General features: G+C 32.4%; 1 protein-coding gene and 2 long non-coding RNA genes across 4 annotated transcripts in view; 1 reads left to right on the top strand and 2 right to left on the bottom strand.

Annotated features, from left to right (window-relative positions):
• Positions 1 to 308, bottom strand: part of LOC116422259 — a 5,242-nt gene extending 4,934 nt beyond the window's left edge. Inside the window, exon 1 of the long non-coding RNA XR_004232824.1 lies at positions 170 to 308. This is a non-coding gene — a long non-coding RNA (uncharacterized LOC116422259). The remainder of the gene's footprint in view (positions 1 to 169) is intronic.
• A 19,402-nt stretch (positions 309 to 19,710) lies between these two features.
• LOC100924304 (coiled-coil domain-containing protein 70-like) lies at positions 19,711 to 24,290 on the bottom strand. 2 transcript variants are annotated; one of them, XM_003765803.4, is made up of 2 exons: positions 24,140 to 24,290; positions 19,711 to 20,977 (listed from the first exon to the last, which is right to left on the bottom strand). In XM_003765803.4, exon 2 carries the CDS (start codon positions 20,742 to 20,744, stop codon positions 19,968 to 19,970), a length of 777 nt encoding a protein of 258 aa, XP_003765851.1. In that variant the 5' UTR covers positions 20,745 to 20,977; positions 24,140 to 24,290; the 3' UTR covers positions 19,711 to 19,967. The 2 variants fall into 2 exon arrangements, with proteins under 2 accessions (XP_003765851.1, XP_003765852.1); XM_003765804.4 differs by lacking the exon at positions 24,140 to 24,290 and adding an exon at positions 21,283 to 21,301.
• An 11,387-nt stretch (positions 24,291 to 35,677) lies between these two features.
• On the top strand, positions 35,678 to 62,929 carry LOC116423010. The gene is made up of 3 exons (XR_004233500.1): positions 35,678 to 35,850; positions 60,983 to 61,107; positions 62,692 to 62,929. It is a non-coding gene; the product is annotated as an uncharacterized LOC116423010 (long non-coding RNA).
• Positions 62,930 to 72,089: the final 9,160 nt, after the last annotated feature.

Below are 72,089 nucleotides of genomic sequence, written 5' to 3'. Positions count from 1 at the left end.
TCAAAATTTTGGAGAAGGAAGGAATTTATGACCAAATAAGAAATAGAGAACATTATGAAATACAAAATGGATAAATTTAATTTCATATATTAAAATTTTTTTACACAAAGAAAATCAATGCAGCCAAGATTAGAAGGTAAGCAGAAAGCTGGGGTGAAAAATTTCTAACCATTGTTTGTGATAAAGGCTGTAAAGTATTAGCTAGTTCCTTCGAGGGCTTCAGGGTCAGCCAGAGTCAAGACAAATTAAAGTCCTTCATCTTTATGGGGAAAAGTGAAGGAGGCAGGTAAACTGCCACACAGCTTTTCAAAGATCTCACCTGATTCTGGAATCCTGAGTCACCAGGCTCTTTCCTCCTCATCCTGCCTCTCTCCCTGCACCCTCTCATCCTTACTTCTGATTATTTTAACACCAAACATTCAGCAAGCACCAACAATGAGAAAAGCCATTTATCCAAACAGATGCTAATAGAGTCATTGTCTCACATCAAATAGGTAATTAGCCTTAAGTGCTCAGTTGTCTGATTCAAGCACACCTTTTTGGAGTTTCAGCCCTCTACAGAAGGCCTTATTTGTAAAATGTATAGAAAACTGAGCCAAATTTATAAAAATACAAGTTTTCCCCAATTAATATATGGTCAAAGGATAGGAACAGATAATTTTCAGATGAAGAAATTAAAGCCATATGTAAAAAAATCCTCTAAATCACTATTGACTGTAGAAATGCAAATGAAAACCACTCTGGGGCATACTACATTACACCTATCAGATTGGCTAAGATTGTGAATAATAACAACAAGATTATGTGATGATAAGCTATGAGAGATTTAGCTATTCTCAGCAATACTACAATTCAAGACCATTCTAATAGACTTGGGATAGAAAGTGCTATATACATCCACAAGAAAAAAAAAAAAAAAAAACTTTGGTCAGTGAATATGGATTGAAATGTACTATTTTCTGTTTCTTGTTTATTTTTTCTTTTTCATGGTTTTTCTCTTTTGATTTGATTTTTCTTTCACAACAGTACAAATATAGAAATATCTATCTCAGATTGCTTGTTGCTTTGGGGAGAGGAATGATAAAGGAAGGGAAAAAAATCATGATTTCATAGTATAATGGGTATCATATTTCTTGAATTCTCAATGGCAAGTGGGGGTAGGAAATAAAGGGAGATAATTTATTTTTTCTTTTTTTTTTAATTATAGCTTTTTATTTACAAGATATATGCATGGGTAATTTCTCAGCATTGACAGTTGCAAATCTTTTGTTCCAACTTTTTCCTTCCTTCCCCCTACTCCTTCCCCCAGATGGCAGGTTGACCAATACATATTAAATATATTAAAGTATAAGTTAGATACAATATATGTATACATGTCCAAACAGTTATTTTGCTGTATAAAAAGAGTTGGACTTTGAAATAGTGTACAATTACCCTGTGAAGGAAATCAAAAATGCAGGCAGACAAAAATAAAGGGATTGGGAATTCTATGTAGTGGTTCATAGTCATCTAAGGGAGATAATTTAGAAATGAAAATATGTTTTTTAAAATAAAAGAAAACTTTGAAAATAAAAGATAACTATAGGAGTTGGAATATATTCTCTTCAAGGTTCTTTCTAGTTCTAGAGTCATGATCCTTTCTTCTCCAAAGCTACTAATCACAAAATCTCTGATTTGTTAGGAAATTCAGACACTGCTCAGTCATACCTACACCTGTGAGAATCTCCTATACAAGAATATCACTATCTAAATACTTACTGAGTGAAATAAGTGTTTCGTTGTTCATTGGAAATCATGTACTTCTACTCTCTGCTTCACTTTGTTTCATTTTCATGAGAGGGCATTAGGTCTGTGGTTTATATAAGAAGCAGAGACTATTGGTGATGTCTATTCTTCTAGTCAGTTTAATTCAGAACAGAAGGGAAAAGTCTTTGTTGGCAGACTGCAAATATGATGTGAGAGACAGATTTGAAACTATTCTTTCTTTGAGAGTGCTGCCATCTTTCCAATATTCCACTTTCACAACTTCAAAGGACATTCTCTGCAATGGGAGCAAATAGATATAGTTCAGAAAATTGAGGTTTCAAAGAGAAGGAATAGGGCCTAAATCTGGAGAGATAGAGCTTATGAATGATAGAAAATTCTTGCAAATTATCTCTTATACTTTCCTATGACTCATTCCATCTTTCAAGTTTTAGCTGAAGAAATTTCAGATAAGGAATATGCTATATCAGTTTGAATTACAACCATTAAAAAAAAACAGTGCTACTATTTACCCCCTCAGAAATCAACAAAGGTACAAATCAGGGCTTAATTTATTCTTTATGATTGTCTAAGTTCTAAGACAGTGAAAGAAAATTTTTAATAATGCAGATTAAATCTGAAATGCATGTGTATACATTTTCTCTCCTCATCTTTTTCCTGTACTGCAAATAGATTGTTAAACATTTACTAGAATACTGCTGAATTTCTTCATCCTTTTCAGGAATGTATTGAAGTTGAACTCGTGTTTACACATTTTCATAAATAAATATTTTGATCAAAATATATTTGTATTTATCTAATAGCAATTATTTGATTGTTATCTATCTATATTGCACTCTTGGAGTTTCATTAGGATCAATTGTTGACCCATTTCTTTTTCAATATTTTGCTTGATAGCTTGGATCACAATATAGAACAGCATGCTTATTAACTTCCTAAGTGACAGAGTTTATTCAACTGCTCTATAATCTGGTTCACATCTCCATCCCTGCCTTTTGCATTATAACAATATCATGAGCTATTTGTAAAATGTCTTTGAGAAATCCAAATTTATTATGTCTGGTGTACTCTCCTGTTGTATCTATCTAGTAGTTTAGGGATTAGACATGATTTCATTGATAGAACATATTTTGGATAAGAAACTCCCTTTATCTTTGCAAATTTATCTTCTTTTCACTTTACAATCTTAATAAGCTCCACTGAGGTATAATTAGATTATACCTCATTATCAATTAGATTATAATCAAATAGATCATAATCAATTAGATTAGACAATTCTTAATTGTCTAAGATCAAAGAGCTTTTATCAGTGTTAGGACTTGGATCTAAGTTTTCTTGCCTCCAAGATCAACTCTTTAACTATTTTGCTACCTATCTTCCTAGTAAACATAATATAAAAAAAGTTAGTTAGGCATACTGTATTATGAATGAATTCATGCTACTTCTTAGTGATTTTTTTTTTCTAAAATTCATGTATAGGGCAGCTAGCTGGCTCAGTGGATAGAACACCAGCCTTGGACTCTGGAGGACTAAAATTCAAAGCTAGCCTCAGATACTTACTAGCTATGTCAATTTAAGCAAGTCATTTAACCTTGATTGTCTGAAATAAAGAAAAAAATCCATGAATTGAAAAAGTCAATTTTTTTTTCAAGATTTGAACTCCTTTACCCGTCTGTAGTATGAAGAATTAAATTTCTTTTCCTTTTGTAAAATTAAAAAAGGATTTGCTCATCTCTGACCTTGCAACATTTACTCTCTACTTCTTTATATTTCAATTTTTTTTTAATTATAGTTTTTTTTTTTTAATTTACAGGTTATATGCATGGGTAATTTTACAGCATTGACAATTGCCAAACCTTTTGTTCCAATTTTTCCCCTCCTTCCCCAGATGGCAGATTGACCAATATATATTAAATATGTTAAAGTATAAATTAATATTTCAAATATTTTTAGACATTTATTAAATACTTTAATTACAACTTATAGATTTTTGTTGTTGTTGTTGAGGCAATTGGGGTTAAGTGACTTGCCCAGACCCCCATAGCCAGGAAGTGTTAAGTATCTGAGGCCAGATTTGAATTCAGGTCCTCCTGATTTCAGGGCTGGTGCTGTATGCACTGCATCAACTAGCTGCCCCTTAGATTTTTCTGATTCCAAATGGTTTAAGTCTACTAGTTTTTGCAGTCTATCCAATCTAAGTAAAACTGAAGTAGGAGAACAAAAAACCCTCATACTCCTTTTAGAAGAAAAAAATGTCTTCTTAAAGTTTTATTTTATTAAACATAGATATAAAATATTTTTATATTTTGCCATATTATATAAAACTAAGTTTTTATTAAATATAATTTTGTATTTATCTAATAGTTTGGATTGATTCAGGATATGTCATGAAATATGAATATTCTTTTTTCTTTCTTTTTAACTTAAAATTTTTTTCTTAATTTTACATATAGTTTTAACATTCATTTTTGTAAGATTTTGAGTTTCATTTTTTCTTTTTCTAATCTTTCCTTTCCTCTTCCCCAAGACAAGCAATCTGATATACTATACACATACTAACTTGTTAAACATATTTCATATTAGTAATGTTGTGAAAGAAAAATTAGAAAAGAGAGAAAGAAAAAAGCAAAAAATAAACCAAAAATAATATGTTTCAATATGCATTTAGTCTCCATAGTTCTTTTTCTGGATGTAGATGGTATTTTCCAATACAAGTCTATGAAATTTTGGATCACTGTATTGCTATGAAGAGCTAAGTTTGTCATAGTTGAATATATTTTTATTTTAACTTCAACAGAATTTTATACCTTCATTCTTTCCAATTATTTTTGACCAATCAGAATGGAAATTCAACTTTGGGACTTACATCTTATTGATAGTTTCAGTTGTTTCTACCCTTCTGATTAGAGGGTGAGAATGTGAAGCAAAAAACAAACAAACAAACAAAACAAAAAAACTCTCTTCCAATAATTTTTCTTAAGAGAGGGCTCAAAATCCTAGCCATCACATGTTCTACATGGTGTCCAATCAAATATCATGATCATTCTGTTGTGTCGGGTACTCTCTCATGTTCTTCCCTTACTATTTTCAACTTTATTACCTCCCTTATTACATTATAAGCTCCTTGAGGGCAGGGGCTGTCTTTCTCATTATTTCTATTCCTTGGATTTAGCACAGTCCATGGCAAGTAGTTGGGACAATAAATGTTCATTATATTTCTACTCTCATCTCCTTAATATTTCTAGTTCTCTTGTGATAGAACCACTGTTTCTCTTATACAACTTGTTTACTCTTACTCACATGATAGAAACCTTTATCCAAAAAAAAGGCAAAGTTTCTTAGTGTACCTTATTATCCCTAGTTTCTCTAATGCTGGTCCCTGATATCATATGGGCATAAAAAAGTCCCATTGTATGGTCTGAATACCATACAAGCTACCAACCACATCCTTAAAGATATCCTGCCCTAATAATCAGAAACATTTCCATGTAGAAGGAGGAAGGGGTGGAAAGGAGCAGAGGGGCATCCTAAGAATCTAAGTGTCATTATATTTCCATTACATCGCCTGATTTTACTAAGGCAATTACATTTTTATTAACTGTTCCATGATTGCTAAGTACCTAAACTAACATTGTATCTGACCTAATAGAATGCTAACAATAAAGCACACTCCAGTTTCTCCCCCTTTTTGTCTTCAAGTAACTATAATACATTGTATTAATGTCCATATGAAATAGTTAATATATGTTCTGAAACCTAAGATTTATTAGCATCACAATTATGTTTATTCTATTCTTTAATAAGAATTTAAAATCCCATTTAAATATTATCAAACACTACTAATCACTATTAGAGACCTTAAGAATGATCATTGGTAATGGTTTAGTATATAGGATTTTTATAAAATAATTATTCCATGTAAGTAAATGTCTTCTTAGTAATATTATTTCAAAAAAAGAAAACCTTATTTATTATTTAAATTAATAGACCTCAAAAATAATTTCCAAATAAATGAAATATGATTTTATTTTCTGAAGAAAGGAATTTTTCTTTAGAATTCTTACCATGACAATTTAAAAATATTGGCTTTTAGTTAAATCTGAAGTTGTAAAGTATAATTTTTAGCTGTAGTATTATTACTGTATTGCTTCAATTTTCATCTTTGCATTAATTTCCTAATCAAATTGCATGATAAAAACACAGTCAAATTAACAAAGATCATGGCCAACTATGTAGTATAAAAGCATAAATCACAGAGTTAGGGCTGGAAAGGACATTAAAACAATTTCCCAGTTTTGGAGGTGAGGAAATAGAGTTTCCTTTATGTTTTAATATGATGATCCCATGTGTTCTTTTGAATTCATTTAATAGCAATCTCATTTCATGAAGTGCTGAAGATGTCCTTAGAGGTATGAAAGAAATAAGTTCTGAATTAGCTCAATACTGTGTCCTGGGAATTTAAAGTTTCAAGATTAAGGTAAGAGTTAAACTCAGGATTATAGCAAGTCTTTCTCATTCAGTGTTACTGAAAAAAAAATTTTACCTCTAGAACAATTATTTCAAGAAGAATCATGGGAAACAAAATTATATAGATGTCTGTTTCGAGTTAAACATGTTTTTGATTCAGCAAAACTACTCTTCTCCTCTACTAGTTATCTCAAATGTCCTTTTGATTTTTCCAGTTCTCTGAATTGTGTTAAATTTTCTGAACTTATCCATAACAAAATCCATAATTTTGGACAGCTCTAATATTTCCTTATCATCCTTAACCATAAAATGATTTCCCTAAGGAAACCTTTAACAGCCATTTTCTCTCTGCTGTCCACTGCAATCCCTGAACATAAGGTTTAATATTTAGGACATAAAATATGAATTGTGTTATCTGTGTTCTATACTTAGCTTATCCTTGAAGTTAGATTTCCTATCAAGTAAACTATCATTTTATGCCTCAGTTTCCTTTACTACCAAAAATACTTCTGACAAATAGATCTTCTGAAAATTCCTAACAATGTTTTATAAGTCCATGGACTTCTTCAAATGAAAGGGATAATATTAAAAATACCGTAAGTTTACGAACAAAACTGTTATTCTAAAATTCCATTACTAGTGTTATTTTTTTCAGTATTATCAAGGACATTGATTATAACTGGAAAAGAAATTTGAGAGAGATAATTGAAACATAATTAAGTATATCCTTCACGTAGTTAAAATGTATTAAATATACGCATATAGGTTTGTATGTGTATATGTATATACGCACATGTATGTGTGTATTTACATATATGTGACTTTGCATGTGTGTGTGTGATGCTGATGGGTTCACAGATGTCTTGCTGAAGTTCTGTTAATATTCTAAAAATTTCATATGAATAATGAATTGATCCCAATCAAAAATCTACTTGCAGGAAAAGTTTAAACAAATGTTTTTTTTTTTTTCCTCTCTTTCAATAAATTGTATTTTATATGACATAGGCAAACATAATCATTCAAATATATAAAGTATAAAAAGGAAAGGAAAGATAAGAAAAACAAAGTTACATGAAAAAATTATAAATTATGATACTCATTCAATATGTAAAATATATAGTATTTTTATTTTTTTAAATGTTAAATTTTTTTTCTGAATGTGTAGCCTTAATTTGTTTGCTCAGTATTTTTCTATTCATTTTCTTTTCCATATACTATTTCAACTTTCAGATTTTAGTGGTGTAAATATTACATGACAAACACATATAGTTGCAAGTCTGTTCATTTGTTTATTAAAATGTTTCAGATTTATTGCTCTCTAAACTTATTTTGGGCTCAACAATTTCTTTAGGCCCTAGAATATGAAGAATTTTTGTCATTTCACAGGTATCTGAACAAAAAATTACTTTCTTTTCCTTTTCTTCTTTTCCTTTTGCTGTCAAATTCATGATTTTTTCTGCATTCAAATCAAATATTCAATATTTTTCTTCTTTTGCTACTTTTTCCTTTGATGGCAGGATTTCTCTGATTCCTCTTCTTAGGAAAAACTCTAACCCTAAGTCACTTTGTCTACAAGTTTAGAAATTTTGGTAGTGACAAGAAGAACACTGAACAGAAAATTATCCTTGACAGTTGTGAAAACAACCTGTATAAGTGGGAAATTCTATAACAGAATCCTACACAGTATTCAGAAATATGTAATACATTAAAATACAAAAAAATATTCTAGCAACACTTGAAATTAAGTAATTAGTGAGAAATTGTTAGAATCTGATATTTCTCTTTCCTCTTCTCTTTAAGTAATACAATTCAAATTTTTGAGGAAGAACCATGTGTATTTTCTGATAATGTTTTCTGTAAGTAGCTAACTTTTATCAATAAAATGTATATTATTAATATTGCAAAGCTAAGTAGAGGCATAGTAATAGACTCCATTTATGAATGAAAAAGGAGTTTATGCATATGCATAATGGATATATTATGTATTTGCATATGTTAACAATACATTTTATTATTATAGCAAAACATTTTACAAGCACATTTTGATGAGACAATTTGGTATACAAATCTTAAAATCAGGGCAGCTTCTGTTCATGCCTAACTTCTGACATATTCTGTGATCTTTTACAAGTAAGTGAATTATCTATTCTTAAGGGGGAAAAACAAAATTTTTAGATCATATGTTGCCAAGAAAGTGCAGACACACACGCTGCATTAGATAGAATTTCCCTTTTTTGTTATTTCTCTATACTTATGAAATCAAAGGTCTAAACCTTATCCATTTCTCTTTCTTTCCATTCTTTGTATAACCTTCCTTCATCCATTCTCCATTGCTGACTGCTACTTTATTTTCCTCTCTGTAAGTTTATGTGTACATGCATATGCATAATTCTAAATGTATGCATAGTTTAAAATTACTTATTGATACTGTATTTTGTCAAATTTCTTATTGCCCACCAACCCACTCTCTCCTTTGTCCACCATTAAAAACATTTGTCAAAGAAAATAGTGAAGGAAAAAAATATTGTTCATACCTGAAATTTTACATTTGCTTCTATATTTGCATTGTAAAATAGTGGATAGAACACATCACTTTGAACCCAGAAGACCTGAATTTGAATCTTGCCTTATACACCTTACTTCATGATTCAGGGAAAGAAACCAACCTCCTCTGTGCTTCAATGTTTTTATTTTCAAAATACATATAATAGTAGCACCTACTTCACAGAGTTGTTGTGAGGAGTAAGTGAATTAAAATATTTGAAGAATTTTATAAACCTCAAAGCATTATATAAGTGCTAACTATCATCATCATCATCATCATCATCATCATCCCATTTAAGCCTCCCAGAAATTCTCTGAGGTAGATACCAAAGCTGCAGTTCTCTTGGTTATATAACCATGGAATCTAATGCTCAGAGAATTGAAATTATTTGTCCATGGCTAAACAATTAACAAGTGCTAGAGGCAGTATTTAAATTAAACCCAGATCTGCCTAAATTAACACTATTTACTATTTAGTGTTACCTTTCCGCTAGGAAAATGTTGATTTTTTAAAATATATTTCACAACAAAAAGTAACTATATACCAGAATCATTATTTATAAGAGACAACTCGATTGCAACACATCTTTTTTCCTAATTACAAAGTCAACCAGTTCTCTATTCATTATTCCAGGATCTGATTGCCTTTACCCTTCAATTTTAATGAATTATTTATATGTTATAAGTTATAGTAATCTTTAATATTTAATCTTTATTAGATAGTTGATAATATTAGTAATAGATAACATGCTATTAAATTCTGAGGAAAATATGTAAAACTCAAATATTTTCTGCCCACCATTACTCCTCAAGGAGTTTGCAACCTAACTGTGGAGACAGGGAAAAGATACAATGATGATGATGAAGTTAAGCTAATTAAAATATAAAGATAAGGAGATCACACAAGGCAAAAAATATCCTAAAACCCAAAGGACAAAATGTAGACTTATTGTAGAATGATAGAGATATTTAAAATTAATTTAATACTACATACAATAAAAAACTTTAGAGAAATATTTGAGTCAAAGACAAATTGTATTCTCTAAGATTTACACATCTTATGAATTTCCCACAGGGCTATTCTTTTTGTTCATCCTGCCAATATGCACATGATATAACCAGATCATTTTGAAAGTATTCTTCTTAGTAGGAACTCTATGTTTTTAACTTTTGGGATAGTCAGAATTTAATATGACCACAAGTAAAGGTTAAGTGCTGGCCACGATGGCTTCTTTTGAATGAAGCTTAGTTTCTATCCTGTTTCCAAGGACCATAACAGTTTCTAAAAGGAAATGATATTGAAGACTTCTGAAGTAGGATTATAGCCATTTATTTGGCCTGGAAAAATAAAGTCTAAAGAAGTAGGTGCCAGATGCAATATTTTTATGTGGATGGGGAGTGGATTTGGAGAGGATGATTTTTAATCCCTATCATAATATATCTTATCTATCATGATATATTTTATCTATGATATATTATCTATACAATTTCTTTATTTCTGTAATAACATTTAGTCAAGTCCTGGCATTGAGGCAGAAAGGAATGAGTAAAAGCCAAGTATTTATTAAATATCTACTATGTGTCAGAAACTATGCTAAGTGCTTGATCAAAATTATCTCAGTTGTTGTTCCTAACAATCATGAGAGGAAGATACTATTATTATCCCCATATTATAATTGAGAAAACTGAGGGATTGAAGGAACAGTGGGTTCTGTTTTCATGTTTTAATGAATAGCTTTGTTCCATTCCATTCCTTCTGCCCATCTTAATTCCTCTCTTTTTTTCAAATCTCTATTTCTATCTTGTATTGTAGTCGTCATTAGACATGTTGCCTGCCACCATGCTAATATAATATACCTAAATATGAATATAGGCAGGTTATTCAGACCTTGCCCAAGAGCCATTATTGACTCGAGAATTTTCAATTACCATGTCTTTTTGGTGGTTCACTGACCTTCCTCATTTGTTTCTTTGAAAAGAAAAACTTCCAGTTTAGATGGGGTTCTAAGTTTTGAAAAAACAGGGGTCACAAACAAAAAAAATTAAAATAATGCAGAACATATAAGTAATCCCTCATTGGTTTATAACTGGCCTATTTCCTTTTTCTACTTATCCTTTCTGAATTATTTTACATTACTACTTACATGAAAGTCTTTGTTGACAGTGCTTACAGGTTAATCATGGCAGCAGGGGAATGAATAGCTATTACAAAGGAAAAAAATTTCTCAACTAGTTTGCAAGTCATCTCACTCTGACAGAAATATTCACAGTTCTGAAAGGGATTTACTAATGCTATCTTTTCTAGATCTATTTCACACTAAATCTTTCTACAACTTTCCTTATAAGAGAATGTCAGCATCCCACCTGAAAAAAAAATCCTTAGAGTTCATCCACAAACACATATTCATGTGAAAATCAAACAAATGATGATGAGAAAGTGGAGTCAGAACATATTAAATTTCTCATTAGATCCACTATCTAAGTCACATAAAGCTCTCTCTCATTTATTCTAGTCACTATCCACATAGACTATTAAACATTTTTATGGACAAAACAGGGAAGATGAAATTATTAAACTGAGTAACTCACCACTTAGAATCACAGCATATACTATTAGAAGAGATCTAAAATATTAATTTCCTTCAACACCCTGATTTTACAGAAAAGGAAACTGAGAGCTAGTATGATAGTGCTTAAAGTCACATAGTCTCAAAGTCAATTGGAATTCAAAAGGTTAACCTAGTACTTCTGAGAAAAAACAATATAGAGTGTGCTCTTTTATCTCCTACATGCTGGTCATCTTAGGTCTTTTTCCCCTTCTCCAGTGATTTTATCTATACAGAACCCAGTTAAAAATTCTTATTTCAAAGGATCTTAGAAAAGTCAAAATGATTAACACCAAATTCAGGCAATATAATTGTATAATTTAAAGGGAAACTTTCGAGTAAGTAATATTTACTAATATTCTCTGTACTAATATACTAAGTAAACTAACTAATATACTAAGTAAAACTTAGTAGTTAATATACACCACTGACACTCATTTTTAGGTTTCCCACTCTCTTGCCCCAAGTTAGAAGCAGATTGGGAAAATAAGGGCAGGGGCTGGTAGTAAATTTGGTATTTGAGCAGCTTGCACACTAACAGCAGTAATAATTACAAGGTCAAAGAGAGGAGATAATGAAACTATAAAACTGGCATACAAACACAAGAGCAATATAAAATCATAAAAGTCTTGTAACATTGGATTTAGAGTTTTTGTCATTCAGTCATTTTAAGTCATGTCTGATTTTCCATGACTCCATCTGAGATTTTCCTGGCAAAGCAGTAGGAGTGATCTTTTTTTTTTTTTTTTTTAAATTTCCCTCTCCAGCTCATTTTACTGATGAGGAAACTGAGGCAATTGGGATTAAGAAACTTGCCCAGGCCACACAATTAGTAAGTATTAAAAGCTGGATTTTAAATTAGATTTTCCTGTCCAAACATCCACTATTCAAATCAAATCACTGTGTCACCTATTAAATAGATCCAGAGAGAAACATACAATTCATCCCTTTATTAAAATGATATAACAAAATTGAGGTTCCTAATGAAGATCTGAGTCATGGAAAGACTCAATCTTATCTAAATTTTGTTTCTCATATGTTTGTTGAATATAACTGAAAGTTTATTTTTTGTTTTATCCAGTTACATTTAAAATTTTTATATTTGTTTATAAAACTTTTGTTACAGATTCTTTCACTTATCTCCACCCCCTAACCCCCATTAAGAAACCTGCATGTGAAAGTTATGCAAAATATTTCCATAAAATAACAAAGTTTAAAATGAAGTAAGGATGTTCAGCATTATGAAAAACATTCATTCATATCCAGTTTGGTTCTCTAGCGCTGGCAGATAAATAAGAAATTTCTATTTTAAAGTAAAAGGAACATAATTCCCTTTACAAAAAAAAAAAAAAAAAAAAAAAGGATCTATTCTCATTGAGTATTGAAATTGAGTACTTGCGTGGCATTTTTAGTTTTGTTGATTCTTCCTCCACATGTATGCTATACAGTTTATACCATCTTCTCCATTTGCACAGTCATCACCCTATTTCAGGCTCTCATCATCTCTTGACTGGATTATTGTAATAATCTCCTCCACATTCTTCATTTATCCATCTCCACTTTCATTTCTCTTTTCTCCAGTCCAATCTCTATGGAGCTGCCAAGTGATACTTCTAAATGAGGTCTTATAAATCATTCCTCCCTCAGTAATCTCTAGTAACTTCCTTTTGCTTCAAGGTAACTAAGACAAGGTTCTTAATTCTTGTTTCTGTGTCATATGCTTTTTTTTTTTTTTAATAATTATAACTTTTTATTGACAGAACCCATGCCTGGGTAATTTTTTACAACATTATCCCTTGCACTCACTTCTGTTCCAACTTTTCCCCTCTCTCCCTCCACCCCCTCCCCTAGATGGCAAGCAGTCTTATACATGTTAAATATGTCATAGTATATCCTAGATACAACATATGTGTGCAGAACCAAACAGTTCTCTTGTTGCACAGGGAGAATTAGATTCAGATGCAAACAGTTTACATTCATTTCCCAGTGTTATTTCTTTGGGTATAGCTGCTTCTGTCCATCCTTGATCAATTGGAACTGAGTTAGATCTTCTCTTTGTCGAAGAAATCTACTTCCATCAGAATACATCCTCATACAGTATCATTGTTGAGGTATATAATGATCTCCTGGTTCTGCTCATTTCACTCAGCATCAATTCATGTAAGTCTCTCCAAGCCTCTCTGTATTCATCCTGCTGGTCATTTCTTATAGAACAATACTATTCCATAACATTCATATACCACAATTTACTCAGCTATTCTCCAATTGATGGGCATCCATTCATTTTACAGTTTCTGGTCACTACAAAGAAGGCTACCACAAACATTTTGGCACATACAGGTCCCTTTCCCTTCTTTAGTATCTTTGGGATATAAGCACAGTAGTAACACTGCTAGATCAGAGGGTATGAACAGTTTGATAACTTTTTGGGCATAATTCCAGATTGCTCTCCAGAATGGTTGGATTCGTTCACAACTCCACTAACAATACATCAGTGTTCAGTTTTCCCGCATCCCCTCCAACATTCATCATTATTTTTTCCTGTCATCTTAGCCAATCTGACAGGTGTGTAGTGGTATCTCAGAGTTGTCTTAATTTGCCTTTCTCTGATTAATAATGACTTGGAGCATCTTTTCATATGGCTAGAAATATTCATATCCTTTGACCATTTATCAGTTGGAGAATGGCTTGATTTCTTATAGAGTCAATTCTCTATATATTTTGGAATGAGGCCTTTATTAGAACCTTTAACTGTGAAAATGTTTTCCCAGTTTGTTGCTTCCCTTCTAATCTTATTTGCATTAGTTTTGTTTGTACAAAGGCTTTTTAATTTGATGTAATCAAAATTTCTATTTTGTGATCAATAATGAGCTCTATTTCATCTTTGGTCACAAATTTCTTCCTTCTCCACAAGTCTGAGAGATAAACTATGCTCTGTTCCTCTAATTTATTTATAATCTCGTTCTTTATCCCTAAATCATGCACCCATTTTGATCTTATCTTGGTATACAGTGTTAAGTGTGGGTCCATGCCTAATTTCTGCCATACTAATTTCCAGTTATCCAGCAGTTTTTGTCAAATAATGAATTCTTATCCCAAAAGTTAGGATCTTTGGGTTGTCAAACACTAGATTGCTATAGTTGACTATTTTGTCTTGTGAACCTAACCTGTTCTACTGATCAACTAATCTATTTCTTAGCCAATACCAAATGGTTTTGGTGACTTCTGCTTTATACTATAGTTTTAGATCAGGTACAGTTAGGCCACCTTCATTTGATTTTTTTTTTTCATTAATTCCCTTGAGATTCTCGACCTTTTGTTCTTCCATATGAATTTTGTTATTTTTTCTAGATCATTAAAATATTTTGTCATGTGCTTTTTATGGCGATTGGGTGGATCCTTTGGACTTTTTTTTTTTCAGAATGTTTTTAAAGGCATAAAAATAAATTTATAGGACTAGATAACTAATTTATGTTAAAATATTTTTTCCCCTTCAAGTTAACAGATCTCTTAAAATCTAGCCACAATATGTATGTGTATGTATGTGTTTATATAGATATATGTATATGTATGGATGCATGGGTGTATATGAATACATACATATATATACATAAGTATATATGTATATATAATCTGTGCTTACTTGTAGCCTACTTGAGTATGATGGGAGAGATGAAAGGGAAAAATAATAAAGTAAAAAAAAAAAGCAGAGAACAAAAGAGTAACTTAAAAGCAAAAGATTGTCATTCATGTATATAATTTCTTTTATTATCTGTGATTTCTTGAAATGGAAATGTATTGTTATATATTTGAGCGGGCACATGACAATGTTGTGCTGTATTTTGTTTTTCCTTTTATTTTTTTCTTCACTATTTTCTTTTTTTTTACTTATTTTGTATTATCCAATAAAATTTTTTAAAAAATTAGGTTTTGGCCACAAAATACTCTGGAATCTGAAACTCTTAGGATATGAATTTTTACTTTAGATCATATAAAATTTTCTTTGACATTTAAAACCTTTAACAACCTACTTCCCAGCCTACCTTTCAAAAATTTGGATACTCTACCTTCCATCACAAAATCAAGTACAATGAAATTGGTTTTCTTGCTGTTCCTCATTCAAAGCACTGCATCTCCTGTTCAGTCTCTTCAATCATATCCATCTCTGTGACCTCGTATTGAGATTTGGCAGAGATACTGTAGTACTTTGTATTTTCATCTCCAAGTCATTTTACAGATGAGGAAACTGAGGTAAATAGGGTGATTGAGATCACACAGCTGGAAAGTGTCCAAGATCAGATTTTAGCTCAGAAAATGAGCTCAGGACCAACAAACTCCTACACAGGTGCTATTGAAAATCTATCCCCAAGCTCAGGATGCATTTTCTCTATAAGTATGTCTCTTTCAATGCTTAGTTTCTTTCAAAGCTCAATTGAAGTATCTACTTCCCTAAATGAGACCTTTCAAAATTCTTCTGGCTACTAAAGTCGGCTCTATCCTTGAAGATTTGACTTATATTTACTTTGTACATGTTTTATGTATATTAGTATGTATACATGATTTTTCTTCTGATAAGAGTATATTCAGGGACAGTTTCATTTTATTTTTCTTTTCACATTAATGGAAGTATGGTATATAGTGGGTGCAGAACAGGTTTCAGAATCAAGAATTCTTCGGTTAAAGAACTGCCTCTGACACATTGATTATATGTGTGCAAGTCATCACTTAACCTCTTAGTATTCTGGGCAATTCTCTAATACTATAGGTTTCAGAGAAGTATTTTCATCAGATGGGAGCATCCTATATCAATGAAATCACAGGTCTGGCCCCTAACTGGTACTTAGGAATTCCTAGCACATAAATGCTTGTTGATCAAGCAATTCTCTATGAAAGCTAAAAAAAGTATTCCTCAAAGTAGAAAAGTCCAGTAACCAAGCACTAAATACAAAGAAGTTATTCTTATAACTCATATTTAATAATGGTACTCTAGACCATAAATTATACTTTATTCTTTCATCCTTGTTACTGTTTCTAGAGAGGAATTTCAGTTGAGTTTTAGCTGATGGATGCCATTTTCTAACTTACCAAAAAATCAAAAAAATAATTTATTCCACTATTTAAAAACTATATAATGTATAGGTGTCTGATGTGTTTATTACATATATAAATTTATATTCCACTATATTACACAACATTTCATTATTTATAAATTATATTTCAGAAAAATTCTACAAAGCTAGTAGACATTCCTCTTGCTCTGTTTCTGTCATCATTGCTAAAGCAAGATATGATTTAGACATGACAGTTTGCTACAGTCTCCCCTACATCCAGTTATTGCCTGGCTTTTGGGTAGCATACTAGGAATAAAGTAGTTTAGAGCTGGAAAAGAACTTTTAGCACTTTTAGTCCAGTCCCTATATTTTGCAAATAAGAAGACATTTCATAAAAATAAAACTGGAATAGTACAGCCTGTGACAAAAATGGAAATTCTTGATTACTGGTATAGTTATTTTTCCACTAGGCTGCTTGCTCTGTTGCAGCTGCTTCTCTGTGACCTGTGTATTATTTGATTTCATGCAAACAGTGGCAATATTCTCTTGAGATTATATGTAGAGTTGTGGTCACAACAGTCCCATTAAGCAGATAAACTAAGAAGCTGTTAATAACCACAGTAAGGAGTGATTCAATTAATTTCAATGTTAAGAAATTAGATTCAGAAAATATGGTTTTAGTATTATATAAAACAGTATAATAGTGTACTAATTATATACTGTTTAAATCCAAATTTACAAGATATGCCTGATCCCATGACTCTCTAGGAATAGTGATGGTTACAATGTATTTTAGGTTCCTTCACATCCTGGAAGCACTCCCAGGACAAGTTAAAGGTCCACTCAAGCTTGTGTTTTGGATTCCTTTGTAATTTATGTGACTCATGTAGAAAATTGTTGAAATCCTTTTAATATTAAATTTCCTATACTTAAGAGGGTCTTTGGTTTATTCTCTACCAAATGACCTAATATATTTTTTGAAATTTCTAATTTTGAGGTTTGTTCTTATGAACAATGATACTATCTCAAAATGTATATAGTACTTGCTTTTAAGGTTTGAAAAATACTGTACATAGTTTCATCCTCATCTTTGATCCAGTGAGGTGCAATGCATTATCTTCACTTCAGATGAGTTAATTGACTTGTTCAGACTAATAGGATGTGAACTTTCTTGACTCCCAATTCAGCAATAATTGCCCTTATAAGCCCTTGTATGATATTGTCACTAGCATTTTATTGTTTGGTTCAACACCCGTATTTCCAACATCTTCCTAAAATATGGTCTTCAGAAATTAACATTCTACAGGTGTATGATATGGCTAGCACAGAGTACAGTGGAACCAAAGTCTAGACATAGTACTTCTCAGCACTTCCGATTGTGTTTTGACCATGTGGTATTGTGTTTAAGTTGTCCCATTAAAATAGGGACTATATTTTCTGTTTTATTCCTCTTTGCTTGCTTATACCTTATAAGCTAACACAATCATGTTCATGAAATAGGTGTTTAATCCTTGTTGAACCTATTTTTTTTTTCCAGTTGTAACAGACATTTTCTAAGAGGAAATAAATTACGAATAGAATTGTAGGAACACATAGGCTAGAACCAAGAGAGAGCTACTTAGAAGTCATTGCACAGACCTCTCTCATTTTACAGATCAGGGAAGTAAGCTTCATAAAGTCATAATATAAATGCAGAAGTTGTTGGGATCTTTGGGATGGATTCAAAAGTTCACATTTCACAATGGCTAAACTGATGTCCAGGTTGGTGCAGGGACTTTACCATTATTTACTGGGACTTGTCAGAGACAGTGACAGTTTTGAAACTAAATCCAACAACCAAAATCCACTATTTTAGTATATTTTAGTTATCTTGTTCACTCATATTTGCTTTTTTATAACCATTTGGGTTCTTTGGGGAAAAAATATAATGATTCACCATTTCCTTCTCCTGTGTATTTTATAGATGAGGAATTGAAGCAACAAGGATTAAATAACTTACCAACTCCTGGATTTGAACGTATGAAGAATTTCTTTTCCTGGCAGTATCAGCACTTTGTCAATTATGTCACCTAGCTAGTACCATTTTATCTCTATCTCTATTCTATCCAAATATCTATATTAATAAACTACACTACCTCAAAGCTACTTCATAGGAGGGTCACCAAAACTTGGAAAATTGACAAAAGGCATTAAAATGCATTTTCTTTACCTCTTTCTCAGAGTTTCCTCCCTTCAAAGACAGTTTAGCAGCAGCTCAGGATAAAGGTTTGCTAAATTGAGTTTTTTTTCTTTTTCTTTTTTTATATTTACCAAGCAGGTGGCAGAATTTTGCTTCCATGATGAGATACTGGATTCAATGACATTATCTTTGCTCTAAAAAAGCACTAATTTTCCTGTTAAATTTTTAGCTTTTCCTCCACCTACTACATCCCTTTCCCTTTCTTTTTTCTTTTCTTTCTTTTTTTTTTTTTTAATTTTACCTCTTCAGGGGTTTCCTGGTGAAAGCATGAAGTGGTTTGGTACTGCTTTCTGGATGGAGTTTGACCCTCATTATCATTATAATATTTGTAAATCTTATGAAATCTGAGGAGATACTGGAGGTGCAACCGCTTCTGTAGCCTGTGTGGTCTGAGAAATGTCTGGGCCTATTTCTTAAAATATAAAACAAAGGGAACAAAACTAAATGATCCTAAGGTCTTTCTATTCTCTATCTTTTGAATAGTAAACTTGGTCAGGGGCATATGATTCCTAAATGAATTTACTGGAATCCTTTTTTTTTTTTTTTTTTTTTTTTAACCTCTCTTAATAAAAGAAAAAACAGTGAGGGGGAGATGGGAAGCTAGCAAATCTCGGGAGCTCTGAAGTTCTGAGCTACATTGGGCTTATGCTGAGCAAATTTCCTGTTCTAAGGGAATTTAAATGGTGAGCACACACACTATGGATTGCACAAATGGCTGATCAGGAGAAGGGTCAGGTTTGTGAATAGCCCTTCATATTTCCAGACTGAGAAAGATAAGACTTAAACTTTCTTTTTTTTGAATAGATCAATATGCAAAGAAAGAGAAAACAGGGGAAACCTATCTAATACTTCTTTCAAGGCTCTGGTTCCTCATCTGTGAAAAAGAGGAGGATTGCATTTCCTAACCTTTGAGGTCCCCTTCCAACTCTAGAACTGTAATCTTTTTCTTTTGGAGTAATTTTGGTCAAAGAGCAGAGGAGGCGAGAAATATGTAACCCTAGCAATTTAACACTAAACCAATAAAACTTGGACACCATTACCCTTTTGAATCTTCATCAGCACTGTATTGTTTCCAGGACCTGCTACTGAGTAAATTTACCGTGGTAAACTTCAAGGCCTTTGGCGCCAAGCCCAGAATAATCATTTCACTTTAACTGGCTTCACCTGTCCAGGTGATTGTCATTTTTTTAACTGTTTTCTCATTATGTTTTTCATCTCACACAGAAAAGCCCACGATCATCCTTTCTCAGTCATATGGGTCACAGTCACAAATCGTATTTCTCTGGCTGTGTGCCCCTATTCTACATTTTCACTGTCAGCCTGCATTTCCTCTTCATTTCCTTGGAGAATCTTGTTCCATTCCTCCAGTATATTCGCCTCCTCTCGAAGGGCTCTCTCCTCCTCCTGCAGGGCGCTGTTCTCCTCCCTAAGCGCCTTGTTCTCTTCACGAAGAGCCTGTTCTTCCTTCCATAGAGCTTGTTCTTCCATCCGTAGGGCTTTACTCTCCTTCCACAGGGCTTGCTCCTCCATATTCGGGGTACTTTCCTGATGCTGGAGGGCCTTGATCTCCTCGTGAAGGGATTTGATCTCTTCTTGAAGAGCTTTTTCTTCATTTTGGAACGCTTTCTCCTGCTCCTGAAGAGCCTTAATCTGTGCCTGAAGGGCTCTATTTTGTTCCCAAAAAGCTTTTTTTTCCTTATTCAAGGCATTACTTTTTTCACAGAGGGCTTTTTTGTTCTCCCACATAATCTTCTTGTCCTCCCAGAGGATCTGATTTTGCTGTCTAAGGAACTGATTTGCCTCCCGAAGTACCTGGTTTTCTATTCGAAAGGTTTTATTTTCTCCCCGAAGAGCCTTGTTTTCTATCCAAAGGAACTTATTCTCTTTGCGGAGCGCTTTATTCTCATCCCGAAATATTTTATTATCTCTCCAAAGATTTTTTTTCACCTCTTGCTCTTGTGGCTGCTGCTGTTCTTGATGGTGCTGCTGTTGCTCATGAGTGAAAGAAGGTAAAGAGGAAAAAAGGCGGGACAGCTGCCCCTTAATAATCCATTTGGAACCCAAGACAACCATTTTTTCACGTTTGTAAGAGGAGTAAAGTAAAATTCAATGAACTTTTTTCACATGCTGAGATTCACCAAAGAAGAAAGGAAATTTTGTTGTTTTTAAAACAAAAAGTGGAAACAAAGTCTTTGCTATGAATCAGATTGTAATTGTTTGGTTCCAAACCGGTATCGAGTGTTGGTATCAAACTTTGGCAAGGACTAGTGTGGTAGCAATCTAAAAGCAAGGCTCGCTCAGTTCCACTGTCAAAGAAAATGATGAAAAGAGAAACCATATATTAATAATTATGCAAATATTATGTAATGCATAACTTTTATTAAGATGGGATGAATATATACAAATTTTATTCTAGTTTCTCTTAGCTAGTTCACTGAGTTCTTTTTTCAGATTACTTCTTGTTGTATATTAAAACGTATTTTATTAGAATTTTCCTGGTTTCATAAAGACAAAACGACTGCTACTTAAGAGGAAGATAAGATATCATTCCACTAATTCTAATGAATATATTATTAGTTATAACGTACATAAGCTGACAATCACTACTTACATTTGTGCTGTCTCTGAATTCCCTAGAAGTCTTAAGCTTTTGAGTTTAGGGAAAAGTTAGCATTCAGGTCATCTATAGTGATGTCATTTACAAGTGTTGACATTGCTGTTACAGTGAACACTATCTGTAATGACTGCCCATGTTTTGTCCCACTCTTTGGCCAGAGGAAAGGGAAGAAAGATGAATTAATTTTTAAAAATATTGATATGATTCTTTCCTTCTAAATTTAACTTGCATATACTTTATATGTATCTTGTATGTATTATAGATATAGATAATAGGTTTATATCTATATATAATTGTTGTTGGACTTGTGTTTATATTAGGTATTGTCCTACAATTTGTTATAAAATAGGTGTTTAATAATAAATTCTTGCTTATTGACTAATGGAGAAATGAAGATAAATTTATACTTATATATATTTCTGTGTATGTCAAAAGCTTAAAATAAATTATTTATTTTCTGAGACCATCTACTATTTCAAGGATTCTTGACCTGGGGTATGTGAACTTCAAAAAAATTATAATTTCCTTTGTTGTCCTTTACATTTTATCTTGCACGCTTAATATGTTATTCTTAGATTGGGATCATATGCTTCTCTTGATGGTTAAAGTCCATGATTCACAAACTATTAAGAACTCTTAATCTATTATATGAAATCTTTTTTATTCAGACTTTAAATTTCAAAAGAGAAAAGGAGAAAGATAGATGAAGAGGGAAGGAAGAAAGGAAGGAAGGAAGGAAGCAAGGAAGGAAGAAAAAGAAGGAAGGAAGAATATGAATGATTTTGATAAAATTATATGTAGGTATACTATACCTTAAATTAACCTTTTCATTAACTGTTACATTAGAACACTTTTTTTGTGATTCTATTTTCTTCTCTTTTGCTCTTATATCTGTCTAAACAGAATCACAAAATTTCTGTTGAAAAGGGACTCAGAGGCCAATCAATCCAACACACGCCTGAATAAAAATAACAACCTGGATGATTTTTTTTTTTTAAGACTTGCATTGGGGAATCTACTGCCTTCAATGACAGGAATCTCACTGTGGGAAGTTCTGTTAGGAACTTTTTCCTCACACCAATCAGAAAGCTTCCTCTCCTCAACTTTCATCATTTACCACCAGTTTTGTCTTTTGTGTAGAGCAGTACATCTATTCACATATGTATATGAGTATGCATGTGTGTTTATATGAATATACACATATATACATATGTAATAATTTCTCTTCCACAAATATGTGTTTGAGTATGTATCATGTATGTATGTGTGTATAATCATTTCTTTTCCATGTATCTATCCTCCAATCAAATACTTGAAGACATCAGTTATATACATTGTAAATAAGTAGAAAACAAAAAGATTACTTAAGGATTACTTTATGCCTTTTATTAAACTATTTGTTAACTGATGGTTTTATGCATCACCTTTGTCTTTGAAATCTTAATACAGTAGGCTAGAAGGATCCTAGAGTCATAAAGATCAATTTATCCTCACAGAAGGCAGGAGCAGGAATTCATTATAAGGTCACTGACTACACTTCTAATCTAGTCAGTTATTCTTTAGTTTCCAGAATAGGAAAGTGGTAATATATTAATATAAACCTATTTTTTTTTTCTGTAGAACAACAACCTAAAAAGCATATTAATTGAAAGGATCATGGCTCTTAGTATCAACATTTTATATGTAGAATTTTACCTGTCTTATACCATAAAAACAAATAATAAAATAATGAAAAAAGCAAAACAGGATGTTGATTGAGAATTAATCAAAACAGTATACAGTATAATGATACCAGCAAATTTTGTATCCAGGCAGTGCCATGTGTGGAACTCTTAGGGTATTTATAAATGACTATATTATTAGTAAAATTCTGGGATAGGTGATATAAAAATATAATTACATCATCATTCTTCTGTACTGAGTTGTGTATTCACCTAGCAGACAATGTTACTAGTCTTAAAGTTCAGAAAACTTGACTTTAAATCTAAGTTCAGAATTGTATTAGCTATATCACCTTAGAGTTCTAGGAATTTTTTTAAAGTAATGGAAAGAATGGAAGGAACTTTAAACCTTTTCTGATTTTTTAAAAAAATATTAAGCATTTGGAACTAAAATGTTATTTGGATTAAAAATTGTTCTCTGCTTTAGCTTCATCCACTATAAAATAAGGACAATAAAAGTGTCATCTTCCCAGAGTTGTTGGGAAAATAGATTGATATAATTGTAAAGTACTTTAAAAACATTAAAAAATATACATAAATGTAAACTATTGTTGTTATTATGGTGGCTGTTCTTGTTACTAGGAGAAAGCATACTGAATCTTGATTCAAATCTGGTTCAAATTTGGTCTTTGATACATATGGCTCTTTGAACTTAGAAAATAACCCAATCCTTTTTAATTTCAGTTTCCTTATGAATGATCCATGGCATCCCATCTAGTTGTAGATCTATAATTCCATAATCAAATGTCTTCCCTTTGACAATCATACAATGTTTTTGCTTGCTTTAACTAATCTTTATATTTGACTTAAGCCATTTCTATGTCCATATTATAATCAAACTAATGAAAAATTAGGTAACCTCAAAATGATACAATATCCAAATAATCTCTAATTTGAACATGTTGCCAAAATTTCAGCTACTCCTTACATAACTTCTCATTTTAGCAAATTTGAATAATAAGGATTTTATGATATAGACCTACTATCAACCTGTTTAATAACCTATCATAACAAGTACAAGAAGAAGAATAAAAAGAATGACATGATAATTTTCTACCTCCTGGTAAAAAAAAATAGGACTTTGTCACTATATTAATTTGAAAAGAGAGAATTTTAACATATTAACTTACTAAGACGGGAAATGGTTGTAGAATTGCCCACATCTGGAGTTAAAAGAAGCCTGGATTTTATCTAAATACGTGCCATGTTTACTTGACTCTAAGTTACTACTTAAGTGGTGGTTTTCGCTACCACAGTTGCTATGAATTCAAAAAAATAAAGAACTCTCTGAGTGTTCCATTCCAGAATGCACTATTTCAATTGGGTTTAAAGATGACATGGCACAATGCCTTATATTTTTCAGGAATGTAGCTTTACCATTTATATTCAGAAATTTCAGGGCTATCCATGAATTTTAGTTTTTACTCAAATAACATTTTAGCTCCAAATACTTAGTATTTTAAAATATTAGAAAAGGTTTAAAATTCCTTACATCCTCTTCATTACTTTAAAAATTTTCTAGAATTTTTAAAATAAAGTCTCTGCTTTATTTCAAAAGTGTATTTCATATTATTCAGAATAACGTGCACATTTCAAGATGAATGTCTACATGTGTTTGTGTTTTACGAAAGAAATAATATTGTAGAGTAAACAAAGCTAGTGCTGTCTTGGCTCTTGCCAAAAGAAATTAGAAGATGGAGATGAGACAAAAAATTAATAAATTGTGCTTGTAGGTAATAGCTGTTTTCTCTCTTGAGCCTATCTATATCTATCTATTGTTACAGACACATACACACACATACACACACACACATTTACTAGCTCATGATTGTATGTTGTTTCTCCCCTCACCCCTATTTGATTGTGAGCTCCTTGAGAAAAGGGCTTGTTTTTTTGCCTTTTTTTGTGCCTCCCAATAGTTAGCTCAGGATCTGACCCATAGTAGGCGCTTAATAAGTGTTTATTTTCTGTCAACAAAACATTTATTAGGCACCTACTTTGTTTCAGAATCTGTGCTAAAACCATAGGGATTTTGTTTGTTTTGTTTTGTTTTTGTCTTTGTATTCTTGGCCCATAGCCCAGAACCTGATAAAGAACAAGTTCTTTCTTAATAAGTGCTTGTCAATTGATTAAATGTGAAAATTCACACAGTTAATATTTCATGTTTACTTCCTTGAGTGATAATACAAGATGGAATTTAATGTACAATAGCAAAGAGTCACAATAGCACCCAGAAGGGGGAAAAAAAAAACCCAGACAATCTAAGTCCTACCCAGATATATAGATTGCATTTATCTATATTTTATTAATTCAAAAATCACAGACTTTGAAGAGAATTAAAGAAGTTACTCATTACTACCTGAGGAGCTTTGGCTCATTTTGGTTACTTTTAAATAGTGGTGAGTTTTGGTTTAGTTTTTCTCAATAATATTTTATTTTTTCAACTATATGTAAAGACAGGTTCAACATTCATTTCTGTAAGAATTTGAGTTCCAAATTTTTTCTCCCTTCCTTTATTCCTACCCCCTACCCAAGACAGCAAGTAATCTGATATAGGTTAAACATGTAATTTGTCTTTTATTTTCTGATTTCCATCTATTGATCCTAATTTGGACCTCGGAAGTTGAGTACAAACACTTAAGTCACTTAATGTGTCAGAAATATTATGTCAGAGAAAGTGATTAAATCCTAACTCTGAAACTTACTATTATCTATGTAATTTTTCACAAGTCACTTTACCTTGGTAGACCTCAGTTTCCTTTGCTATAAGTGAAAGAATTGGACCTGACAATTCTAATGTCTTCTCTATCTCTAACTATTTAATGATATTCTAGGATTCTAGGATTAATATTATAATATTTGAATGGGAAATCAAACCATTTGGTTGAGGGTTAGAACACCAAGGCCAGAGTCAGGCCAGTGATGTTGATTCATTGTTGAGCCAAAGTACGACTTATATGAAGACTTCTTCCATTTCAGCTGCCCACATTTAGACTGACTATAATGATTAATTTCCCTTTCATTTCCAAATATTATATCACTTAATATGCAAAGCAACATTTTAAGATGTTTTTCGAATGTCATAAAAAGAAAATCTAACCATCTAAGTCATCATTTGTATGAATTGGGGTTTGTAATTTTTCTTTTTTTTTAAGAAAATCACTATTCCTCCTTAATCACAGTGTGAAGCGGCCAAAATCACTCCCCAACCACTGAGTAACTCTACTCAGGCTACTTTTCTTTCAGGAGACATCTGTGTTTGTGCTGCATCTGCTTGCATATTCTTCAGATTCCTATCACAAGGAGGAGAGAGAAGCTAATTCATGTCAGGGCACCTAGCCAGAGTGGAAATTGCCAAATATCAGCATCAGATTTTGTGAGAATTAAGTTACCTACGCTTTTGCTTCAGTACATGAAGACTTGTTGGTCGCTAAAATGTTAGGAAGTTTGAATCACTATCCCCATCCAGCTGGAAAGATTCAGATAATTTGGCAATGAGAATATGAACCTGTGATATGATTTGCGCTTCTCACATGGAACTAACCTTTTTAAAGTTGTCTTCTTGCTGATTCTCTGCTTTGTCTTTTGTCCACAGATTTCACAAAGCTGATTGGTGGTTGAGCTAATAAAACTGTTAGCACAGGACAAAACTTCATAACCAAAGGTAAAACTTGGAAATGTAGTTCAAAGAAAAATAATCTGGTTTTTGAAGGGATGTAAAAATGAAGGGAAGAGAGGAGACAAATTATTTTGCAATAAATGGGCATCTTTAATAGTTTTCTTTATCCTTTAATGCAGTTTCTGTGTTCAATCATAATACTATACATCAGTAGTATAAAAAAATGCTCTACCTCAAAATCAATTACATATTTGATAAATGTGATGACATTACTGTGCTGCATTGATCAAAATGTTTAAATTGATCAAAAGAAGGACATACTAGATTGTTTTCCAGATCCAAATACTGAAAGACTTTAGTATTTTAAAGGGTGCTATGAATGTCAGTGAATTAACATACAACACCCCACTAGTGGAAAAAAAAAATGCTCTACTTCAAAATCAATTAGGTATTTGAAAAATGTAATGACATTACTGTGCTGCATTGATCAAAATGTTTGAATTGATCAAAAGAAGGAAATGTTAGATTTTTTCCAGATCCAAATACTAAAAGTCTTTAGGATTTTAAAAGCTGTTGTGAATGTCAGAACAGGGAATAAGAAAAAAAAAAAAGGACAAAAATCCTTCTTGTTGAAAGAAAGATATATGACTTTTTAAATGTGTTTGGGTGGAATCTTTGGGATTAATTAGTTTGGGGCAGTTATGAAGTCTTATGAGAAGTATTGAAATGATGAAAAGAAAAAAAAATAATAGGAATTCCAAAGAACAGGAAGAAATGACAACTACATCAACAATCCAATTTAAGACACTAAATACTTTTAATTTCTCACATAAGAAGTAATAGGCAACTGGTTCCACTAGACATCACACTTTGGAATAAGATCCACTTATCTTTGTTGGTGACAATGACATAGACTTAGGCTTATAGTGACACAAATCTCTTCTTTATTTCCTAGAAAGAGAGCTAAAGTAGAAAATAAAATAACAGTGTTGGACATCAGGAACAAGCTGGTTTTTTTCACCCAAATACTAAAATATCATTGATTTAGTACTTTCTACCAAGGAAGAAATTGCAACCCATCCATGTGTGTTCCTAACATGGGACACACTTGAATATCCATCCACCCATCACTTCACAAAATTAACTCTGCTAACAATACTGCACATGTTCTGCCTTTTCTCCAAATATCTAAAAGGATACTAATACATTGAGGAATAGAACATTTTGGCTCTGCTTGTCATCACTGTTTCTTACTATATAAATGAGCCCATCTTCTCATCTTTTCACATCTTTCTCATCTTTTCAATAGTCTTATTATAAGAAAATAAAATAAACTTTCCCCTTAAAATAATTTTTTTTTTGTGGGGAAAGAAGGGGAGAAATAACAGCACAAAAATAATAAAACAATAATAACAAATTATACTATCTCTGCCAAATATTACTTGTCTATACCTCCCATTTTTAAACAAAATCATAAAATGGCATTACAAAACAATTTAAATTATAAATTGTTTATATATATGTAGATATATGCATATATTCAAATTAGAGGAACATGTATAAAATGCATATACATTTTAATGTGTAAAATATGTGATTTCTTTAGTTTACTCAGCTACCACAGATGGTATCCTATTAATGATTTAGTAGATAAATCTGGGAAGTTTTCTGTGGCAATAAGAAATTAAGTGATTTGAACAGGTTTATATAACTGGTATCAGAAGTGAATCAGATGTTCCCAACTTTAAAATCAGAACTCTAGCAACTACAACAAATTATACCTGTATGTATTATTTGCATCTGAAAATACCTCCTCTCACTTGTTAACCTCAAGAGAACCTCCAGGTTTGAGTTTCTCTCTGACAGAGTAGTCACTCAAAACTGTAGGTAATAAACTTCTAAAGTTTTTAACTCTCTACCATGGTTCTACATTGCTTCAAAGAATATGAGTCTTAATTTAACAACAACAACCATGGATTACCAACTACCCAGTCATAAACTATTAAGATATATTCTTCCATAGACCAAAGCACCATTGGTGGCCAGGGTAAACATGCAGAGAACACATTTTAGAGTTGAAAAGGGCTGCTGTTTTTAAAAAGGGGAAGTTGTTCAAAAACTCACACCCTCACAAAATATTGTGCATAAAAGTAAAGGCTGCAACATTCAGTTAATATATCTTCCAGAAGGTAAGATGAAATGATAAATAAATTTAGGGAGAAAAATGAAAACCTTGAAACTATCAATTCTATGTGAGGATGGAAAGATTGAGATAGATCAATAGAGAGAGAAGAAAAAGAGGAGTGAACATTGTTAGGGAGAAATAGAGATATAGTGAAAGACACACAAAAAGAGAGATGGAGACAGAAAAAAGAGAGACAGAAAGTCACACAAAAGAACTTGACAGAGAAAAGGAGAGATGCAATTAGAAATATACACAGGAAAAAACACAGAGCAAGAGAGATATAGAAACAGAGAGATAGAGATACCAGAGCCAGAAATAAAGAAAACAGGGAAAGGCGAGGTGAATATACAAAACAGTTTTCTTCTACCTTTGGCTTTAAGGAAAGATAAATATTAAGAAATCATATCATCAAATAATATTAGAGATGGAAAATAAATGTAGAGATGATTTGATCTAAAATTCTCATTTTCTAAATTAGAAATACTGAACTCAAAAGAGATTAAGACCTTGTCAAAGTAATAACAACAACTGAAACAATTGTAGCTTTTTAAGATTTGCAAATCCCTTTAAAATATTATCCCATTTTGAGCTTATCAAAAAGCCCTAAAAGAGGTGTTTTTATTATTTATACTCTACAGATGAGTTATTTGTTCCAAATTATTTGCTCAGGGTCACATAACTCAGGATTATCTGAGGTGGGATTTGGATTTAGTTCTTCCTGATTCTCAATTTAGTGTTGTTATCAACTAACTGCTTCTAATATAGAGAAAATACTCTGACTCAACAATGAGATCCTCTTATCAATGGTTCTCCCTCTCTCTCTCCTCTCTCTTTCTCTGTCTCTGTCTGTCTCTCTCTTTATGTATGTGTCCCTTTCTTTATTCCTGTTTCTGACTCTCTCCATTTCTGACTCTCTGTCTTTCTGTCTTTCTGTCTTTCTCCTTCCTTGCCTCTCTTTCTATCCTTGCTTGTCTCTCTTTGTGTGTCTCTGACTCTGTGTGTCTTTATTTCTATATCTGGCTTTGCATGTCTGTCTGTTTCCTCTCTCTCTGTCTTTCTCTCTGTCTCTCTGTCTTTCTCTTTGTCTCTCTCTCTCTCTGTCTCTCTGTCTCTCTCTCTGTCTCTCTGTCTCTCTGTCTCTCTCTCTCTGTATTTATCTCTCTCTGTCTTTGTCTCTACAAATGTTTTGTGCGTCTCTGCCTCTTTCTGTCTTAGTCTTTCTCAGAATTCTTGACCCAACCAAGAGGCTGTGATAACTACTGAACAAAAACTGTGGTCTCTAGCCACAATTCAGATTCAGCAAAGGAAATCAGAGGACACAGTAGAGGAAAGAGTTTAAAGAACACAAGTGCCATTAGCTTAGCAGGAAAAGCTGTTCCAGCCTTTAAGTATTCTGTTAAAAGGTGGGAGAAAGCTTCAGAATCATTGTTTGAAGATGCTGGCTGAGAAAGTAATAACCCTGCCCTTCAACATATTAATCTCAGTGCTCCTTTGCTGAGGATGAATAAATTACAAAAAGACCTGCCTGTCTGAATAGCTGAAGTAAATATAGCTAATAAAGTTACCATGTTGTTTTTAGTCATGTCCAACTCTTTGTAACTCTAATTTGGGGTTTTCTTGTCAGATACTGGAGTAGTTTGCCATTTTCTTCTTCAGCTTGTTTTACAGATGAGGCAAACATGGTTAAGGGACTTGCTCAGGATTATATATCTAGTAAGTGTCAGAGGCCAGATTTAAACTCAGAAAAATGAGTCATCTTGACTTCAGGCTGACACTCTTATCTACTGTACCACCTAGCTATATTTAGATTTATCTCCCATACCTAATACTTAAGCATCTTCTCATAGAAAGCATTTATATTTGCATGAGAGTGATGTCCAGGTTTATGGGCAAAATTCCCTATTATCATTTCTGTTACTATGCTTTTTCATTATATTTCATTTTCATTGAGCTAAGATGACATTGACTAATTGATGAAAGTAAACACAATGGTGGGAAGTCATATTTTTGGAGATAACTTTGACCTCCAAAGTACTTAAAAATCTAAGGCCTATGGGTAAAGGGCAATTCAAGTTGTTTTGAAAGTATCTGGCTGTGATGTCCGGGTTAGCACCCTGGATGCCTTAGAATCAGCCAGAGTCAGGATAAGCAAAAGTCCTTGGTCTTTAGGGGGAGAAGTAAAGGAGATGGATGAAAACTCCACGAGCTCTCCACAACCTCCTCTTTCCTTGTCCACAGCTAAAGTGACCCTGGCTTGTTTTACTCCACCCCCTAATCCCTCCTACAATTATCTGTATACACCAAAAGATCGATCCAGCACAGAATAGTGAGAAGGGACATTTTCCAAGAATATGCTAATAGAGTATTGTCCAATTGGTAATTAACCTTAAATGCTTGGTTGTCTGATTCCAGGGCACCTCTTCAGAATTTCAGCCCCTTATATCTGGCAACTCATTTAAAAAAAAAAAAAAAATCTTGTCCTTTGTCTATCTGGCCTGTCACAACTATGTTTTTCATTAAATTTTATATTTTAGTATAAATATTATGATGTTGATATTAAATTTGGGGTACAAAAGATTGCTATTATTTGAAAATGATGAATAAATATATTTTCTTAGAAATAAGGATGTGACATAAACTTTAACTAATTTTATGAGCTTTTACTTCTTCAGAATGTTCTATTATCATTAGTTTTCAAACTTCCAAAATTATGACTATTGATATGATTAGTTATGACCAAATTTATAGGACATTATATTTAAACTTATTGGGTTTGAAGTAAAAGAAAACTATTTTGTTTATTTTTTAAAGTTGTGATTAATATGTAAGTATAAAGAAGCAACTACAAACTATGTATAAGTTCAAGATAGCCCATCTGGCACTTTGGGACAACATTTTTGTTTCATTGGGTTTTGAAGACTTTTGTGCTGAGGTGGCTTATTTTTAGATTATCTAACCCCAGCAGTTTCTCTCTCCAATGGTTATGAAATATATTGCTTCTTCCAAGGGACAGAAAACTAGAACCAAGTTTTATCGTTGTTTTACCTGTCATAGATTAGCAGGGTACCATTGAGAGCAAAGTTGATGGTATTGTACATCTGTGCATTCAACATTCCATGGCACTAAGCCACCAGCCTCTTTTCTGCATGACCAACTGACTAATTGCTATACTTGGCCTTTTCCATTCTCTTCAATTAATGCAATGCACAATTGCACATAGCAACAGAGTCACCCATACAGAACAGAATCTGGGCCAGAATTAGGCTCTAAATCCCAGAAGCACCTGTTACAAATACAAAGCGTCCAGATGGTCCAGTCTTTGTGGGGAAGTATCAAGCACTGACTTATCTGTCTTTCTTACTTTTGGTTTAAGGTCATAAACATGATCTTTTGCAAGTAGGAAGCCAAATAAAATTCAGGAAAAAATACCTAGGATTAGTGCAGAAACCCCTCAATTTGTTTATCTAAATCTTTATAGCCCAGTGGAGCTCATTGTTATCACTTCCTAAGCATGCAAATGGGATTAGTCCATGATTACATGGCAGGCTTCAGTATAATTAGATGGATTTATTTAAACACAGCTGTAAATCACAAAAAAGTGAAATATTTAGTGATTGTAAATTTTGCAGTTCGTAAATTCAAACTTAAGGTTCCAATCAGCCGTATTGTTCTGGTTTTGTTTGAGATGCTAGAAAGTACAAAAATATTACCGTACCTTAGCTCTGTTTTTTATAGTTTTCAATTATTTCTACTTTATAGCATTGATGCTGCATGTTGATATGCTTTCCTGGAACTGCAACAATATATCATGTTTCTGTTCTTTCTTTCCTTCTAGACAACAGCACATTTAAAATGTCTGTTTTATTCATAGACAGAATTCCCAGGAATACTCATTTTATTTTAAGTGGCCCATGTGGATATATTGTGATTTTAATAAATATTTTAAATTGATTTCAAGGCTGCTAAAAGCCTATTTTGAGTCTTTTTCTCTTCAAATCCTATTTTTCCTAGGATGAAATACTTTCAGAAATAATCCTGCATGCCATTTACATTCAGCTGCAAATATACAACCTATAAAGAAGAGAAAGTAAAGTTGCTGGAAATAACTAGTTGACCATTTGGGGAAAGATTCATTTAGCCTCACATTTCTGTACCAAAGGAAAAACTAAATCATTTTTGTTTGTTTGCTTAGGTTCCAATTCACTCTGAATTCTTGGGGGATTATTATCACTGTACATATTTCCCCATGGACCTCTCCCCTAAGGGCTGCTAGAACTTTTTTGACACAGTAAGATTAGCAGCTGTTCCTATCCCAAATAATGCTTTCCAATCGTATAAATCTGTCAAAGATTTTGAAAGGAGATACATAGTTAGGATATTAATGATTGCTTTGTATAATTATTAAAATGGCCTGATAATGTTAAGCAGTTGGCACAAAGTATTTAGATAGTGGATATTATGCAATAGTACTATTACTTTTTTATTTACTAACATTACACATAATCCTAAGTGTAGTGTTAAAATTTATTTTCTGAAATAAAAAAAATAAAAAGTTACCAAGCATCTATGATTTTAATTTTCAAAACTAGTATTTGCATATCAAATCAGGTCACCTGATTCCTCAGATGTCAGAGACCCCAAATAACTTAGAAAGTTGATTTTTATGTCAGAAAAGAGGAATGAAAAACTGACATAAACTTGTTTTAGGCATAATTCAGTTGGACAAAGCAGGTCACCTAACTAGTTAATTTCTCTCAGTTTTTCTTAATCCTACCTCAGATGTCCTTGCCTTCAGGGGGTGCCTTTTGTAAACAGAAAACAGACTGGGAAAGAGAAACTTGTGGTCAACAGTTAGTAGTCACCCCTCCCCCTATATTCCTTAGAAGATTCAATTATCAACTTAGACTGTACCGCAAGACAAAAATGAGTTTATCCACTAGGACTTGGAAGAGGAACTTAGCTATTAACCAACTTTTCTCCACTTGCTAGAAAGGGGAAATAATCTTTAAAAAGAAAAAAAAAAAAACTTAGAATGTTATGAATATTTAATTCCTCTAAATTATCTGCTGTTAAATGATGAAGTCTTCTGAGGTGGAATCAAGATGGCTGAGTAAAGGAAGAAACTTGGCCAACCTATCTCCAAAACTGCTCCAAATTTCTTTAAATAAAATGAACAAAAAAAAAAAAAAAATTCTCAGCATCAGAACACCCAAAAAGAGGAAGTAGAACATTTTCCAGCTGAAGACAAGTTAGAAGGTCAGCAGAAAAGATCTGTGAAATCAAGTTGAGAGTCCAGCACACATTTCCAGGGCAGGCCTGGACTCTACCTCATGTCAGTAAAGTAGGAACTGGTCTAGGGACCTCTGAATCACTGTCAGTGCTGCTGGCTTCCAGACCTCTAAACTCAAAGATGCCATCAAGGACTTGGAAGGTCAGCATAAAAGAGTCTGTTAAACCACAGTGGGAGGCCATCTCACAATCCTAGGACAGGCCATGCTAGCACAGCCCTAGCCCTAGCCCTAATCCCAACCCCAGCAAAGTAGGGCTCTGTTGTTTTATCACACTAGACCTTATAATTTCAGTGGGGCAGGGGCACTTACAAATTGCAGAGAAGAAAAGAGGGCTTGTGATTTCTGAAAACAGTTGCATAAAACTATTGAAGTTTGGGATACTTGCACCCTCCATCCTGGAAACAGAGCCCTACTTTAACAAAGAATTAAAAGCTGAATAATGGGCTAGGAAAATGAGCAGACAACAGAAAAAGTTTGTGACAATAGACAGTTATTGTAATGACAAGGAAGATCAAAACACACACTCAGAAAATAACAAAGTCAAATCTCTTTCATCATTTCTAAGAAAAACAAGAACTAGTCTCATAATAGCTCAAAAGGGATTCTGAAAATCAAGAGAGGTAAAGAGGAAAAATTAGAACATAATTGAGAATTGTACAAAAACTAATGAGGAAAAGAATAAATTCATCAAATGTGAAAGGAGGTACAAAAGTTCACTGAGGAAAGTAATTCCTTATAAATTAAAACTAAGCAAATGGAAGCTAAAGACTTTATGAAAAATCAAGATACAATAAAGCAAAATCAAAAGAATGAAAAAGAAAATCGTCAAATATTTCATTGGAAAAATAATTGTCTTGGAAAATAGATCTAAAAGAAATATTTTTAAAGTTATTGGTCTACTGAGAGTTATGATAAAAAAAAAAAAAAAGAGCCTGAACATCATCTTTCAAGAAATTACTATGGATGGGGTAGCTAGGTGGTCCAGTGGATATAGCATTAGTCCTGAAATCAGGAGGACCTGAGTTCAAATATAGTCTCAGACAAAAAAAAAAAAAAAATATATATATATATATATATATATATTATAACATAATATTATATATATATATATATATACACCAAGGAAAACTGTCTTGATATTCTAATAGCAGAGGATGAAATGGAAATTGAAAGAATCTATGAATCACCTCCTGAAAAGAAAATCACAAAATGAAAACTCCCAGGAATATTGTAGCCAAATTCAATAACTTCTAAGTCAAGAAGAAAATAACCACAGGGCTTAGAATATGATATTCTGGAGAACAATGGAGCTAAGATTACAACAAAGATTCACCTACCCAGAAAAACTGAGCATAATTCTTCAGGTGAAAAAGGTGAACATTTAATAAAATAGAGGATTTTCAGCCATTCATGATGAAAAGACCAGAGCTGAACTGAAAATTTGATTTTCAAACATAGGATTCAGGAGGAGCAAAAGGAGGCAATCGGGAAAGTATTGTAATAAGGGACTTAATAAGATTTATCTGTTTACATTACTAGATGAGAGAATGATACTTGCAACTCATTAGAATTTTCTCATTGTTGTGGCAGTTAGAAGGAATATAGATAGATAGATATAGATGGAGAGCACAGTTGGACATGAAGGGATACTATCTAAAAAATAAAATTAAGGAGTAAAAGAGGACTGTATTAATAGTAAGGAAAAGGAAGAAATGGAATGGTGTAAATTATCTGCCATAACAAAAGGTAAGAAAAAACTTTTAACACTGAAGGGGAGGAAGGAAAGGAAAGGATGAATAAGTGAACTTTACTTTCATCAGAATTGGCTTAAAGAAGAAATAATATGCTCACTTTCAATATGCATATAAAAATCTCTTACCCTGCAGGAAAGAAGGCGGAGAATGGGATATGGGGAAGGGCAAGATGATAAAAGAGAGGTCATATTGGGAGAGGAAAGTGGTCAATAACAAAACAAAAACAATATGATCCTAGGATTCTGCAATCAAAATATTGTGCTAGGAGATAAGAAGAGTAGTAAAGAAGCACGGCATTGTTTCTCCTCTTAAGAAGTTTCTAGTCAGGGGAATAAATCAAAAAAGTTTAAATGAAAATGAAGTTTTAAATAAGAGTAAATACAACAATTTAGGAGATATTAGAAGACAGTGAATGATTAATTTCTGAATGAATAGTATGAAACGTTAATGCTGAGATTAGAAGACGGAGAGAGTGCCATGGATTAAAATAATTGGATGATAATTTATGGAGGAGGGGAGCAATATATAAGGGCAATTGCTGACTCAGAAACACTACATTTATGGTCCTCTCTTAATATGGCTACTACATTAGGGGCTCACCTCTTTTCCATGGTCATTGGAACTCATCTCTACTCATTACTGAAGAGTTCCATGACCTGCTCATCTAACTGGAGTTGCTTGAGATATTGCCCTATCATAATGTCTTCTCCTGGATGAACCTAAGATTTCCCATATTTCAATAGTAGAAGAGATTGTAAGGTCTCCATATGCACTTCTATAATGCATAATGAGTAAATCTGTTTCAAGTGTCCTAAATTAGATCCCAGAATGTGCTTTTTCATTTGTAGATAGTAACCAAAATAAATCTGGCATTCTAAGTTATATTTTGTTTATTTCTCATTTTTTTTCAGCATAACTAAAATATTTAAATAAGTCTGTAGGCAATACAATGATAAACAGAAAAATGTATTGTACCTATGTCCAGGATACAACATATTACAGGGATCACACTATCAAGAATTATACTCATAAATATTTAGCATGAATGATTTACACAAGAAAAAAGAAGTTGGGTTTGTTGTGACAACAAAATGGCTTCTTGAATCAGATTATTAAAAATAGAACCTTGGCTAAATTTATTGCCTAGATGTTAGGTATCATGTAGATATAGTTTGAAATTTTCTGCATTAAAAAGATTGGAAAATTTTTCTGCACACAAGTTGAGAAAAAGAAATCATAGCCATGAATTTTCAGACATATTATTATATCTTATCTTGTAAGATTGCATTTCCAATGGAAATTATTTATAAACAAATACTAAATCATAGAGATCAGAGAAAATTATATTCTTCTCATGCAGAATAACTGTGGTAATACATTGCTATTTTGTTTTGAGAAATAGGCCAGACTTTTGAGCCATAATAGCCAGGATACTAGCAACCCTCTCTGAGAATTTAATAAAAACAGTTTTTGATGGGACTGAGTCAGGTATTGAACTTCATTTAATATGAACTCAATGCCTTTATTAGGGTACTTGGAAAGAACACTGCTTGTATAAACCTGTACGATTCCCAGACAGATAAAATGAAAGTACTACATTGATGTGAATTTGTGGGAGTTTGAAAGGAAGGTAGAAAAAACGGAAGTCATCAAAATTGTCTGGTTCAACCTGATTACAAAAGGAAAATAGATAGGTTTATTAAGTACTATCTTGTTATAAGCCTTACTATAGGAATTCCTTTCAGGTATGTGTAGGACTAAAAGACGATTGAGATTTCTATCAACTCTCAAATTCTGTGATTCTATGACAAATATTTCATTGTTAAGGAAGAAGAGAGAGAAAGACAAGTGTTCAAAATTCTTAAGAATCTTAGTTTTGTAAAACAAGATAATTCTTTTTTCCTTGAGTTTATACATCTCTGTCAAAGAGCCCAATCAAATAACAAGATAAATACTCTTATTAGTGGGATCACATTGTTTTGTTTTGTTTTAACACTATGAATTTGATATTTGAAAAAGTACAAGATGAAATTTCATTGGTGGGAGAACAAAAAATAATAAAAGAACTACTTTTAAGTTGTGAAATTGAAGTATGATTTTCTTAGATTACTGTTTTAATTGTTTTTTTTTTAAATCAAAGTCTAAATAAATGTTAATTTAGGTCACAAAAAGAAATGTGCAGAATAATACAATTTGAGTAGAAAGTGATGATGAAAATCTCAAAAAAGTGTGTATTTGAAAAAGTGTGACTTTTTACTTACGTCAAGAAATTTATATTTAATACTTCTCATTTCCTTTACAAATTAGGTTAATATATGGACAGTTACTTGATATTTCTCAGTATTAGGCATTTAATTTTATTTAATATATAAAATAAATATATTGTTATGTTGCATCTGAGGATTAGTAATTGCAGATCCCTCTAAAATCCCCAGAGAGACAAAATGAAATTATCATAATATTTTATGAGTTTGTATGAATTAGAAGTGGGAAGGAGGAGGGAGAAAAAGGGAAAAAGAGAAAGGGAGAGAGAGAAAGAAGAAAGAAAAGGAAAGAAAGAGAGAGAGAAAGAGAGAGAAGGAAAGGAAGATGGAGAAGAGATGGATAGGTCGGGGAACCTTTAGTACCATGAGGTTCTATGTGATATTCAGTACTGCCCGATACTGCCACATCAGTTCCCTCATTCTGTCATATACAGTGGTAAATACCATAATTTCTAGACTAAATTTTCATTTGAACTAGCTTGATGACAGCACTTTCATAGCTCAATTGTTTCTCACATGACCTTGGAGACTGACAAGGTAGCTTGATGACAATTTTTCTTTCCTCTTAACTTCACAATTCTTCCTGTACAGAATAAAGAGATATGATGGAGCAGTGTGCTCTGGTATAAAAAATAAGCTAAGCAGACAGTGCTTGAGTGTAATTAGAAATCCTGTACGTGAATTCTAAGAGCAAAAAATAGTTCTTACCTACCATTTCTCTAGGTCCTGAGAAGTTCAATAAGGTCAAAAAAGGTCTTCCTATTGACATCTCATGAAAATGCATTAAAATGATGATATTTGGCAATCTCCCAAAGTTAAAATTTCCATTCTCATTCTTTTGCTTCATATACTGCCTAAAATTAATGCAATTCCCATAATTTTTATTTAGAATTTTAAAATCTATACTTGCAAAAATTCCCATACAGTACAAAAATTAATTTAACTAAAACAAATTGAACCATTAATGAATGTGTAGATGCAATCTAAATATCACTGATTTTCTGAATGACTTGTGCATTAGAGCTGGTATTTTAATCAATGTATTGTTACAGAATGTTAACAAGCTTTAGCATCAATTGCATAATATTGTTGAAAGAGTGCTGGTTTAGGAGTCAAAAGATCTGAGTTTAAATTAATTGCACCTCTGCCCTTTTTGCATCACCTTGGGCAAATTACTTAACCTCTCTGGGCCAATATTTACATAATTTTTAAGAGCAGACTGGACTACATGACCTCTAAGGTTCCTTCAAAGTCTTCAATCTATGGAGAGATAAAGGGAAGAGAGACAGAGACAGAGAAATACAAAGGGGGAGCGGGGAAGGGAGAGGGAAAGGGAGAGAGAGAGGGAGAGGGAGAAGAAGAGAAAGATTCAGAAACAGAGATAGAGAAGGAAATAGAGACAGAAATACAGAGAGAGAAGGACAGGGAGGCAAAGACAGAGACACAGAGAGAAAGACAGAGAAACAAAGGTAGAGAAAGACACAGAGATCATAGAAAGGTAGAGCCAGAGAGAGAGGGAGACAGAGAGAGAGAGAGACAGAAACATAGACAGGAGAGAGACTGAGCATTTATTAAGTACTTTCCTTGTGTCATATAATGTCATGAGAATTAGAATTAGGATACAGGTACAAAAATTCTCAAGAACTGTATATTCTAATGGAAAAATTAGCATATAAAGGGAAGGGACCAGAGTGGGTCATTTTGGTCTGGTAATTTGCAAGCATGATGAATTAGACTATAGGGTAGAAAATTAATACAATTTATTTAGGAACAATGATAAAATTAATTTGTTCATGGTTACTGGTTCTAGACCTGAAGTAGGGAGAGAATGTGAGAGAAAATACTCTGCACTACAATAAAGTAGTTGGAGATAAGGTTATGAAGATGTGAAGGTGGTGGATGGAGAGAAGGGATTAAATTGTGTTAATATTATCACTAATAATGATAACAACAATCTTTTAAACAGATAAGCACTTCTATTGACTTGTTATATATTTATTCTCATGTCAGAAGATGCACAATTCAAAATGTTATTTATTCTCAATTGTCATAAAGTTGAATGCTTATGGAAACAAATAAAATTGACCACTAATAACTGAAATTATGTTGTGAATTGATTTCTTTCTACGGGTTGGGATAGCTAGTGCTTACAAGTATATAAATACAAAATTAAGTGTCAAATTTCTTTATGATTTTCTGATTCATTTAGCTTGTAATCATTTTTAAGAAAAAATTATAGAAACTAGAACAGAGATCTTGCAATTAATGTAAAAATATTTTTCAAAGTTAAATCATTTACAGCTGAAAATACAAAGATTTATTATTTTTTCAAAAAATTTAGTAATATTTGTATATTATACTCTTCTATATATGATCATGTAAATATTCATTTGGATGATTTCCATAATTCTTCAATTTGCAGAAATCTCTATGGATATTTGTTGAGATTAAATACTTGCATAATTAACATCTTCATCTCCTTCTTTTTCTTCTCTTTCTTTTCCTTCTCTTACTCTTCTTCCTTTTTTAAAATAAAGTAAATTGTTTTTTGTTTTTTTGGTAAATTCAAAGGGAAATGATTGTTTCCTTTTAGCCTGTTGATGTGTGGGAGGTTAAAAGAGAAGAATGTAGGAGTAAGTTTTATGAAATTCTTCCATACTTTGTGGTTTGTCAGATCTTATGAAAATTTTGATCAGTTTCTTCACTTTTTAACCTGAATATATTGGTTATATTTTGTCTGCAGTAAGCATAATGCAGTTTGTATCCTAATTTGACTGTAATTCTTGAGGGTAAGGTCAATATCATCTAGGTTTTATATATCACCCAGAGGACTTATTAACAGTATTGACCATTGAAAAGAGCACTTGTCTTGATTTGAGAAAATTTTGCTTTTAATTCTTAGTTTCTGTTTCCCCCCTTTTCTTTGTAACCCCAGAACTTTTTGCAGTGCCTGGCATGTATTAGGCACTAAATCAAAACTAGTACATTAATTGGGAATATCCCTGTGACAATTTCCTCATCTGTTTGTTCTTGATTGTTTTTCAGTCGTGAGCCTTATTTGAGGTATTCTTGGCAATGATACAAGAATGACATTATTTCCTTCCCCAATTCATTTTACAGAGGAGAAAACTCATCTATAAATGGACTTTATTCTTTCAATATCTCTATCACAGAACTATTGTGAGGAAGAATAAAATGAGGCAGCTAGGTGATGCATTGGATGGAGTATCAGGCTTGGAGCCAGGAAGAATATTCTTGCTGAGTTCAACTCTCAGCTCAGACCCTTACTAGCTGTGACTCTGGGCAAGTTACTTCATCCAATTTTCTTAGTTTCCTTATCTTTAAAATGGCAAATGAACAAGTTTTGTTCCAATGACCAAGAAGGCAGTGGAAGTGGTTGCTTTGGAACACTTAGAGATTGTTCAGATATCAGAAAACTTTAAGGTCATCCACTGCATTTTGAGCCATCATCAGAAGTTATGATTCTCTCCTGTCACTATACTGTGATGACTTTGTAAGTGAGAGTGAGACAAATGACTTTGTAAAACTCTGCCCCACTTAAATGCAAATTATGCACAAATTAAAAGATACCATCTGTATCATTTTATCATTTTTACCTATCTCAAAGTCCTGTGATGACAGGCAAGAGCAGATATACTGCAACTAGGTTACCCAACCAAAGGTCATCTTCTCACCAGAAGCAGAAGTCAGATTTGGCAACCCCCTCAGTGTCAGAGTAGTTAAGTTTGCATGTATTACCTCCTGGTTCTGAAGAGGGGACTAGAGAAGGTACCCTAAAAGTTGTCTGCTTTTCCAATCCTGGCCTGATTACTGTGGCAGGTGGGAATACAACCTTGTCCACAAAAAAAAAAACAAAACTTTTTGAAAAGATAATTCCACTCACATGGATTGTGTACACAGTTACAGACAACACAAAATCTAGTAGACCTGAAAGGTGAATAGCTCTTGTGAGAGAACTCTAACAGTTATTGCATCCAAATAGCAGTTCTGAGTGGGCTGGCAAATGAAGGCCAGCTTACTGAAATCAAAACTTTATACACATTATTTTGGCATGGCTACAGTGAAGGGAAGTACCATAAAGCTGGTGTGGGTTTTGCAATCAAAACTAAGGTAGTCAACCAGATTGTATACCTATCAAAAATAGTGAATGACAAACTCATGACAACAGGATTGCCACTTGCAGGGAAATGCCATACCATTATCATAAATGTCTATGATTCCTCTATGAGAAACCCAATAAGGTCAATGAAAAATTTATGAAGACCTGGAGACACTTAATCTTCAAAATACCAAAATATTACAAGCTTCTAATTGTGGATGACTTTAATGCTAGAGTAGGCGCAGACTACCAGACCTGGGTATTTCAATCAAAACTAACCTAATCTACAAGGTGGTATGTCTATCCAAAATAGTGTGACAACCATAGGGCCAGTTTCTCTCTTACTCATTGCTGGCAAGAGTCCTTTACTAGAAAAATGACCATCTCCCTGAGCTCCAAGGTGACTTCAGAAAGAGCTGAAGAATGGTTGATAAGGTGTTTGTTTCCAGACAACTACAGGAGAAATATAGGTCTATACATATTTGTAGATCTGACTACTATCTTTGATACTTTCAGTCATGAGAGCTTTTGGAAAGTTAAGTAAAATGTAGTTGCCCAGAGAAGTCATCAGCATCGTGTGCCAATTTAACTAGGGCATGCTTGTTGGTGTTCTGGAAAATGGACAATACTCTCATGCCTCCCATGTTGCCAGTTCAGTAAAACAAGGATGTGTCCTTGTTCCCATGCTAATTTATTAGCATGATGTTTTTAGCCATATTGTCAAACGCCTATAGTGAGGAGCAACATGATCATGGTCTTCTATGGTATTAAATTCTTCTTACTGAAAAGGCTACAAACCAAGACTAAAGTGAAGGGAATATTGGTACATGGCTTTTTGTTTGCAGATGATTATGCACTCAGGACAGTTTATAAAGCTGAGATGCAATAAAACATGGATCAATTCTCTGCTGCTTGTGCTAATTTTTGGTCTAACAATTAATATCAAAAAAACATAAGTGCTCCATTCACCAGTGCAACATCATACATATGTGGAAGCATCATTTCAATAAATAGAGATGTTTGGAACACCGTGGATAAGTTCCGTTACTTTAGCAGTATACTTTCTAGGGATGTCATAGATAATGAGGTTGATGAAAGCATTTCCAGAAGTATCACAGTGTTTTCAAGGCTTCAAAGGAAAGTGTGGGAGAAAGTGGGCTATTAGATTGATTAAAACTGAATATTTACAGAAATGTTTTGCTTACCTCATTGCTGTATGCTTGTGAAAGCTGGAAAATATATCAATGCCATACCAGGAAACTGAATTGCTTCCATTGAAATTGTCTTAGGAAGATTCTGAAGCTCACACAGGAGGACAAGATACCAAAAACTGAGGTTCTTTGTCAAATTATCCTGCCAAGCACTGAAATATTGGGCTGGTCACATTATTCAATACCATACTCACCCTTGCCCAAAAGTCTATTTTATGGACAACTTACATAGGGCAAACAGTCGCATGGCAGTCAGAAAAATCAACACAAGAATATTTTCAAACTCTCTTAAGAACTTTGGAATAGATTGTATGAAACCAGAGACTTTGGCATAGAACCATCCAACACAGCATGCCCTCTTCAGAGCAGCTGTGCTCTAGGAGCAAAGAAGAATTAAAGTAGTTCAAAAGAAGCATATGTGAAAAATTTCAGAATCTATGCCAACTGTTCACATGGACTATTTGTGCCCAACCCGCAATAAAACATTCTCAGTTCCTGTTGGTCTGAGCAGCCACAGTTGGACACACTGTAATTTGAGTTTTATACAGAGATGCCATTTTGTTCCTCTTGGAGCATGAAGAACAACAACCAAATAATCAACCAACCTTGTTTTAGGTGCTCAATTCACACTGTTGAGTGAGCTATAAATTCCAATGCAACCCAAAAGAAAAGAGAAAAAAAAAAATGGAAAGAGGGTAAAGTAGATGAATATGAATAGTGAACTTTTTATATTTAGAAATTATTTTAAAATTTATAATGCATTTACTAGTGTGGCTGTATGTAAATATTTGACTGCATTTTTAATTTCTTCAGACATCATGTAGACCTAGGAGGGCAAATTTAATTATATGTTTTTATGATTAAAATTTCTTTCTATACGATGGGAACTGTTTTGTCTATTTCTTTTCTTTCCAAATTATAATATATGCTCATGTTAATGAAACTGTGGGGAGAATAGTATATTATTCTAATGTTGCATGAGACTTTTACCTGTAAGGAATGATTTTTATAAAATCTTTCAGAAGTATTTAAAATATTAAACAAAATAACAAATATTTTATCAATGGCTAATATTTGTAAAATTTTAAGAAATATAAAATAGTAATATTATGTCTGATTTATTTCTTTCAAAAGCTAGTGACTTATAGCATGTCTTAAATCATCAATTCACAGACAAATTACACAGGTTACCTTGGGCAAACAACTGTTTCAACTAATATTTACTCAACTAGATGGACCAAAATCTTGATAGATAATCATTTCAAGTGAAATTACAGATGCTAGTGTGGAAGGAGGAAAGAGGGTTGGCTGAGCAGAAAAGAAAGATTGATTTATATTAATTATTCATAAATCATCAATACATATCTGTCTTGATTTAATCTTGAACCTATAAATTAAATGAGCAGATGAACTCGTTGAAGGTTTCTAACTGATAAAAGTGTGGCCAGAAATTTCCATATATATGTGATAGAAAATCACTTGAGGATAATTAATTAGACAATCGCACATTGATTAAGAAGTCAAGAAAAGTCACATGAAAAAAATATGAAAGATCAATTTGTGTAAAGGAAAACAATTTGACAGAAATACTAATGAAGAAAAGCCAGTTACTCAAAATTTAGGTCAAGACCAATTTCCAGAAATAACATGTGTAGATCGACCCAGTAATATACTAGAGAAATTATATAATTGTATATGCATATTTTTACTTATATATACTTATCCACATATATGTATGTACATTGATGCATGTGTTATCTAGTTAATGTGGCATATAAAATATTATTTATGGATTAAGTAGTTAACATGTATTTATAAGATATAGTCCCAAGACCTAATTCTCTCTGTATGTATATGAATGCACATTGTTATGCATGAGTACTAATTGTCATTCACAAACAGTATTAAGATTATACAGTCTTAAAAAAAAAAGATAGGGAGATGGGAGCAACTTTGACTATTCCTCCCTTTTTATTATGTCTAGTTTCATCAATTTTCCCACTTTTTCCCCTTTTATTTTCTATTGCTATGGTCTTTGAATCCAGCTGAACTAACTTATCTCCTCTTTTACTTTAGCTCACTCTTCCATGCTTTTTCTATTTCCAGTTCTCAAAACTACCCACTTTTTAAATGCCATGACCAAAATAGAATCAATCCTCTGAAAGGGAGCTATGAGCAACATAGTATAGGACATAGCAATGTAGTATAGAGGAAACAAATGGTATATGCATGTGGTCAGAAAGTCCCTGGGCAAAGCATTGGGGTAAATTATTATATTCATACAAAATGTACTGGCTTTATATTGGTTTTGGTATTCATTACAGGGGTGACCCTGATCAAATCACTTCAATTTTCTGATCTCTCTCTCTCTCTCTCTCTCTCTCTCCTACTCTCTCACTTTCCTTCTCTTCTCTCTCCTTTTCTCTCTTTCCTTCTCTTTCCTTCTTCTATCTCTCTTTCTCTTTCTCTCTCTCTCTTTCTCATTCATTCACTCTTACTTTCTGCATTATCTAAATCAGTGTTCAAATACTTGCCAAAATTTATTTTTCTTTTATTTTCCTCTGCTTTTCTTCTCTTATGGCCTCTTTTTTCCCTTTCAATCATTCCCTTCCATAGAAAGTAAGTAATTTTATACCGACTCCTTGATGCTCAGGGCTTCTGTAATGATGTCCTGTTCAGCATGGTTTTTTGCCAGTAACTGCCTATGATCTGGACTTTGCTAAATAGGTAAGTGGACCTATCACTAACATCACAAGAGTTTAGTAATCAAGGTTATTTTAAATCCAGACAGTTTTCCATGAACACAGATTTTTGGACTTGGCTTTAATCCCAAGAAAATCCTAAATGGGGTCACAAAGAGTTGGGCCCATTTGAAATGAACAACAAGAATGGAACTGATATTAGGTGGTTACCTAATACGCCCACTTCCTAGTGTATGGTACTTTCTAATTTTTAAGCTAGTTTGTATACATTATTCCAAAATGTGAGACCTTTTCATGAAATATATTAAATCAAATCATTTTATTCTCCATGAATCTATTGCAATTAGAAATGCTGATTTTACATTACTGACATGAGGAAATTATATTTTTTCTAATACTATCAATTGAATTAGAACACCAATATATAATTACATGTATTCCCAGTACATTACAACAGAAAAGACTGTGGTATAATGGATAGAGAATGAGCTTTGGAGTAATAAAGAAAATATGAATTATGGTCCTGCTTCTGTTACTTCCAGGCTGTTATGACTGAGAGAAGCTGCCCAATACTTTGATGCCTTAGGGTCTAGGATACTCTCTTAAGTGTGGGCTTTTTTATCCTATAACAATGAAATCTCAGGTCTAATCCAGACCCTATTCCTAAAAGATCTTTAGTGGTATTCTAATTTTAAAAAAAGATCCTGTATAATACAGTAGAGTCAAACTCAAAGAGATGCTGTAATGGGGTCACTGTACTATATACAAGGATTTGCATGTTGATTAAGAAAACTACCGATTATCTGTTTTATTTTCATTTATTTTGTTGCATATTTTACAATTAAATTTTAATCTGATTCAGACTTCACTCAGGACTGTTAAAGCCACGATTTGGCCTGTAGCTCATGTTTGAGCTGCCTAGATAGAGTTGTGAATTGTAGCCTGAATGATTTTAATTTTTTAACTTTATCTTACAAACTTGGTTAATTTAAAATGTCACTTAACTCCTCTCAGTTAATCTTGTTATTGGAAAATGACAGAGTTAAAATTGAGAATTTCTGCCTTTCATCTTTAAAATCTGGGAGTCCATGTTTATGAATATAAAATACTTTTGTTTCTGGCAATAAACTTTTCATTGTGCCTGGTTAAGCTATATTGGACAAAAGTTGAAACCAAAGTAGACTTCAAAATAGAATAAACAAATCACTGATTACCATACATTGGTAAAGTACTAATTTGTGCTATGAAAGAAGTTAACAATAGGCTACTATAGATTTGTGAATTTTGTATTTATTATTTACATCAATTTTTACTAGTATTCTTAACCAAAATAACACATATTTCTGAATCATGGATTTCATTTTATGTGATCTATTTAACTGTTTTCTTCCCTTTTATTTATCCTTTTCCAAAATTTAATCATTGTCTATCCTTGTGTGTATTTTTATAGCTTCATAGCTAAAAAGATGAAGAATTAGAAAGACAAGTTTTTTTTTGTCTGTGTTTTTTAACAATCTTTTTGTACTTTTCTACCCAAGTGAGCTTTTCAATAGCTTTTTTGAAATGGAATACTTCCTACAAGAAAAAAAAAATAGATCTGCCTATAGCATTTCAATGGAATGGCCTATGTTAAAATATCCAACAATTAGCTGAATTGAAAGGGAGAAAAAAAAAAACTGTCCAGTCTCTTATTTTTTAAAAAAGAACATGGTGGTGATTTTCAGGTTTATAATAGTTTCTTTTCAAAATACATCAAAAACATTGTGACGAGGAGAAATTGGTGTAACATTGTTGTTTGCTGAAAATTAAGCCATTAATTAATTCCTACTGTGATGCTTAAATAGGTGGACAAAAAAGAAAAGAAGAAAACTATTCACTATATTCCACAGAGGTTAGGATCACATTAAAAAACTGTAGTCAAAATAAAGAGAGTAAGATAGAAAAAGAAGATATTTCCAGGCAAATGCTGGCTAACATTTATTTGGTAACTAATCACCTAAATTGCAGGAAAATTTCAGGTGTCAGAAAACTATTTTTACGTGGGGAATGAAGAGAGTAATAAAGAGCTATTGGAATATTATTCATTCAAAATTAAACATAAAAAGAACCATGCTTATTGGGTAGTTCAATGAAATAACAGCCTCTAATTAATGATTACATCAGGAAACAGGCAATATTTTCTGAAGTTGTTTGTTTCTCAGTAATGTTGATGTGTGTGTGTTTATCATTGAAATGATTATTTTATACACATCTAGGAAATTTGCACTAATTAATTAATATCATTTATCTGAAACTATAACTAAAAAAACTGAAATAGTATTGCTCAATTCTGAATATCCTAATAGTTGTCTGGCTCCTACAGTTGGTAATTTGTGGACTGAGAGGCAAATCAAGGATAATTTAGATTGTAATTATTCATTTCAATAAACTCAGAAAGGATATTGAGAATCTCTTTGATAATGAATATCCAATCTGCATTTATTGTGCTTAATAATAGCGCCACATATGTAACATTTTCAACTGTGATTTGCAGACAAAATTGGTAATGAGTATCTCATCTAATGAGAATGTGTTAACTTTTCAATGTTTTTCTCCCCCAAATGGTTTCAAAACTAACTTAACAGATGTGGGTTTTTTCTGTGTTTTTACTTTATTCTTGCTAGTGATTGTATGCTCTCTGAGTGTCTATAGTGAGATGATTATAATAGTATATGCTATTTCAGACTGTATGATGGAAACTTGTTGGGTTTCTGAATGTCAGAACATTTAGCACAGGTGGCTTCTATTGTTAATACTAAGAGCACCAATTATGATTATTTATAGATTAGCTGCAAAGAATGTCTAAGAATACAATCTTTACAAGGCTATTTAAAAAGAAGAAACAATGTTAATGTTTTTTGAAGAATGGTATTTTTTATTTAATATGAAAATTCATTTTTTAAAAAGTATTTTTTATCATTCCTTTATTTTAAGTTGCACACCAGAAATGATTATTCAGTCTGCATTTTTAAAAATGAAATATGCATAAATCAAAATACATGCATTTAGCTTTTTATATGTCAAATTAATATCATTCAATCTAAAGATATTTGTCCAGGGGGTCATGCCTATTTTATAAAATAGTTGGGAAAGTTTTAATGAATAATATTTTTGTCAATATTTATTTATAAACTTTTCCCCCAGTCTTTTCAGTTCTATGGTGATCTACTCTCTCCATTGTTCCATTCTCTAGGGTCTGTCACCATGTCACCTATCTCTTGGGGGCACCATCTCGTTCAGCCTCTGTGGGATAAGCTATTCTCTGCACCTTCACCAAACTTTAGAGTATCCACCCTGGTCCTAAAGAGTTTTGCCCCAGTTCATAGAATTCATATTTATAGATTTGGCATATGCGTATCTCTGAGAGTTCCTGAGGATTTCTGAGCCTACATTACATGCCATGCAGAAGCTGGTATACCTTCATATCACTCTAAAAATGTGTCTAAGAAAATGAGATGTTTTATCCTGAGAATATGAATCTTTCCTGCTCTAAAAACAGCCTTATGTCTTAAGAGACCCCCACTGGAAATAAACAGAAGACAAAGTACATAGTGTAAAGTTCTCTTGAGACAAAATATCAAAGTATCTATTGATTGTCAACATAACTGTTCATTTTGCTTAAAAGTTAAAGAAAATGGTTGGTCAGTTTGGACAAAATAGTTGATTTAACAACACATGGATTTTTGCATATCAATATCCTTGACTACTGTCAATTAGTTGATATACAAAATTCAAATTAGATCCTGAAGAAAACTATACATGCCAACTTTTTTTTTTAAATGTCAATGTAGAACTCTGGCTCTATAGTTTTAATTGTCAAAGTAAGTCTTGAAACAAAACAAAACATAAAACAAGACACTTGAATAAATGACTCACTATTTTTCAAAGAATTTTATGTATTTTTATTATCTTTTTTATAAACTCATATAAAAAGGATTGATAAAAGTATAAACCCGTAAAAACAACCTATTAGGCTATCAAAATGTCCCTTTCATGTTTAGGTATTAAAATCTTTTGACATCTGATTCCTCAGAGAAAGTTGTATGACATGAGTGGATAATAATTTCTTGTCCAAAAAAGAATGCATGTTTTCAGCTTTTAAAGATTGTCCTTTTAGAAACTCTGTGTAAAATAATTATGAAAATGGAATTATCATGCATTTCAGCACTCAAAAAAGTAAAATGATCACTAATAAAATAACTATAGGAATAGCAAATGTTTCTCACACAGTTTTGTATTTATGAACAAAATTACATATGACATTCCACTTTGAACATCCATACTGCTTAAGACACCTAAGTCTTTTATGATGAACTTACTAAACAATTACTTCCATGAATGAAATGAAAATAGTGTTTATTACATATGTATACATACATATATATTATATGTTTAAAATTAATTTCCCACTGATAATTATTTCTTTTTTTTTTACTGATCAATATTTCAATGAAACAGTGATCTCATCACTATTGATATTTTCTCTAACAATTCACTTCATACCTCATGCACACTTGCTTAAACTAAAAGATTCCTTTTCATGTTCTCCACAGATGTGGTAGTAGCAATATCCTAACCCCTCTCCATTTAGATTAAGCTTTTTTTGTCCCTTGAAAGATATTGAGATATTACTTGAGATTTGGAAGGGCTTGAGTGATAAAGGCTCAAACTGTTGATATCACTTTCTTACTGCCTGCCCACAAAACAGACATGAAAGACTGAAAAGGGTCCTTAGATGTTTGGTGAATTATGATATCTTTGCCCCAAACAGTTGTCAGTTTCTTCCTCATATATTCTTCTTCTGCTGTGGATAGTAAATCTTCTGTTAGTTGTTGTATAGTGGACAAGTAGGTAATTTCATTCTAATATCTTCCAGAATTAGCATATCCACCTTAGAGTATTAGAGATTAGAGTGTCCTTTGGTTGCTCTTCTTTGAAATTTCTTGATATTGTGTGGGTAATATTGATACACTTGTGTTCACCATCTGTTATCCCTTATTTTTAGAATGAAGAGCAAAATTCTTTTTGAAGTCATTCATTTCTTTGATGATATTTTTTATGTTTCTGTTTTTTGCCCAATTCTTTATTAGTAATATGTTTCAGTCACTTCATATCCATAGTATATCAATTAGCTTTTGGCAATGGCAATATTTCATGATACGTAGTCCTATAGATTTACTAGAAGAATATTGAAGTTAAAAAGGTCTGGTTTTGTTTTAGGAAGAAGATTGGTATCATTAAATATACTGTACAATTTTCTGAATATAATTCATTCCAGTTCATTATCAAAAATCTGAAGTACCTGTCAAAGATAACAGCATTGAAGGAAAAATTCTATGGGTTGTATTTGTAACCTGCGATTAGAATCTGGACTCTGAATATCTGAGGAACTGGTATTTTTCATCCACTAAATTCCTTCTATCACCCCATTAATTCCTATCCCCACAAATACACACACAGTTAAGCTAAATACTTTGAGTGATTAGATAATATTTAGGAAGTTTTGAAATGTTTCTGGACTTCATCCAATCATCATAATAGAATTCACAAGCATATAATTATTTCATGGACTTCTCTAGAATAAATCCTCCTTATAGACCTAGACTTGGACCTAGGAGAGACCTCAAGGGCCCTCTAGTCCAGTGAAACAATAAATATTTACTACATGCCTACTATGTGCCAGACATTCTAGTGGGTTATAAGGATGCAAAGTCAAATAATTTAAATTATTCTCTTTCATACAGTATATATTTTCTAATAGGAAGGACAGCAATTGCATATATCCAGGATGTCCCAGAGGTCTTAGTTTGCTTTAAAATACCATATGCATACATATGTCCATACCATATGTGTACAAATATACACTATATAAATTTAGCTCTGTCTTTACATTATTCTATATACATGTACATATATATGCATATATATATATACATATATAATGGACATTTGTACAGAAACTTATGTATATGTATATTTCAATACCTATATTTGTATATTCATATAGGATAAATAGAAAGTCAATAAATGAGGGATATGCTATTGAACATTTAGCAATTTGTTCAAAAATGTATGCACAACATCTTTTAAATTTTAATCTGAATTATTAATATTTTCTCTATTATTTTCTTAAGTCTAGACAATCAACAAAACAATAACTCAAGCATTGATTTGTACATTTTGCCAATTACTGAGGTATAAATATTTACACTGAACATTTAACAATAAACTTGATTCCCATTATAAGCTGGCACATCTGAAATAAATATAAATATATATAAGGTGGTTTGGTTAGGGAGGGCACAAATAGTTTAAATTGCTATTTGTGGCTGAGGTGGAATGAAGAAGTAGGTCATGTATTTAAAGTGGCTGAATATTTCGGAGGTTAAAATTGGAGGGAGCAGGACTGTGAATGTTTAATTTCCCTAATATAAACATAAGATCAGGAGATGGGGAGGAAAGGAAAATGGTGATAAAAATGTTGAATTCCTTAAGAAAGGAGAGATAATGACTTTTGAGCCAGTTCTTGGCAGCCACTAAGTGTTGAATAAGGTAGAAAAAATTAATTGCATGAACTTCTAATATGTAAAGCAAGGGATTGTTGGCTAGTTTTCTTCTGTAACAGGTTCACCAAGCTTTGGCAAGCATCTCTCTCTTATTTTATGCCTTATTTAGCAATAATCAAAGGAGAAAAGTTATTTCTATCAATCAAGAAATTGTGTGTGAGTTTACATGTATGCAAAAGAAACATCTTGTAGAAGAGCCTATCATCTGGGAATTCAAGAACCAAATCTTTCATGAGACCCTTCCTGACTGCCCTAGCTGGGGTGTCCCTCTCCCACAGAATTTCATTGTACCATCTACTATATTTGCTTAAGTGTGCGTGTGTGTGTGTGTGTGTGTGTGTGTGTGTGTGTGTGTATTTGCTTCTGGAATATTAACCCCTTGAGGACAGGTAATTTTATGCTTGTCTATGTATTCACAGTTCCTAGAAGGATACTGGACAAATAATAGGTACTTTATGAGTTCTTGAAAGTTGGTCAGTTGATTTGATTAATGATAGCTACATAATTTTTTTTAAACTAGAAAGGTAGGTTAGAACTGTTTTATAAAAGACTTTAAAAACTAAAGAAATTTGTATTGATTCTAGAGGTGATAGATGCCGGCATTTATTGAACAAGGGAATCAGACCTGTTCTTAAGTAAAATCACTTTGGCAGTTGTATAGAAAATGCCTGGAAACAGCCAGGTTAATTAGAAGTCTATTTCAGTAGCTCAAATGAGATGTTGAGGACCTAAACTATGGTGATAGTGATGTGAGTGGAGACAAAAAGAGAGATGTAAAAGATTTTGGAGAGGGAAAGAGATATCTATCACTAGCAGCTTGGGGGACTAAGAGTGCCTTCTTCGAAAGAAAGTTGGGTTTTTTTTAGAAGCATAAAAGAGAAAGAAGTATCGTATAGGAATCCTATGCAAAGGCAAGGAATAGGGAGATGGAAAATGAAATGTAAGGTAAAAAACAGGGCTGATTTCACTAGACAATCAGTGAGGTAGAAGTAATTGGGGTTAGTGATGATGTATGAGCAAAGCTGAAACAATCTTTATGATGATGAGTTGTCTGGAGATGAGTTTATTTGGTGATGATTTTATCCTGGGTAGGCACAATGGAAATGATTGTACTGAAACTAAGTATAATAACTAACAAAAAACAATATACAAGAACAAGTAACAGAAGAAGGCATAAGGGAGTGATATAAAATAATGCTAGAAAGGTAGGATTGGAGCTAGGTAATGGTAGGAAGTGAATTTTTATTTCATACTTTTAAAAAAATATAAAATGACACCTACAAGTTCTTGAATAGAATATTTACATGTCCTTTTTTAGAAAACATGGATATATGAGATAGAGGACTGGAGGGTTATACAATTAGGTAGATTTGAAATGAACTAAATCATTAGATAAAAATCGTGGCTAGATAGTGGATCAATGTCAACCAGAATGGAAGGATTTAGTGAAATTCACAAAGAATATGTCCTTGACTCAGATTTTTCCATTGGCCTAAGGGGAAGAGGGAAAAAAACCCACATTTTTATAGCAATTATTATATAACAGACCCTGTACTAAGTAAGTGTCTTTGCAAATATTATTTTATTTTATGCATGCAACCCTATGAGTCAAGTGCTTTATTTATTTTACAATTGAAAAGACTTAAGTCAATCAGATGATAAATGTCTGAGGGTAAATTTAAACTCAGGTCTTCTTAATTCAGTTCCAATTCTCTAACCATTATGCTATCTAGTTATTTTTAACTAAGGTGTTAATTTGATTATTAATTATTGATAATTAATTATATTGATAAATAATAAATTTCTTATTAATATTTACATTTTTATTTTATATTTTGTTTGAAGTATATATTTAACTTTAACAAAATAGAAAAAAGTTGTATTTGCATTTATGTTTCCTTGTTTTGCCTGAAGCCTATCAATAATTATATAAGAACCAACATTTGCACAGTTAGCTCATATGAATATAACAGCTGTAGCAGATGATTCTACTCTACCTTTATATTAAGGAAATTCTTTATTTAGGAAGAATATTACTGATGTACTGATGTAACTCACTACCAAGTTAATGTTTCCAGGTTGCTAAAGCAATGATTGACTAAGATGATGATAGCTAGACATTGTACATTGAAGTCTTTGACCTTTGTCTTGACTCGTCTTTCCGTAAAGTATGAGACCATTGTTTTAAGGTTACAGAGGTCTTAAAATAACTGTCCTTCTCTCATAGCCACATATTTGTTGGTTTAAAATTCATTTGAAGAATGATTAAAAATGAAAAAAAAAACAGAAGGCATTAATTACAATACTGACATTCAATATAATTTATGATATGTAAATATATATGTATGTATGTATTATAATATACATATATGTATGCTTAGATACAACTTAATTAAAATATCTCCAGGCTTAAAGTATCTATAAGCAAAATATAATTCTGTATTATTGTATTTCAGATAAGGAATATAAAGTCAGTTAGTTCCAACTTTCAGTTGGCAGGATTTCTTTCAACTGTTTGTTGGCTTAATAAGTGGTGCCTATAACTATCTTTTCTCAGCAGATGAGACACAGAGGGCAAACAACAAACAACAAAAACAATTGGGCGGGAAGATTGTTAACTTCACTATTTTGGGATTTCATACATCATTTGGATGGTGGTATGAGTTATTTATGAACACAGCAGATTTATATCCAACTGTTAGGAGCAGTATTACATCTAGATTCACTATTGGCTAAAAGTGTGATGTCTATAGGGTAAAATATGTATATATGTATTTATGTAATATATGTACACATATGTCTGCTGAATATAGAACAAAATTTGTATGCATATGTGTATGTGTATCTATGCACATATACATATTGTCTCTGTATGTATACACATATACATACACACAATTTCTTGTATATATTTTCTAAGAACTTAACTTTTTTTTTAGCATTCACAAAAAGTATGATAACATTCGCTATCAAAGAATCCTAAATTTCTGACAGATATTTTGATGCTTCATAGGATTCATCAAAGCAACCTAGGTAGCCAAAAGCTTTTTCAAAACTGTCACGTACCATTTGAACTGAACTCCCGCAATGATGGCAAAGAACTAATGTTTTAAATTTCTTTTTGTCCCTTTATATCCCCCAAGGTAACTTGCAGAAGGATTTCCTTTAGGTAGGTCTAAAGTTATCAGTCTGATTGCAAGAGTCTGAGTGTAAGAGCACTGTTGGAATTTTTAATCCAAATCTTCCTCATGGTTAGAAAACCCCTTGCCATCAGAAAATCACTAGTTAGTGCAAAAGATGTCTTTATTGCAGATGGAAAACTTTAAATGAAACTTACAGAAGCACAGGAAGAAGCTATAACTTCATTATAAGCAATCTAGTCTGTCATGGAGGTGAGGTCTTCCATAGGCAGTTGCAGAATGTGAGTTGGGAAGATAAGGGGAAGTTCGGCGAGAAAGACTAAAGGGAAAACCAAAGCAAAACAATTAAAATAAAATAAAATGGTTCCAAGATGGAGTAGATCAATTATTCAGTTAATTCATAAATATTTATAACATAATCAAGCAACTAAAGAGTGCTGAAAATGTACTAGTCATTCAAAGATACAAAGAATAAAATGAAATAAGCCTTCCCCTCAAAGAATACCAAACAGGAGAGGAGTAAATGATTAAAACTTCTTTCTCCCAATTTCTGCTTTTATGACAAATTGGAAATGGGCACTGGGGGTAGAATGAAATCTAAAATGGGAAAAAAGAAAAGGGGAAGAGAGGGAAATAGTTACTTTTACAAGTAAAAGTGGTATCACAGTCTTCATGTTTGTTAGAGTGAATTTTAATATTGCTTTAGTTACTTTTTAGTTGTGTGATCATATACAAGTCATCAGTCATCTAACTTCTCTAAACGAGTTTCTTTATAAAGTGAGATGACTGAACATTAGGGTGTAATCCAACTCCATAATTTTCTAAGTGTTCCATTTATTTTTATATTTTATATTTCAGTATTAAATATTTTTCTATTGGTTTGTATTGGTATATATATGCCTCTGTGGGCTGGTGCTGAGGTAGTGTCTTCAGAAATATCATCCATGTTAGTTTTATTTGGAGTTTCTCCAGAAAAGGCAAACAAAAAGAACTTGGAAAATAGACATTATGTATTAATCTTTGACTAGATGTATACAACACATACACACACATAATTTTCATTTGTGATTATTTATAAAGCAGTAATTATATTCCCTGTTGAGAGTTTTATATGCCATGTGCTAACTGCAATGAAGATTCGAATTGTAATCATAATTTAAACATTTCCATATTGAGAAGTATTAACTTTTAAACCTATTAAGCTTTATGATGAAACTTTTAGAAAGCCATTTTGGTCAAATACCCAAATGGGTCCATAAATCATATATATTTCAGTGTTGCAGATCACAGCCTATCTAATGTGATTCTTATTGATTATTCAATGATCTTTCATAAGTTTACTTCAAGAGGTCCTGTCTCATTATCCCCTGGCATCATGAAGATGTCCATGAAGAATTTTGGTTGCCCCTTTATTATCTCTCAGTCTTGCCCTGCAAGCTTCCCATTTGCTTTTTCTTTCAAATATTTCTCTGAAGATACTCTTTCCTAATGTTCCCATTTGTTACATGTTGTGACCTGCCCATCCACATAAACCTCTCCTCTGTCCTCTGCAGAATTATTTTTAATTCCTCAAAACATCTTACATTCCATATAATTCTATTCCTACCACACAAGTGTTGTAAAAATCACTAATGCAGTAAAAATAGTTTAAAAGTTGCACTAGTGATTCAGGGAGAAGTTTTAATTCATTAAAAGTCTTTTTTTCTTTTGAAATTTTATTGATGTGTTTGATTTTTTTGCATTATAAATACTTCCATATTATTTCCACTCTACGAGAGTTTCTTACAGCAAAGTAAAATAATTAAACAAAACTAAAAATACAGTGACTTCATCTAAAAATATATGCAACATTACACATCTATAATACCACCTATCTATGTTTTCAAAATAGTTTTTAATTAACTAAAATCTACTTTCTCTCCCTCCAACCCCCACCTTATTGAAAAAAGAAAATGATGGTTCACGACTCTTTATGCTGCATCAAGTTGTCTCTCTTCTTTCCCAGCTGTTCACTTTGAAAATTGACCTTTCTCTTAGAAAATATCCAGCTTCAAACAACAAAAATGATTCAGATTTCATTCTTGTCTAAAATCTCTGATATTTTTTTATTTCCCAGGAAATTTTCTAGAGACATTTTTGGGCAACATTTGTTATTTTATGAGAAGTGGATCATAAGAAGCTTCTTCCTCTAGGAATCAAGGCCTAGCATACTTACTTACTTAATAATTATTGTATTTGCTGAGGCCTTTGGATCCATTTTCAGAATAACATTTCTGAATACAGAAAATAAAATACATAATATTACAAATGAAGTCAATTATATTAAATACTAATTTCACAGATGCCTGAGAAACCTAATATGGCTATTTCACCTTCTCACTAGGTTCTTTGTCCCTCATCTCACCCTCCATGGTATCTGTTTTTTAGTGAGTACTTTATGCTTTATCTTCCATTAAAAATAAATTCTTTGGAAGGATCACCTTATTTGTTTGTTTACTTGAGATTTTTTTTTATATTTTTATTCCCAGTACCTGCAATATAGTAAAAGCTTAATAAATATTAACTAACTAACCAAAAGTCAGTAGTTTTCTTTCCTTCCTTTTTGTCATATTCTTCATTATCTAGATTCCTGAAACAGGTTAGGTTTTCCTATGGGCCCTCCTCTGTCTGTCTCCGTTTCTCTCTCACTCTCTGTCTCTAAAACACAGTGGTAGTTTGGCATTCTTCTGCTTCAGAACCTGGCAATTTCTGCATTTTGAAGAGAAAAAAAATACTTCAGCACTCGAAGCTTCCTCCACACTTATCTCTATTTGTTGTTGTCTTACTTGAGCAGGAGGGATAGAATTGGACAGGCACATTGCCCAGCCTCCACACCTTCCCTGGCCACCAAAGCCATCACCTGTGCTCCTTACTACACTTATTGCCCTTGGGCACTGGCAGCTCCATCCCAAGGAAGGACCAGATGCACAAGACTCTCAAGCTGAAGCCCATGCACCTATTGGCTGGTAGGGCACAGGACAATGTGGTGGCCATGTATAGTCTTCTGGATCCCAAAACAGTGATACTGGAAGGGACACAGACAGACCAGTATACTCAGCAGGAGGAGAAGCAGCAGGAGCAGCAACGTTGAATTCAGGGGCCATGGAGGAAGCAGCTGTGATATAGACCAGAACCAGAACTGCTGGCAACCCCAAGCACCAGACTGCAAGAGATGGGGACCAGAGATTCCTTCTGCTTTCACATCTAGATTTCCCCAATTCCTTTCCTCCATCTCCCGCAATGAAGCTGGCATGGAATGGGGTGGGGTGGGAGAATATAAAAGTTCTGGTTCCTCTCAGGAAGTGAATTGGGTCAAGAAGGGAAGAGCCTGCTGGGCTGCTTTGTTTCTCTCTAGCTGGAAGCTCCACTTGCCCCTTTGGGGAACTGGATGGGGAGGTAGGGTTAGGCTTATGGGAAAAATAATTTGTCATGCTTTCTGGAACCCACTGAGAAGAAGTATCAAGGTACAATTAAACTTCTTCCATTATTTATGGGAATCCTTTATTACACTTGAAAAACTAAAGGACTGAGAAGTCCCTTTCTCACTTTTCCAAATAAGGATCTTAACATGTATTTTGTGGTTGATAAAAATGTAAGCATAGGGCACTTTTCCTGCATGATCGCTGAAAATATTTTTCCCTGTTTGTTGGAAATAAGATTTCCTCTTCTCTGTCAGTCTCATGGCTACTTTATTTAGTTTCTATCTGCATGCCATGGGTTTAATATCTTGAGGGAGGTAGTACTTATAATGGCCTTTCCCGCTTTTTTTTCACCATCTGACCAATATGTTTGACTAGAGATTTCCTGCTTTTTTTTCACCATCTGACCAATATGTTTGACTAGAGATTTTCAGATTCCTCTCAAAAGGAAAGAAGAGTTTTTTCTTATAATTGTATCTTGGATATAAGATTTCAGAAAATATTATATATGTGTGTGTATGTGTGTGTGTGTGTATCCACATGGATACTTGTAAGTAAATTTAACTTGTCCATAAGTGAGTCTCTGTGTGGCATAAATAAACCAAGCAATTAGGGCATGGATGGAGGGAAGAGAAATAATGCAGCAATTATATAGCAAATTTAAACTTCTTAAACATACTTGTCCTTGCTGCTCTCCATGACTCAGTTTCCTCTATTCCGGTTTAAGTGAAGCATGAGGATATATGCAGAAAATTATTGGATGATATCATTGGAGAAAGATTCCATTCAAGTCATGGAGAGTTTTCAAGGCCTGCTAAAAGAGCAGAAAGTTTATTTATTAGGAATATTAAGAATAGACATCTTTAAAAGTTTTTGACAAGCAATAATTTTTTTTTTTTTGCCTAAAGGCAGGGGATTGTTTTAAATGATCTCCTGAGGGGTCTCTTCTAGCTGTGTTATTTACAGTTTTAGGTTTTTCTATTCAATATGTCCTATAATTTCTTAGGAAAAATTGATTATATTTAAATAAGTCATTTTTGAGCTTGGTGTTTTATATCTCACTGTCTCTATTTCTTTCACTTACAATGACAAACATTATTTCATCTTCTCTGACCCAAATTGTAACTAACAGCCTCTTATGGCAGACCCAATAGCCTAAGCGAATGTTTTCATGATCTCTTAAGTTATTTTTCACATTTTGCATTTCTGTCATGACAGTTCATTTAAACCTCATACAATCTTTGGAAAATGGAACAAGTTATCTTCCTTTATTTTTAAATGTCATGACAGGATTTAAAACATAAATATGTTTCTTGCCTGGAGAACCATATTTCCAATGATATTATACTAGAGAAAATAAGATATATATTAAAAAATCTAAGATGTTATAAATGAAAAAATAGGTATAAGCTTTTCCCTAATTACCTTTCTTCTAGAATTTCAAGTTTTGGGGGGCATTTAGGTGACATAATGAATATAGCACTGGCCCAAGTCAAAAGAATCCAAGTACAAATCAAACAATTACTAGCTATGTGACCCTGGGCAAGTAACTTAACATCAATTGCTTCCCCACCTCTTACCTTCTAAAAAAAGTCATTTGAAGTTTTTTTCATTACTTCCCTAGGATATCCGATGATCTACTCTCCAAGGAAGAGAATATTATAGTTATAACAAATGGAATATGAGACAGGGGTGAAGGCAGAAATAGTAGCAAAAAGCATCTGAGTGATGTGAGATAAAAAGTAAGAGGTAATTGATGTTTTCATTTTCTTCCTTTTTTAGTCTCCTCTTAACTCCCTGTAATATGACCTCTGATTTCATCACTCAACTATAACTATTCTCTCCAAAGTTACCTCTGATCTCTCTTTTTTAAAAAATCTTTTTGACCTCTTTATGGCCTCTCATAATAAAACAATCCTCCTTCTTGTTAAAGCAAATCTTCCTATATGCAAATGTGATCCCATTCTATCTTGTCTTTCCCAGCATCATTTCTACTCCCAACTATTTTTAAATTTCTTCTTGTCAAATGGATGTTTTCCTGGAGAAAACAGAGAGGTCAAAAAGGATTTTAGCCACCAAAAGGTGGAGGAGATGATAGGATATTAGACAGTGGGTATGGACACATTAAGTGATGGTTTTTAAAAATGGGGAAGATCTAGTTATTCTATCAAAGGGGGCAGCAAGGTGCTGCAGTGGACAGAGTACCAGCCCTGAAGTCAGGAGAATTTGAGTTCAAATCTGGTATCAGACATTTAACACTTCCTAGCTGTGTGACCCTGGGCAAGTCACTTAACACCAATTGCCTCAGAAAAGGGAAAAAAATTATGTATGGAAAACTTTGAAATGACTTATTTATTTACTACATCTAATCATATACTCCCAAATCTAAATCTTTTAATATAATGAATTTACTACAAGGTTACATATTTTTTCAACTCTTGCCCTAGCCGATTAGTATATGGTGCTTCTCAAAAATTAATTCATTAAATGATATTTATTTTTTTCATTGAACGGGGGTTATAAAAATATCTTGTCTCAGTAGTACATCTCTATGCATTAGAGAAAATGAATAAAAAAGTTACTGTAAACAGGAATAACAGCAGTAAATGATAAGACTAGACCATCTGCAGGGAGAGAAAAGTTGGAAGGCAGGGGAAAAGACATGAAAATTATAACCTATGATGATTTGGACATTATAAGTAGAAATCCTACTACAGAAACCAAACGGGTACTGGAAGCATCAACATGTTATTTACAGAATACAATAATTCAGATTTCATTTTCATAATGATGATTACATCCTTAAAAGTTAAAATGTATTTGGTGTACTTTTAGAATGGAAAAGTATTTAATTCTAAAATGAAATTCATTCAAAATTGGTTAAAATTAAGATATTTTGACACCCAAAAAGGATAAAGCGTCTGTTGTTAGGAAAATTTACTTATATATAAGTTCTCCTTCCCTGGCTATAGTGGACAAAGGAGATATCACCATATGTGCAAAATCTCTAGGTACTCAGTCCATGATAGATTATTTGTAAAATTTCTAGTATGTTCTTAATTGACAAAGTGCCTGTAAGTTAGTCAGTTGGAGTGTTCTCCCATGTCACAGATGGACAAAAACAGAAAGATTATAATAAGAAGCTGAAATATCTATTACAACTAAGTTGCAAAATTCAACTCTTTGGCTTAATTTTCAAAAACAACTTTGCACACAGAGACCAATTAGAGATGTGAAATTGTGTACCAGTTTATACGTCATATTGTGAGAGCAATGTTTCCTAAAAAATGTGTGTTAATTAATTTTTTAAAAATTGTATTTTATTTGCACCAGGTGGCTTACATCTAAATGAAACCTGAACTGAATCCTTCTGCAAAATCCCAGATGGTTTTGCATTACAAAAGGCACCCCTTGTTGCTTTGTTATTTGAAAATTATTACTGAAAGAATTGGCATTCATCATAAAGACATGAATACTTGAGAAAAGGACGTTTCAATTAAAGAAAAAAGAAACATTCCACTCTCAGTGAAAACCTAAAAAGTTGAATTTAAGGGGTTCAATAAATTGATCAAATCTCATCACTCTTTGTTTTTTATTTATTCTATCACTATCTTTGAGTTTGTGTGTTTCCTCCTTAGGAAAGGGGAAATCATTTTATTGAAATTGGTTATTATTTCCACTCACATTTAGTTCTTTTTGTTCCACTAGCAACCATTTACATGCAGGCTGAGGAAGTTCTGATATATGGGACACACATATAAATGAATAATTAAGGAAGAATCTAGAATATAATTACTTTGGGATTTGTTTTTGGGTTTTTTTTTGTTTGTTTGTTTTTACTTTCTTTTCTACAGTTTATTACAAGGCAGAATTCTGATCATTTCAAACCCTGTAGTTTTTTTAATAGCCTTTTATTTACAGGTTATATGTATCGGTAACATTACAGCATTAACAATTGCCAAACCTCTTATTCCAATTTTTCACCTCTTACCCCCCACCTCCTCCCCCAGATGGCAGGATGACCAGTAGATGTTAAATATATTAAAATATAAATTAGGTACACAGTAAGTATACATGATCAAACCGTTATTTTGCTGTACAAAAAGAATCAGACTCTGAAATGTTGTACAATTAGCTTGTGAAGGAAATCAAAAATGCAGGTGGGCATAAATATAGGGATTGGGAGTTCAATGTAATGGTTTTTAGTCATCTCCCAGAGTTCTTTCTCTGGGCATAGCTGGTTCAGTTCATTACTGCTCCATTGGAAATGATTTGGTTGATCTCATTGCTGAGGATGACCTGTTCCATCAGAACTGGTCATCATATAGTATTGTTGTTGAAGTATATAATGATCTCCTGGTTCTGCTCATTTCACTCAGCATCAGTTCGTGTAAGTCTCTCCAGGCCTTTCTGAAATTATCCTGTTGGTCATTTCTTACAGAACAGTAATATTCCATAATATTCATATACCACAATTTATTCAGCCATTCTCCAACTGATGGACATCCATTCAGTTTCCAGTTTTTAGCCACTACAAAAAGGGCTGCCACAAACATTTGTGCACATACAGATCCCTTTCCCTTCTTTATAATCTCTTTGGGATATAATCCCAGTAGTAACACTGCTGGATCAAAGGGTATGCACAGTTTGATAACTTTTTGAGCATAGTTCCAAACTACTCTCCAAAATGGTTGGATTCGTTCACAACTCCACCAACAATGCATCAATGTCCCAGTTTTCCGCATCCCTCCAACAATCATCATTATTTTTCCTGTCATCTTAGCCAATCTGACAGGTGTGTAGTGGTATCTTAGAGTTGTCTTAATTTGCATTTCTCTGATTAATAATGACTTGGAGCATCTTTTCATATGACTAGAAATAGTTTCAATTTCTTCATCTGAGAATTGTCTGTTCATATCCTTTGACCATTTTTCAATTGGAGAATGGCTTGATTTTTTATAAATTAGAGTTAATTCTCTATATATTTTGGAAATGAGGCCTTTATCAGAACCTTTGACTGTAAAATATTTTCCCAGTTTATTGCTTCCCTTCTAATCTTGTCTGCATTAGTTTTGTTTGTACAAAAACTTTTCAGTTTGGTATAATTGAAATTTTCTATTTTGTGATCAGTAATGATCTCTAGTTCTTCTTTGGTCATAAAGTCCTTCTCCTTCCACAGGTCTGAGAGGTAAACTATCCTGTGTTCCTCTAATTTATTAATAATTTCATTCTTTATGCCTAGGTCATGAACCCATTTTGACCTTATCTTGGTGTATGGTGTTAAGTGTGGATCAATGCCTAGTTTCTGCCATATTAGTTTCCAATTTTCCCAGCAATTTTTATCAAACAGTAAGTTCTTATCCCAAAAGCTGGGGTCTTTGGGTTTGTCAAAGACTAGGTTGCTATATTTCAAACCCTGTATTTTTAAAACTAATGTATGAAATTTTGGTCTATAATTCATTTGGGAAGCATTTAACAATAAATAAAAATACAATAAAATAGATGCTATTAATATATTTTTCTAAATCAATATGGAAATAATTATGTATCACTAATTAGTTCCATTTCGGTATCTATTTTGTTGGAATCTTTTAAATTACATATCTTTTCATTTTAATTAGAATGTTACTAACATATTTGATTTGATAATTTAATCATCTATCCTCTATTCTCTATTCAAAATCATAAGATCAGAGAATTGCAAAAGTTGGAGAGGTCTTCAGAGCCCAGTCATTTTTTGAAGCATGAATCATCTTGAAAACGTGTTTTAAAAGTTGACAATCTCTGTTTCAAAACCTCTAGTGAACTGTCCCCAGAAATATGGATAATTGTAATTACTAGAAAGTTTGTATGGTATATATGTGTGTGTGTGTGTGTGTGTGTGTGTGTGTGAAGATGTCTACTTTTCTTTAATTGATATTTATCATTTAAGACTGCAGGCCTTCTCTGTGCTCTATTAATAAAAAAAAAGAAAAAAAGATATAACACTCTTTCAAACAAAAGTTTTTTTTTAATATTTGCAAATAGTTTTTTTTGTCTCTCTCATAGGTCTTCTCTTTTAGGGCAATTCTCTTCATATTCTTTTACTTTATGTGGACTAGTGGTGAATATTTTTACCATGTTTTTTACCTTGTAGAAAGTTTTCAGTTTATCAACATCCTTTTTAAAGTATGGCACTTGAAACTTGAACATGATATTTTAGATGTAATCTCAATCAGGTTAACAGTTTTTAAAAGGAGCTTTATATGTAGAAATCAATTAGATATGTAAAAGTATGCATCTATTTGAACCTCATTTGTTTGAGAAAAATGTCTTCCAAAAAGGTTAGTATTTTATTGGCACAAGTCGACTCTATGAAAGAAACATGAAGGAAAAATTATTTCTAAAAATATTCTATTTATATTTTGGGAAACATACCCTCTTATAAAATAAACAGTATAGATATTTTTTATCACTTTACTCTGAATGTAATATTTTTTATTAGTTCAAAACAAAATTACATGAGAATTTTACCTTCTGGGTCCCATTGCTAACTCAGATTGTTTGTGATCCACTCAGAACTACATGTTTTCTAAAAGTATTCTGTTGTCAAGCCCTAATCATTCATATTCTACATTTGTACAATAAATTTTTCTCAATCATATGCACCTACAATTAATACCTGAGTTGATAAACATTGACCCTTTTCATTCAATAACTAGAAGAGATATTAACCATCATCTGTTTACCTAATTACCTAATTATATAATCCCCAATTTGGGTTACAGTAATATAGCATTATTAGGTTACAAACTACTAATATCATACTTCTTAGCTCAAAAACACTACATATTACTTTAATACCATGAATTTCAGGACAGTAAGTTAAGGTTTCCTATATTGAACCAAAGTAGAAAACATCTATATTAAATTTCATAGAGTCCGAGACTAACACCTAAGAAATTAAGTTTTTCATCATCATTTTATTATATGAAATACTGAATTTCAACACATAAATTTACGATTAACTATATTTGAAACTTGACATTTACAAATTAGTGCAAAATAGGTTTTGAACTAGAACTTAAATTAATATGTTTTTGTCATTGTTAATGTCATATTTATTGAAGGCAGTATTCAATATATTTTTTATTAATTTGATTTATCTGAAATATTAATTGATATATCCATTTATGCTATTCGAGTGACTATGAATTCCTTTTATACTTGTTAAATAAAATGGAAAATAAGCTTAAGCTCATCTGCTTCATCACAGACAGCTCTTCTCATGAGCTGAAACCAAATATTTGCCTTCTTTAATTGCTTCACAGTGAGGTATTACCAAAGCACCTTCTTTTAAAACCATTAATTCTCTACTTCAAGCTGCAGCCTCAAAGAAATATTTGCTAGTAAACATAATGAATATACAGTAGAATATATTTTGCAGTAAAATTAACAAAATGGAGTGAGAGAGTTTATGACTAGAAATGTGTATAAACCCATTTGTACAAACAAGTTGATCTGTGTTCTGAAAACTTTATAAGTTGGGGAATAAAATAGAACAAATTGACCTTTAGACAACAGCTGCCTTATTAAGATGAACAAAGCCTTCCATTCCTGGCTGAATCTATAACCATGTATGTTCTACATTTCTATTTAAGTTTTAGAGTACCAAGTTCATGAAAAAATTATACATCACAATAGTAACCATTCATTTTTAGCTTCTTAATAATTTGTGTTGTTTTTCTAGCATTAATAAAGTAGGAAGCTGTTATTAGTGCTTCTAACCCTAAATTACAGTCTCACAAATTGTTAGCCTGCTCTGATTTTATGGATTTCGGCTTTGATATCATTGATCACAAAGTTTTATTATATTGGTGAAAATATTTTTCCTACCACTAGCAGCAGTAGATTAGTTTAGTATTTATTTATTGGTTTGGTTTTTATAAGATACTGTATAATTTGTTACTGTCTCCTATTTCACAAATGGCCCATAAAATATAGGGACTAGAGAAGTATTATGTTCTATACATTCATGCACTGCAGCTTTGCCATCCATTGTAAATATTATATTTGATGTGTTTTAAGGAATGTTGCAAGGAGTTACTTCTGTTACACTAACATCCATATTGGTAAAATGGGTATATTCCAAAGACCTCTTTCCTCATCATTTTATTATTTTGGCTATTTTTAATAAGAAAATATGATTTTATGAATGAAAAATTCAAAATGCCATTTTAGCTATTACTTTTCATTAATATTAACCTGAATAATCAATAAATAAATCACTTATTAAGTTCCTATTATGTGTTAGATATTGTGCTAAGCATTGGGAATAGGAAAAAAAAAACCCAAAACAAGAGATAGTCCTTGCCAACAAGAAGTTTATATTCAAACAAATATGTACAAAATTGGCTATATAAAATATAAATAGAAAAAAATGAACAGAGAGAAGGCACTGGAAGTCATAGACATTAGAGAAGGTGGAATTTTAGTTGAAACTTGAAGAAAACCAAGAAAATCAATAGTTGGAAGGAAGGAAGGAAAGTGAGGGGTGTCCCCCTCTCCCCCTTTCCCCAATTCTCTGGACCAAAGAGATGGAGTATCCTGTTCATGGAACATCTTGGAGGTGAGGGTTATTGAATTACAAATGTTGGGAAATAAGGTATAATGTGACTGGAAAGATGAGAGGATGGTACTAGATTATGAAGAGCTTTCAACACCAAATTATGTTTTTGTGTTTATTCCTGGAGGTAATGGGGAGCCTGTGGAGTTTATTGAATAGGGTTTAATCTGGTGGGGCCTTCCCTTTAGGAAAATCCTTTTAGTGGCTGAATGGAAGATGGACTGAGGTACTGGAGAATGAGGTGGGCAAACTCTTCAGCAGGCTATTAATTCCAGTTATGAGATAATGAAGGCCTCCTCTAGAAATGTGTAATATCAGAGGAGAAAAGGGAATGTATTTAAGAGATTTTGCAAAGGTGAAATTGGCAGGCTTTGGTGACAGATTGGCTATATAGAGTGGGAACAAACAAAAAAAAAGTATAAATAAATAAATGAATGAATGAGGACATAAAATATTTATTTTTACATTTGTGAATGAGGAATAAGGAAATAGGAGGGAAACCTTCCTGGATATTAGACTAAAGAGATTATATAACTAAAACACCATCACTATTCTGGAAATAAACACATTCTAGAAAACATACATATAGGTATACATATATGCATATAACACACATGTATATATATATATGTCCAGTCTTTTGGTAGATATGGTAAATTCCTCTATTTATAAAGATAATAACTTGACTATAGGACAGTAATCGATGCTATAGATTACAGAGGGAAAGAATGGTTTAGTGACTTGTCCCTGGTCACATAGTAAATACATGTCAGTGAAATTGAATCCATATCTTCCTGAATGTAACTTAGTGCTGAGCACCTTCTGGATATTTTAGGCTGAATGGTCAACAGGCAATTAAAAATCAATATGCTCCAACCAGAGCTTATTATATTCTCTCTCTGCAAAACACTTTTCTAATTTGCTTATTTCTGTTGAGAGTCATTGCCAGAATCCTATCATTTACCCAGATTCATAGCTTCAGAGTCACTCTCAACACTTTCCTCTTCATTATCCAATATAGAAAATCATTTGCCCAGTCTTTTCAATCAAATACCACAACCTTTCTGTCCCCTTCTTGTTAATCATATGGCTATATTATCTCTACTATTGTTATTGTTTCTTAATTGGTCTCCCTGTTTCTTTTATTTCTCTAACAAATCAATATTTTCAAAGCACAGAGATGAGCACAGATATGGTCATGTTCCTTCCCCTTTCAAGAAACTCCTTTGAATAAAGTAATGAATTAAAAATCCCTTACTGAATTATCAATAGATTATTAAGTGCTCATTTTAGTCCAAGCTTTTGTTCATCTTGATCCATTATTGCCTCTAGATTCATAAACAAATTTCACTCTTTGGTGAATCTCCTCATACATTTACACTATATTAATCTCCTTTACACATTCTCCATTCCAGCCCTACTAGAGTTACTTTCTACACATGGTATTTCGTTTCTCATCTCCTTACTGTTTCTAATGCCTAGAATTCATTTCCTTCTATTCTCTACCTCAGAATCCCTAATTTTCTTTAAGATTTTGCCCAAATACCATCAACCACAAAGACCTATATTGACTTTCCTAATTTCCTTATTCCTTCTCTTTCAGAAATTACATTTACATTGTCTGTAGATTATATTTATTTATATCTTGGCAGATGTTTTCTTTCTGTAAAATAAAAATTCTTTGAAAGTAAAGATAGTTTCAGAGTAGTTGTTGGTATTGGTGTTTGTATTTTTAGTACCTAAAATAGTATATGAACCATAGTAAGTACTTTATAAATTCTGGTCAAACAAATGAATATGTGGATGAAAAACTTAAGTCAGAAAACTGAAGAAACATTGGTGTTCTGAGCTGACTGAAGAAAAGATGTTTAGTGCTTAAGAGAGCCTTATTCGTTACAGCACTCCAGTAGCAGATTATAGCTAAGGCATGGTTTAAACTGGCAGAAAACCTTTTTAAAGGAAAAAAAGTTTTTAAAGTTATGTGCTCAGACCATGTAGTTCCTAATGTGGAGATACTCCACTCATGATATTTATAATCATCTTTTCTTCTCACTAATTTACATGTTTTTTTTTGTGGGGATATAAATTCTACTTTATGGGGAAGGGAATATCTTTCCATTTCATTTATAATTCTATTTAATTAAACATTCTTACCAATTTAATATGTTTTATAGCTAACTGGTAAATTTCTTATATAAAACTCACATATTAATAAACACATAAAAAAGTATAGTTAGGAGAGAATATTTTCTTATAAAATACCTATAATAGAACTTGGTCAGCTAATTAAAAAACCAAAGTTAGAGGAGTTAAGAGAAATTCCAGAGACTTTCTAAAAAAAATTCAAACCTTTGCTGAAACAAGAATATTTCAACCACTCAAACTGCACATCAAATAAAAACCTCTCTTCACCAGTGTGGACACATATTCAGTAATCTTTTAATTTAAAATTTCCAAAATGAGTAAACTTAGAGTACTTTCCAAAGGATGGCTTTTCATTGTATAAAAGTATCAGAAAGTTTTTTTTTTTTTTAATATTAAGTCTACTTCTACTTTTCCATAATTTCTAAATTCTACTCATAAAGAAGTTTTGTGCTCTGTTGCTAAGTAGTTCATCTCTTCATCATTACAGCCATCACTCCCTCTTTTTATATATCACTTTAAAATTGTCAAGTGTCTTTGTGTACATCATCTTGTTCAGTCTCATAATAGTCCCTGAGATAAGCAATTGTTATTTCTATTTTATAGATAAGGCACATGAAGATTGGTTAAGTGGCTTCCCCATGATCACATAGCTATTTAATATTGGATGTAGATTTGGAACCCACAACTGCCTGATTCCAAGTTCAGAAGTGAATTTGTTTTTCTTGAATATAAGTATTATATTATCTCTTATTCTTCTCTTCTCTAAACTATTTTTGATCAGTTTCTTCCACTTACTGACATATGAGATGTTCTCCAGTTCTCCCACTTGCTTGATCCTGCCCTTTTGGGCATATCTCAGCTTATTATAACAGACATAATAAATAGCACATTAGATGATGAGCCTAGATTCCTGGAATACCTAAGTTCAAATACAATTGGCAAGATATTTAAACTCTGTTTACCTAAGTTTTCCTAAGCTGGAAAATAGGAATAATAGTTGTCTCTAACATGAAGTGTTTTTTGTGATCTAATGAGATGAGATTTGTAAAAAGTAGTTAGCACAGAACCTGGTTCATAGCAAAGGCAATCAATGTAAATGATTATTTCCTTCCCTCTTCCCTTCCTCCCTAAAATGTGACATCAATAATTGAAAACTGAAAAAGGCTCAATATACCTCTGGTTATATAATTTAATATACCATTAGCTTTCTAGAAGGAGAGGACATACTTTCAATACTGCTGAGTTTTCAGTTTTTAAAATGTAGATTTTTTGTTTTCTTTTTGTAGAGTCAGATAAAAAAACAATGGGTCTAAAGTTAGAAAATTTCATTGAATCCTGATTTTCATTTTTATTAGTTGTGTGAATTTGGTTAAAGTCAAACTCCAAGGCTTTAATTTTTCCATCTCTGAAATGAGAGTATAAAAGAAAACCATATCAATAAAACTTTTTTCTTTTTAGAAATGAAAAACAAACGAATGTTTCTTTTAGATGACCTTTGGAGTCCCTTCAAGTATCCTGAGATCAACACTCCTTCCATTCATATTGATCCTGTATTTGTGAAATTATTTTTTAACTTATGTTGGACTTCATCTTCATAGAAATTAATTTTTTTCTTGTTATCTTTGGCCTCTTCTTCTAGCCAGTAGCAATCTACTCAAGTTAACTATTTCTCCTAATCTTATATCTTTATAGATTTAATAACTATACTATCTATGCCTTCAATAAAGTCATTAAATTATTTTAAACAATATTAGCGAATAAGTCCCTCGGGATTTCCACTAGAGATGAACCTCTAAGATGACATAAAATTATTAATAATTACTTTTGGTTCCATTCATCCAACTAGGACTATGTCCATTAAACTCTACTCTCAATTAGCCCTCAATAAATCATTTTCTGTACAAGGATAGAAAGGTCTTTTTATCAACTGCTTTGCAGATTTTTCATTTGTACATAAATTTTAAAAAATATATATGTAAAA

The sequence above is a fragment of the Sarcophilus harrisii genome, chromosome 3 (genome assembly GCF_902635505.1).
Source record: "Sarcophilus harrisii chromosome 3, mSarHar1.11, whole genome shotgun sequence".
Lineage (NCBI taxonomy): Eukaryota > Metazoa > Chordata > Mammalia > Dasyuromorphia > Dasyuridae > Sarcophilus > Sarcophilus harrisii.
This window is presented reverse-complemented; position numbering and strand designations above follow the sequence as displayed.

Excerpts from the sequence above, each read along its gene's own strand:
- LOC100924304 (XM_003765803.4), bottom strand. The coding sequence starts at position 20,744 with ATGGTTGTCTTGGGTTCCAAATGGATTATTAAGGGGCAGCTGTCCCGC.